Source organism: Rana temporaria, chromosome 5 (genome assembly GCF_905171775.1).
Source record: "Rana temporaria chromosome 5, aRanTem1.1, whole genome shotgun sequence".
In the NCBI taxonomy this organism is placed as follows: Eukaryota; Metazoa; Chordata; class Amphibia; order Anura; family Ranidae; genus Rana; species Rana temporaria.
Genome location: NC_053493.1, coordinates 429,076,085 through 429,147,963, shown reverse-complemented (window position 1 = coordinate 429,147,963; position 71,879 = coordinate 429,076,085). Strand labels below are relative to the sequence as shown.

The window sequence follows — 71,879 nt, the reverse complement described above, 5'->3', positions numbered from 1 at the left end:
TCACCAAAAGTATTGGGACGCCCCCCTCCCCCATTATATATATACACTATATCACCAAAAGTATTGGGACGCCCCCTCCCCCATTATATATATACACTATATCACCAAAAGTATTGGGACGCCCCCTCCCCCATTATATATATATACACTATATCACCAAAAGTATTGGGACGCCCCCCTCCCCATTATATATATATACTATATCACCAAAAGTATTGGGACGCCCCCTCCCCCATTATATATATACTATATCACCAAAAGTATTGGGACGCCCCCTCCCCCCATTATATATATACACTATATCACCAAAAGTATTGGGACGCCCCCTCCCCCATTATATATATATACACTATATCACCAAAAGTATTGGGACGCCCCCCTCCCCCATTATATATATATACACTATATCACCAAAAGTATTGGGACGCCCCCTCCCCCATTATATATATATACACTATATCACCAAAAGTATTGGGACGCCCCCCTCCCCATTATATATATATACACTATATCACCAAAAGTATTGGGACGCCCCCCTCCCCATTATATATATATACACTATATCACCAAAAGTATTGGGACGCCCCCTCCCCCATTATATATATACTATATCACCAAAAGTATTGGGACGCCCCCCTCCCCCATTATATATATACACAATATGACCAAAAGTATTGGGACGCCTCCCTCCCCCATTATATATATATACTATATCACCAAAAGTATTGGGACGCCCCCCTCCCCCATTATATATATACTATATCACCAAAAGTATTGGGACGCCCCCCTCCCCCATTATATATATATATACTATATCACCAAAAGTATTGGGACGCCCCCCTCCCCCATTATATATATACACTATATCACCAAAAGTATTGGGACGCCCCCCCTCCCCCATTATATATATACTATATCACCAAAAGTATTGGGACGCCCCCCTCCCCCATTATATATATATACACTATATCACCAAAAGTATTGGGACGCCCCCCTCCCCCATTATATATATACACTATATCACCAAAAGTATTGGGACTTTTGGTGTGGGGGAGGGGGATTATGGTGTGGGGGAGGGGGGATTATGGTGTGGGGGAGGGGGGATTATGGTGTGGGGGAGGGGGGATTATGGTGTGGGGGAGGGGGGATTATGGTGTGGGGGGGAGGGGGGATTATGGTGTGGGGGAGGGGGGATTATGGTGTGGGGGAGGGGGATTATGGTGTGGGGGAGGGGGGATTATGGTGTGGGGGGGAGGGGGGATTATGGTGTGGGGGGAGGGGGGATTATGGTGTGGGGGAGGGGGGATTATGGTGTGGGGGAGGGGATTATGGTGGGGGAGGGATTATGGTGTGGGGGGGATTATGGTGTGGGGGAGGGGATTATGGTGGGGGAGGGGGGATTATGGTGTGGGGGGGAGGGGGGATTATGGTGTGGGGGAGGGGGGATTATGGTGGGGGAGGGGGGATTATGGTGTGGGGGGAGGGGGGATTATGGTGTGGGGGGAGGGGGGATTATGGTGTGGGGGAGGGGGGATTATGGTGGGGGAGGGGGATTATGGTGGGGGAGGGATTATGGTGTGGGGGGGATTATGGTGTGGGGGAGGTGGGATTGTGGTGTGGGGGAGGGGGATTATGGTGGGGGAGGGGGATTATGGTGTGGGGGAGGGGGGATTATGGTGTGGGGGAGGGGGGATTATGGTGGGGGAGGGGGGATTATGGTGTGGGGGAGGGGGATTATGGTGTGGGGGAGGGGGGATTATGGTGTGGGGGAGGGGGATTATGGTGTGGGGGAGGGGGGATTATGGTGTGGGGGAGGGGGGATTATGGGGGGGAGGGGGGATTATGGTGTGGGGGAGGGGGAATTTGGTGTGGGGGAGGGGGGATTATGGTGGGGGAGGGGGAATATGGTGTGGGGGAGGGGGGATTATGGTGTGGGGTGTTTCTCAGGGGTTGGGTTGGCCCCTTAGTTCCAGTGAAGGGAACTCTTAAGGCGTCGGCATAACAAGACATTTTGGACAATTTCATGCGCTCAATGTTGTGGGAGGAGTTTGGGGATGGCCCCTCCCTGTTCCAACATGACGGCCCATTAGGGCACAAAGCAAGGTCCATAAAGACATGGATGAGCGAGTTTGGGGTGGAGGAACTTGACTGGTCTGCACAGAGTCCTGACCTCAACCCCACAGAACACCTTTGGGATGAATTAAAGTGGAGACTGTGAGCCAGGCCTTCTCATCCAACATCAGCGCCTGACCTCACAAATGCTCTTCTGGAAGAATGGTCAAACATTCCCATAGACACACCCCTAAACCTTGTGGACGGCCTTCCCATAGACACACCCCTAAACCTTGTGGACGGCTCTTCCCATAGACACGCCCCTAAACCTTGTGGACGGCCTTCCCATAGACACACCCCTAAACCTTGTGGACAGCCTTCCCCTAGACACACCCCTAAACCTTGTGGTCAGACCTTCCCATAGACACACCACTAAACCTTGTGGACGGCCTTCCCATAGACACACCCCTAAACCTTGTGGACGGCCTTCCCATAGACACACCCCTAAACCTTGTGGACAGTCTTCCCATAGACACACCCCTAAACCTTGTGGACGGCTCTTCCCATAGACACACCCCTAAACCTTGTGGACGGCCTTCCCATAGACACACCCCTAAACCTTGTGGACGGCCTTCCCATAGACACGCCCCTAAACCTTGTGGACAGACCTTCCCATAGACACGCCCCTAAACCTTGTGGACGGCCTTCCCATAGACACACCCCTAAACCTTGTGGACGGCTCTTCCCATAGACACACCCCTAAACCTTGTGGACGGCCTTCCCATAGACACACCCCTAAACCTTGTGGACGGCCTTCCCATAGACACGCCCCTAAACCTTGTGGACAGACCTTCCCATAGACACGCCCCTAAACCTTGTGGACGGCCTTCCCATAGACACACCCCTAAACCTTGTGGACGGCCTTCCCATAGACACACCCCTAAACCTTGTGGACGGCCTTCCCATAGACACACCCCTAAACCTTGTGGACGGCTCTTCCCATAGACACGCCCCTAAACCTTGTGGACGGCCTTCCCCTAGACACACCCCTAAACCTTGTGGTCAGACCTTCCCATAGACACACCCCTAAACCTTGTGGACGGCCTTCCCCTAGACACACCCCTAAACCTTGTGGTCAGACCTTCCCATAGACACACCCCTAAACCTTGTGGACGGCCTTCCCATAGACACACCCCTAAACCTTGTGGACAGTCTTCCCATAGACACACCCCTAAACCTTGTGGACGGCTCTTCCCATAGACACACCCCTAAACCTTGTGGACGGCCTTCCCATAGACACACCCCTAAACCTTGTGGACGGCTCTTCCCATAGACACGCCCCTAAACCTTGTGGACGGCCTTCCCCTAGACACACCCCTAAACCTTGTGGTCAGACCTTCCCATAGACACACCCCTAAACCTTGTGGACGGCCTTCCCATAGACACACCCCTAAACCTTGTGGGCGGCCTTCCCATAGACACACCCCTAAACCTTGTGGACAGCCTTCCCATAGACACACCCCTAAACCTTGTGGGCGGCCTTCCCATAGACACACCCCTAAACCTTGTGGACGGCCTTCCCAGAAGAGGTGAAGCTGCAAAGGGCGGAGCCAACCCCATATTGACCCCTCCGGACTAAGACTGGGGGGTGATCAAAGTTCATTAGCCTGTAAAGGGGGTGTCCCAATACTTTTGGCAATGCGGTGTATATTTGGTCCCAATTCTCCAATGTAAATGTAGCCTCCGGTCACGGGGTGTTTAGGGGGGCTGCTCACAAATTTAGATTCCCAAAGCAGTTACGCCGATGTATAAGAAGTTACGCCGACGTAAGTGCAAATATGCGCCGTCGTATCTGTGCGCCAGACCCATGAACCAACATGCGCCTAAAAACAGGCCACACCCCACCGACGTATTTTGCACACGCCGGCGTAGCGTGGGCGCACATGGGCTGAACACATCTGGCGCTCCCATTGATTTTCTATTCAAATATGCAAATGAGGGAGATACGGCGATTCACGGATGTGCGTGCACCGGCGCAGGATACGCGATGTGCGTGTAAGCTGTAAGTCCGGCCTAAAGTTATTCCTCATAAAGGAGGTGCAACCCGGCAACAGACGGGCACAGGTCAGCTGGAGAGCAGCTACAGCAGCACCGTTACGGACGAGCTGAGCACCCACACTTGCAGGACAACACATCTGTGTGCCAACATGCCAGGGGCAGCCGTGGTCATAGCACTACTACTGTGTCCCCAGGCACGTAGGAGGGCACGGGAGAGGATATACCGAACGCGCATTGACGTCTATGGCATGGGGGATTCGGAGGTGTATCGCATCTTCAGATTCAGCCCTGAAGCCATCCTGGAATTAGCCACACCCCTTGCATGATGACATCACCAGCCAGACACACCCCTCACATGCAGTGCAGCCACTGGTCAAGGTCCTGGCAACACTGCATTTCCTCGCCAGTGGATCTTTTCAGCGCACAAGTGGAGTCGTGGCTGGGATGTCACAATCCTCCATGAGCAGATGTGTGCACCAGGTTGCCCCCACAATCCTCACACGCATGTCCCACCACTTCATCAGACCCACCCAGGAGGACCTGCGGCAGAAGGCAATGCGTGATTTCTACAGAATTGCCGGATTCCCACACACCGTGGGGGCCATTGATTGCACACATGTGGCACTACGGCCCCCCGTGACACAGAGCACATATGCCGCAATCGGAAGCACTGGCATTCCATCAACGTACAGGTGATAGCCGATGCCCAATGCCTCATATGGCACGTCCGTGCCAGCCACAACAGCTTCATATACCGTCAGAGCGACATCCCAACAGAATTGGAACAGAACATGTATGGGGACAGCTGGCTGGTTGGTGAGTGACATGGTTGTCAGGTATGACTGTCCCCCCCCCATGATGCCGACATCACGAGGGGCACATGCATGACTACCATCCTTCTGTCTTTTCCCTTCCAGGTGACTCTGCATATGCACTGGGCCCCATCTTATGACTCCATTCCGGAACCCCCAAACCCCAGGAGAGGAAAGATACAATGAAGCACACATACGTACCCGTGCATTGGTGGAACGCACATTTGGGCTCCTGAAGTCCCGTTTCCGATGCCTGGATAAGTCCGGGGGTACCCTGTTGTATTCCCCAAACTTTGTGTGCCAGATCATCGGTGCATGTTGCATGCTACACAACTACGCCATGAGAAAGGGCCTGGAGATTGACCTACGTGATGACCTGACCCCCGAACCCCATAATCCCCCCCTAACAGAGGCTACCCCGTCTGCTGAGGGAAGAGCAGTCAGGAGACGCCTCACAGAAGACATATTTGCACGTTAAACACACACATTCATCATGTCACCACATCCACATCACATTGGATTAGCACCAAGGATACCCCATGGTATTAGGGAGCAGCAACGCCGCACCAAGGCCCCAATTATGTCGCTGTCCATTCATACCACATTCACACGGTCATGGGGATAACCTCTCCCTAACGATCCAGGGTGACCCCTGCCAGTTGACACGTAGTGCTGGCAGAAATGTCCTTGTGCCTGTCTGGACACATTGGCCACACACACACACCAGTCACACCGTAGCACTGACATCACCGAGCAAACCCTGCAAACCGGTGTCCAGTCACCATAGACACGTCTGCACCGTGTGCAGTCCGATGTTGCTGTGACATCAGTGAGGGTGACACACGTCACATGGTCTGGGTCCGTGAAAAGATAAAAATTGGACCATGTCATTGTCCGCCATGGCAAGCCCTTACAGGTGCACGGCACATGCCTCTGTGCACGTCACCCAAAAAACTCAGACTCTGAGCTGCATTCGTGGTGCCATTGCCCTCTCGCGGTCCATGCCTCGTGCCCAGGGATCTGCTCCGCAGGTGTCGTGGCGATGACTCGGGTGGGGCATCTCGTGGCGGTTCATCCCCAGGGCTGACGCTCCAGGATATGGATTGAGATGTTGCCTGCATCCCCTCCAAGGCAATGCGGGTCAGCACGCCATATGTTTCTGCCTGCATCTGCCTCTGACTGGCATTGTGTTGGCGCTGCAGGCACCTGTTCTGGAGTCCCTCAAACTGTATGGCGGCAGTGTTGGCCTGCACGATCCCGCTCAGGCTCCTACCCTCGGCCACGATCCCTGCTGCTGTGGCCTGCAGTTCCTCAATAGTCGTGGTATTGTGTCGCTGGGTCACCTGCATGTCCGATCCCTGGTCCTCAGATGTTGCTGGACCCCCTGCTACCATGTGGCGATACATGGCATCCAGGGTCTGTGACTGGTCACACAGGCATGTGGTCATGGCTGCACAATTAGCATTGATCTCCTGCATGCAGTCACAGATGGCCAGTGTGCACTCAGCCTGTGCCTTCTCCGAGGACCCGACGAAGGAGGCTATGCTGTCAGCCACGCGGTGGAGGCCGATGGCAATGTCTGCCATGTGCAGGGCCGGCGCTACCACTAGGCGGATTAGGCGACCGCCTAGAGCGCACTGCAGCCTAGGGTGCCCCGCCGCTAGTTTTATTATTCCCGCACAGCACTGTCCTCCACACAGAGCTTCAAGCAGCACCTAGGTAGACGAGACCCCCCTGCGGCTCGAGTTCTCCGCTCTGAGCCTGACATCACGATTGGATAGGTCCCGGCTGCACCCACCCAGGGCGCTCCTCGCTGTGTGTGTGTGACCATGCCCAGCATGCCCAAGGGTGATTTCAGAGCCCAGGCAGCCCTTCCCTTCTCCTCTCTCTGTCCCCACTGACTGTGTGTACAGCAGCACAGCGCCCCCTCCTGGCCGTGTCAGTGTGGACTGGAGGATGCCCCGCGATGCATCATGGGATTACTGTGGCACCCAGCGGCAGCTCCCCGGGCTTGGGGGACAGGTGGAGCCTGGAAGAGGTACCATGCCACCGACACAGAGGCAGCAGGTAGGTACACAGCAGAGGCGATGTCATGTGAGTGAGGAACAGGAAGCCACCACAGGGTTCACCATTCAAGTTACTAAAACTTTACATTGTGCATTTGTATTTGTATATTAAAATATCTACCCCCCAGAGATTGATTTACATTGATTGGCACTGATGTAGCAACATTGATGGGCGTGGGTGAGGCTGTATTTGATAGGCGCGGGTGAGACTATTTGATGGGCGCGGGTGAGACTGTATTTGATGGGCACGGGTGAGACTGTATTTGATGGGCACAGGTGAGACTGTATTTGATGGGTGTGGGTGAGGCTGTATTTGGGCACAGGTGAGATGGAATTTGGGCGCTGGTGAGGCTATATTTGATGGGCACAGGTAAGACTGTATTTGATGGGCGATGGTGAGATGGCATTTGATGGGCATAGGTGAGACTGTATTTGATGGTCACAGGTGAGACTGTATATGATGGGTGCTGGTGAGATGGCATTTGGTGGGCATATGTGAAATGCAATTTGATGGGCGTGGGTGAGGCTGTATTTGATGGGCGCAGGTGAGACTATTTGATGGGCGCAGGTGAGACTATTTGATGGGCACGGGTGAGACTATTTGATGGGCACAGGTGAGACTATTTGATGGGCACAGGTGAGATGGCATTTGATGGGCATAGGTGAGATGGCATTTGATGGGCATAGGTGAGATGGAATTTGATGGGCATAGGTGAGATGGAATTTGGGCGCTGGTGAGGCTATATTTGACGGGCACAGGTAAGACTGTATTTGATGGGCGATGGTGAGATGTCATTTGATGGGCACCGCTTAGACTGTATTTGATGGGCACAGGTGAGACTGTATATGATGGGTGCTGGTGAGATGGCATTTGATGGGCATAGGTGAGATGGAATTTGATGGGCATAGGTGAGATGGAATTTGGGCGCTGGTGAGGCTATATTTGAAGGGCACAGGTAAGACTGTATTTGATGGGTGCTGGTGAGATGGCATTTGATGGGCATAGGTGAAATGCAATTTGATGGGCGTGTGTGAGGCTGTATTTGATGGGCATAGGTGAGACCAGGGTTTGACAAATTTGCTTGGAATCTAGGAGCCAGCTAAAAAAGTTAGGAGCCAGAAAACGCGCCCCGTCCTGCCAAGCTTGCACGCCGAAGTGAGCGCATACGCGAGTAGTGCCCGCATATGTAAACGGTGTTCAAACCATACATGTGAGGTATCACCGCGATCGTTAGAGCGAGAGCAATAATTCTAGCGCTAGACCTCCTCTGTAACTCAAAACATGCAACCTGTAGAATTTTTTAAATGTCGCCTATGGACTTGCAGACGCAATTTTGAAGCGTGACATGTTGGGTATCAATTTACTCGATGTAACATTATCTTTCACAATATAAAAAAAAATTGGGATGTACATGGGCAGGGCAAAGGGGGTGGAGTCTAGGGTGGAGCCAAGGGGGGCGGCAAAATTAGATTTCGCCTAGGGTGTCAAAAATCCTTGCAGCAGCCCTGGCCATGTGCCGTGTCTGGCAGGCCTGTTCCCTCTCGAGCCCTTCTTGGACTGATCCGGCTACACCCCCTCACATGCTCCACAACGGATGGGGGAAGAAACACACTTACCTCTCCTCAAGTCCTTTTCGCTGGAGTGTTTGGGGACCCGGGTCCTGTCCCAGGGGGAGTGTTTGGGGACCCGGGTCCTGCCCCCAGGGGGAGTGTTTGGGGACCCGGGTCCTGCCCCAGGGGAGTGTTTGGGGACCCGGGTCCTGTCCCAGGGGAGTGTTTGGGGACCCAGGTCCTGTCCCAGGGGAGTGTTTGGGGACCCGGGTCCTGCCCCAGGGGAGTGTTTGGGGACCCGGGTCCTGTCCCAGGGGAGTGTTTGGGGACCCGGGTCCTGCCCCAGGGGGAGTGTTTGGGGACCCGGGTCCTGCCCCAGGGGGAGTGTTTGGGGACCCGGGTCCTGCCCCAGGGGAGTGTTTGGGGACCCGGGTCCTGCCCCAGGGGAGTGTTTTGGGACCCGGGTCCTGCCCCAGGGGAGTGTTTGGGGACCCGGGTCCTGTCCCAGGGGAGTGTTTGGGGACCCGGGTCCTGCCCCAGGGGAGTGTTTGGGGACCCGGGTCCTGCCCCAGGGGAGTGTTTTGGGACCCGGGTCCTGCCCCAGGGGAGTGTTTGGGGACCCGGGTCCTGTCCCAGGGGAGTGTTTGGGGACCCGGGTCCTGCCCCAGGGGAGTGTTTGGGGGCCCGGGTCCTGCCCCAGGAAACATGTATCAATGAAAAAAAAAAGTTTTAAAAACGGCCGTTTTTTCAGGAGCAGTGAATTTAATAATGCTAAAAGTGAAACATTAAAAGTGAAATATTACTTTAAATTTCGTACCTGGGGGGGTGTAAAGTATGCCTGTGAAGTAGCGCATGTTTCCGTACATAGAACTGTCCCTGCACAAAGTGTCATTTCTGAAAGGAAAAAAAAGTCTTTTAAAACCGGCTTTGCGGCTCTAATGAATTGTCGGCTCCGGCAATTCAGAGATGATTCATTCATAAAAAATAAAAATAAAATGGCGTGGGGGTCCCCCCAAATTCCATTACCAGGCCCCTTCAGGTCTGGTGTGGATTTTAAGGGGAACTCCACCCCAAATTTAAAAAAAAAATGGCGTGGAGTTCCCCCAAAAATCCACACCAGACCCTTATCCGAGCACGTTAACCTGGCCGGCCGCAGGAAAGAGGGGGGGGACAGATTGCGGCCCCCCCCCTCTCTCCTGAACCATACCAGGCCACATGCCCGCAACATGGGGAGGATGTCTCCATGTTGATGGGGACAAGGGCCTCATCCCCACAACCCTTGCCCGGTGGTTGTGGGGGTCTGCGGGCGGGGGGCTTATCAGAATCTGGAAGACCCCTTTAACAAAGGGGACCCCCAGATCCTGCCGCCCCCCTATGTGAATTGGTAATGGGGTACACTGTACCTCTACCATTTCACGAAGGAAGTGTAAATAGTTGGAAAAAACACACACACCGTAGAAAAAAATCCTTTATTAATAAAAAAAAAAAAAAATCCAGCGATGTGAATCCACTCTCGGCCCGGCCCCCCGCTCCAACGTAGTCTTCTATCCAGCGACGGGTGATCAGCGGTCCGGTCCAGCGATGCAGAAGATCCATCAATCCAGAGCGCAGCAGGGGAGCTCCTCTCTCCGCTGGACACAGCCCAGCGGAATGACGCGCTGGAGCTGTGACATTTCTTATTTAGGGGAAGCGCCGGCCACCCGTCACGTGACCCCGCCCCCTCTGACGCACCCTCGTATGTCACTGGGAAAGACCGGTCTTTCAGAAATGACACTTTGTGCAGGGACAGTTCTATGTACGGGAAACATGCGCTATTTCACATGCTGACTTTACACCCCCCCCCAGGTACGAAATTTAAAGGAATATTTCACTTTTATTGTTTCACTTTTAGCATTATTAAATTCACTGCTCCCGAAAAAACAGCCGTTTTTAAAACTTTTTTTTGCATTGATACATGTTCTCTGGGGCAGGACCCAGGTCCCCAAACACTCCCCTGGGGCAGGACCCGGGTCCCCAAACACTCCCCTGGGACAGGACCCGGGTCCCCAAATACTCCCCCCCCTGGGGCAGGACCCGGGTCCCCAAAAACTCCCCCCCGGGGCAGGACCCGGGTCCCCAAACACTCCCCTGGGGCAGGACCCGGGTCCCCAAACACTCCCCTGGGACAGGAGCCAGGTCCCCAAACACTCCCCTGGAGCAGGACCCGGATCCCCAAACACTCCCCTGGGACAGGACCCGGGTCCCCAAACACTCCCCTGGGGCAGGACCCGGGTCCCCAAACACTCCCCTGGGACAGGACCCGGGTCCCCAAACACTCCCCCCCCTGGGGCAGGACCCGGGTCCCCAAAAACTCCCCCCCGGGGCAGGACCCGGGTCCCCAAACACTCCCCTGGGGCAGGACCCGGGTCCCCAAACACTCCCCCTGGAATCAGATATCTGGGCGATATGAGAGAGCCCAAAGATACGGTGCCAGTAACCTGATGAGGCCTGAGAAGAACACCCGCCTAGACCAGTACGGTGCCGTTTCTGTCCCGTGGCCTAGGCGAAAACCTGATTGTAGTGGGTCCAGGAGGTCGTTGGAGTCCAGATGAAGCTGTTGTACTTCTTCTTTCTCCAGGATTTTGGAGACGGTGCTCAGGCTTGTTATCGGTCTTCGACAATTTGGGTCTTTGGGGTCAAGGTTTGGTTTCTTTAGGAGGGGTTTGATTATTCCTTGCTTGGGAGCAATTGGAACAATACCTTCTTTGATAGGTTGGTTTATGAGATGTGTTATGGTGGGTGCCACGATTTCGGTACATTCTTTCACGTTTTTTGTAGAAATGATGTTGTTTGGTGCCGTAGGGTCTCAGAGATTTTTGATGATGCTTCCGTGGTGTCGCTGGTGATTGGTAGCATAGTTGCCAACATTTGAAAAAAAATTCCAGGGACACTTTGCAGCACAGCTATGAACATGCCGCTGCGCTCGCGACCAATGGCTCTGCATCTTAAAGGGGACATACCTGGACGCCCATGTGTGCAGCCGTGCCGTCGCCGTACATCGTTGTGCGGCGGTTGGCAAGCCGTTAATCCTTATCAACTGTCATTGCATGCATTTTGTAAACTAAAAAAAATATTTCTTAGGCCCGGTTCACACTGGTGCAATGCGAGAACCCTGCAAATCCACTGTGGGTTCCCGCATCGTACCCGATACGAACTGCTAGGGAGTGTCATTATATGTTACCGACACCCCCAGTTCAGCTGGGGACCCTTACATTAGGGTCCCCTGAGGGCCCCCTTACATCAGGGTCCCCAGACAGTCACACCCCCCCCCCCCACACTTCCAGAGGTTTCCCTGTACCTGGCTAGTCTCTGTTGTGCTCCTTGAACACCCAGGACTTCTCCATAGGTGAGATGGGAGGCAGTGATCGGCGGCTGTATAGTGCCCACAAGCCACGGGATCTCCCTGGGGCTTGTAGTTCTCTCTCCTACTGTATCCACTGAAGAGGGGAGGGGCCTCTAACCCGGGCATGTATCATCAAAAGTGTAGAAGCAGAGTGACTCACTTAAGAGTGAAGCTGATTTATGCCTGGGTTAGAGGCCCCTCCCCTCTTCAGTGGATACAGTAGGAGAGAGAACTACAAGCCCCAGGGAGATCCCGCGGCTCGTGGGCACTATACAGCTGCCGATCGCGGCCTTCCATGTCCCCCCTTGTTAGGGTGACCACATTTCCAAACTGCCGTTCAGGGACAATTTTGCCAAGGACCAGGGGGGGGGGGGGTTGATTTGTCAGGTGAATGGCTGTTTTAGCACTCATATCATCCCAACACCATGCTTGATATGGTGTCAGGATCATAGGTGTGCACACAGGGTGTGCCAGGGCCCACCCTAATCACCTCGTGTGCCACAGAATCCCCCTGTTTGGACCCCTGGCATTTCACTGAAGTCCTCTAATGATTCCTAAAAAAAATAAAAATTCTGTAAAAATAATAAAAAAACAAAATAAAAATGAAAAAAATAATCATACCGTCCACTGCTCTACCAGTCAGTCACTTTGAGAGGCAGCTGACCTAGACGCTGACCTACCTGCCCACTAAGGATGAGCTCCGGCGTGTTCGCATAGAACACGTGCGGAGCCCGCCAGGAAGTGAGCACGGCGCTGCGCTAATATCAGCCAGGGAGACATTTTACGATCCCCGCAGCCGAGCATCGGGACAATGTCTCCCTGGCTGTGATTAGCGCAGCGCCGTGCTCACTTCCTGGCGGGTTCCGCACATGTTCTATGCGAACATGCCGGAACTCATTCTTACTGCCCACTACCCTGACCTACCTGCCCACTACCCTGACCTACCTGCCCACTACACTGACCTACCTGCCCACTACACCGACCTACCTGCCCACTACACTGACCTACCTGCCCACTACACTGACCTACCTGCCCACTACACTGACCTACCTGCCCACTACACTGACCTACCTGCCCACTACACTGACCTACCTGCCCACTACACTGACCTACCTGCCCACTACACTGACCTACCTGCCCACTACACCGACCTACCTGCCCACTACACTGACCTACCTGCCCACTACACTGACCTACCTGCCCACTACACTGACCTACCTGCCCACTACACTGACCTACCTGCCCACTACACTGACCTACCTGCCCACTACACTGACCTACCTGCCCACTACACTGACCTACCTGCCCACTACACTGACCTACCTGCCCACTACACTCTGTCTTGCAGTACTCAGACTACTTCCCCTCAGGTGGATCGGGGGATTTCACTCACCACTCCAGGCCAGGACTCCATCCATAGATAACTGCTATCCACCAGTCCCTTCTTGAGGGTGACATAACTGAGCCATGAGGAAAGGGATACTTTGAGATGGATCACTTCAGAGGAAGCACTCCTCCCCCGCAGGCCATGTTCTCCACCAGCAGCCTCCACACGCTCGTCTGCACCGAGCACCGCCCCTCCCCCTCACACACACACACGGACTGCCTCAGGCTGGACCAGACCACTGGAGTCCCTGGGCGGGGGGGGGGGTGCAAGTGCTGAGGACTGGATTGATTGATTTATTGATTGTGCACAGTGATAATAGGGGCCTGGAGGAAGTCACCCTGGGATAGCAATGACATTCAGTCATTCACAGCAGCGCAGAGGCAGGTTTGGAATGAGCACTGGCTGCTCACCCCCACGCTACACTACTGGGCTGGCCCGGACGGATGACGGTGGAATGACAGGGCCCAGTCCCATCTTCTCCACCCAGTGTGCTTGCCAGAGCACAGCGTGACATGGCTCCCCGCCTCCGCGCGCTGACTACAGAAGTCAACACGCTGAGGCGGGGAGGCGTGTCACGCTGTGCTCTGGCAAGCACACTGGGTGGAGCAAGATGGCCGCCGCTCCAGAGCTAGGACAAAGCCGGGGACTTTCCTAGGCTCCGGAGCGCTCCGTGATCGGTGACGATCCGTTTCACCCCTACAACCGGGACAAGTCCCGGCAGGCTAAATTAGCCGGGACTAGGTCCTATTTCACGGGACTGTCCCGTTAAAAACGGGACAGTTGGCAAGTATGTGGTAGCAGCGTGAATAGCGTAGATTGAGGAATATTTGTTTTTTCCTTTGGCTGGGTGAGGTTGGTTGTTTTTTTCTGCAAAATTATTTCACGAATGTTTTCGATTTTGTCAATAAAATAATCAGATAGTTCATTGGCGAATTCTTGTGTTTCATTCGCTGGAGGCTCTAGACAGGTGGGGTTCATCGAGCGATTAGTATGAGAAGTTTGCGGGCGGTTTAGGGCTTTTGCGATGGTATTGCTTGGTTGCGTTTCTCCTCCAGGCTCCTTGCGCTCGTCTGCGTTCTTGCTTTAGCAATTTAAGAGCGTCATTGAAGCAGCCCGAGTTGTTTTTGCGGATGAGTGCTCTGCGTCTCGGAGCGACTGTGTCTGCTGTTTGTTAGGGAGGTTGAGGGTTTTGATTGACCGTTGTTATTTTATTTCATAGTGTGGTTATGAAGAGCTCTGAGTGTAGTTTCCTCTGCGATCTTGTCCAATGTGTTGTTATTGGGTGTGTTGGTTTTTGGAGGCTACTGTTGGTAGTTATTTTGAATTTGATAGCGTGGTGGTCCGTCCATGGCAGAGGCGAGTTGTCCATATTGAAGATCAGGTAGGAGTGTGCCCTGAAACGTGCGCGGGAGCCTTTATCAGTTGTTGCAGGAGGTGGCGATGGGGTCCTGGGTGGAATTAGCCCAGAGGTTGAAATCCCAAAGTAGGATGAGGTGTTTGGTTTCCAAGGTGTACGTGGAGATGAATTGGGTGAGAGGTGTGAGAAGGAGAAAAGAACATGGGGGACTTTGTATGAATCAAGCAGCCAAGGAGGGAACACGTCTAAGTGTGTCTGGTGGGTAGGAAATGATAACCAAGAACCAAAAATGTAGCACAGTAACACCATTTGTAGCCATTGGATCAATAATACAATTTATTGCACATAGATGAATAGCATAATAATGACGTAACATGGCACCAAGAACAACACATATAGCATGTCAGCACAATAATTACAGTAAAATATAGTACATTGTAGGTATAATAATAGCATATAATTGATATGGCTTGGCAACATAAAGGTTCATAATGTAGGTAAAAATGATATTAATATCCAGACTAACTGACGTGTCACTCCATCTTAGAAAAAACGTATAAGGTGTGAGAAGGTGAGTCTTTGGTCCCGGGGGTCTGTAGCATAGCAGTATATGGACGGTGTCCTGGGCTGTAGTTTGGAGTTGCAGGGTGAGTGTTTCCATAGAAGGTACCGAGTTCTGTAGAGTTTGTTCGATCAGCGAGAGGTGGGATTTGTCGATCACTGCCAGGCCTCCTCCTCTTTGCCCTATTCTAGGCTCGGTTAGGATGCAATAGTTCTCAAGGTACTAATTCGGCTAGGATGGTGTTGCAGTCGGGTGTTAGCCAACTTTCCGTGATGAAGAGGCAATCTGTGTTGTGTTGGGTGATGAAGTCGTGAATCTCCTGTCTGTGCTTGGCTGCGGATCTGGTGTTGATCAGGGCGCATGATAGGTGTTGTGGTTGGAGTGATGCCAGATAGGTGTTGTGGTTGGAGTGATGCCAGATAGGTGTTGTGGTTGGAGTGATGCCAGATAGGTGTTGTGGTTGGAGTGATGCCAGATAGGTGTTGTGGTTGGAGTGATGCCATCCTGTTGTTGGCGTTCAATTGGCGATTGCTCCTTAGTAGGTGTTCACTCCTAAGATGGAGGTTGGTAGTCTTGTGGCAGTATCCCTCAGGCTACGCAGGGAGTCCGCTGAGTATTTAATGTTGATCATGATGAGAAAGCGCAGAAGGCGATGAGATGATGCGATTGATGATGTGCACTGATAGGTTGATGGTGGTGATGGCGAGGATGACGATGGTGGAATCCCAATCAGCCCCACACTTCCCAGACTACCCCCCCCCCCTAGTTGATCCAGAGGAAGGCGGAAAAAAAAAGTATAAACTGCAACTGGAGTTCAATGGGGTTCACAGAACTGCCTCAAAGGAGACAGCCCGGCCAGATCCTCACGTCACATGGAGGGCTGGAAATCTCCTGGACTGCATGTGAGTGGCGGGTTTATCTTTCAGAAGATTGAGCGGGACCTGGAGGAAAGCCTGGATACTCCGAGGAGTGAATCAGTTCCAGAGCAGACTTTAGGGGGTTCAGGGGTTCCCTCATAGAATGGCATCTCAGTCTCCCACTATAGGAATGTCCATGTTCTTATAGATCTGAGACACGTTCAGTCTGTCCCCCTACATTGGGATGTGGGGGTGTCTGTCCCTGAATGTGTGGGGGTGTCTGTCCCTGAATGTGTGGGGGGTGTCTGTCCCTGAACGTGTGGGGGTGTCCCTGAATGTGGGGGGTGTCTGTCCCTGAACGTGTGGGGGTGTCCCTGAATGTGGGGGGGTGTCTGTCCCTGAACGTGTGGGGGTGTCCCTGAACAAGTGGGGGTGTCTGTCCCTGAATGTGTGGGGGTGTCTGTCCCTGAACGTGTGGGGGTGTCCCTGAATGTGTGGGGGTGTCTGTCCCTGAACGTGTGGGGGTGTCCCTGAACGTGTGGGGGTGTCTGTCCCTGAATGTGTGGGGGTGTCTGTCCCTGAATGTGTGGGGGTGTCTGTCCCTGAACGTGTGGGGGTGTCTGTCCCTGAACGTGTGGGGGTGTCCCTGAATGTGTGGGGGTGTCTGTCCCTGAACGTGTGGGGGTGTCCCTGAACGTGTGGGGGTGTCTGTCCCTGAATGTGTGGGGGTGTCTGTCCCTGAATGTGTGGGGGTGTCTGTCCCTGAATGTGTGGGGGTGTCTGTCCATGAATGTGTGGGGGTGTCCCTGAATGTGGGGGGGGTGTCTGTCCCTGAACGTGTGGGGGTGTCTGTCCCTGAATGTGTGGGGGTGTCTGTCCCTGAACATGTGGGGGTGTCCCTGAATGTGTGGGGGTGTCCCTGAATGTGTGGGGGTGTCTGTCCCTGAACGTGTGGGGGTGTCTGTCCCTGAATGTGTGGGGGTGTCTGTCCCTGAATGTGGGGGGGTGTCTGTCCCTGAATGTGTGGGGGTGTCTGTCCCTGAACATGTGGGGGTGTCCCTGAACGTGTGGGGGTGTCCCTGAACGTGTGGGGGTGTCTGTCCCTGAACGTGTGGGGGTGTCCCTGAACGTGTGGGGGTGTCTGTCCCTGAATGTGTGGGGGTGTCTGTCCCTGAATGTGTGGGGTGTCCCTGAATGTGTGGGGGGGTCCCTGAATGTGTGGGGGTGTCTGTCCCTGAACGTGTGGGGGTGTCTGTCCCTGAATGTGTGGGGGTGTCCCTGAACGTGTGGGGGTGTCTGTCCCTGAATGTGTGGGGGTGTCCCTGAATGTGTGGGGGTGTCTGTCCCTGAATGTGTGGGGGTGTCCCTGAATGTGTGGGGGTGTGTGTCCCTGAACGTGTGGGGGTGTCCCTGAATGTGTGGGGGGGTCCCTGAATGTGTGGGGGGGTCCCTGAATGTGTGGGGGTGTGTGTCCCTGAACGTGTGGGGGTGTCCCTGAATGTGTGGGGGGGGTCCCTGAATGTGTGGGGGTGTCCCTGAATGTGTGGGGGTGTCCCTGAACGTGTGGGGGTGTCCCTGAATGTGTGGGGGGGTCCCTGAATGTGTGGGGGGGTCCCTGAATGTGAGGATTTACTCGCAGGCATTAAGCATTTGGAAGTCCCAGGCTTGCGGTTAGAAGGTTCCCTGGCCTGAGGCTCAGCCTGTTCCCGGGGGGCAAACCGTTCTCTTTCTTCCAGTAATGTCCCTAGTAAGGTTGTCCAGGAAAACATGAGGAAGGGGGGACCACCATGAAGGGACCACCATGAAGGGACCACCATGAAGGGACCCCCATGAAGGGACCCACGATAAAACATTGAATTTACAGGAAAGTCAACATTTTTATCTTAATTGTAAAGGACAAAGGCAAAGTATTTATTCCATGGGAAGTACCCAAGCAATGAATATAAGGGGGAGGGGCATTTGTATGGCGCCCCCCGGAGTCAATACTTTGTAGAACCCCCTTTCTCTACAAGTCTTTTTGGGGGGGTCTCTACCAGCTTTGCACATCTAGAGAGGGACATTTCTCCTCCATTCTTCTTCTCTGTAAAATATCTCAAGCTCTGTCAGATTGGATGGAGAGCGTCTGTGATCAGCAATTTCCAAGTCTTGCCACAGATTCTCAATGGGATTTAGGTCTGGACTGTGACTGGGCCATTCTAACACATGAATAGGCTTTGATCTAATCCATTCCAATGTAGCTCTGGCTGTACTTTAGGGTCGTTGTCCTGCTGGAAGGTGAACCCCCCCCCCCCCCCCCCGGTCTAAAGTCTTTTCTTCTAAGATTGTCCTGTATTTGTCTCCATCCATCTTTCCATCTGACCAGCTTCCCTGTCCCTGCTGAAGAAAAGAATTGCTGGATTACTTACAGGGGTTCTAACCCCCACTCCATCCAAATGTAGCGCTACCCCCGCAGGAGCCGCTGGTTTGTTTTTGGGATCGGCATATTGAGTCACCTTGATATGGCCCCGGGGTGCCGTTGTAGAGACAAATAGTGAGCGAGGGTCCAGACAGGGAATAAAGGTTCTCAATGCCGTATTCTTCAGGCCAAACATCAGTGGGAAGGATGAAGAGAGAACCTTGCAGTATCAGGCCTGGATATTAGATAGCGCAGTCAGCACTGCTCTGTATAGTACCAACTTGTAACTCGTCGCCACTCCATCTGAGTGGGTGAAGTGCCCCCCGGACAGACCCCTTTTCATAAGCCTGGCAGCCGAGACGTCACTTAGGATCCCTGGGAGGAACGGGCCTCTCTCACAGACCCGGCTCTAGGGCCCCTCTCACAGACCCGGCTCTAGGGCCCCTCTCACAGACCCGGCTCTAGGGCCCCTCTCACAGGCCCGGCTCTAAGGCCCCTCTCACAGACCCGGCTCTATGGCCCCTCTCACAGGCCCAGCTCTAGGGCCCCTCTCACAGACCCGGCTCGGGCCTCTCTCACAGACCCGGCTCTAGGGCCCCTCTCACAGGCCCGGCTCTAGGGCCCCTCTCACAGACCCGGCTCTAGGGCCCCTCTCACAGGCCCAGCTCTAGGGCCCCTCTCACAGACCCGGCTCTAGGGCCCCTCTCACAGACCCGGCTCTAGGGCCCCTCTCACAGGCCTGGCTCTAGAGCCCCTCTCACAGACCCGGCTCTAGGGCCCCTCTCACAGACCCGGCTCTAGGGCCCCTCTCACAGGCCCGGCTCTAGGGCCCCTCTCACAGGCCCGGCTCTAGGGCCCCTCTCACAGGCCCGGCTCTAGGGCCCCTCTCACAGACCCGGCTCTAGGGCCCCTCTCACAGGCCAATTACAATAACGGAGCTAGGTAGATAAGTGGAGCGAATCCTCCCAGTAGATTTCTGTATTGGTCACCAGAGGGCAGCAAACATCCCTGTCAGTACTCTGGTCACCGGACCCCCGATTGGTTGGTTCAGGCTCTGTTGGACAACCTGCCTCCGGGTCCCCCTCAAACCGACTCCCCAATCGTACGGCACCCAGCCTGGGATCCTTTCAGTGGAATCCGGAACCCAGCCAGTCACTGGGGGCCCCTTGTACCTCCGGATGAGGGTTTGTGCAGCCTGCAGTTTAGGCCAGGTGGGCCAAGCCGGTGGGGTCCATGGATGTGCGCACCCTGAGTAATCGGATCCAGCGGATTGATCCGGTGGTCTGTACAGACTCACCGGATCAATCCATCCGCTCCCCTCCCTCGCATGCGTCGTAATGATTCGACGCATGCGTGGAAGTACTTACATTCCAGCGTCGCGCACGTCGCCACGTCATCATCGCGGCGACACGTCACCGCGGATGAATTCCGCACAGATTTTGATCCGATGGTGAGTACAAGCCATCGGATCCAAATCCGGAGGAGGAATCTCCGCTGGAAACGGTCCGGTGGACCGTTTCCAGCGGCGGAGATCCCTTCGTGTGTACGGGGCCTAAAGGGGTTTTTTTCGGCTCACCCTGTGAAAGAATTATCTGTCCTGACAATGAGAAGCTGCCTAACCATACCAGATGAAGCAGCCCCTTTTCCAAACTTCCGGATGGACATGACTGCATAGATTCTGCTTTGACAAGCAACCAAGGATAAGGATGAAGACACCTAACAGGTGTCGCATTCATGAAATGTGGTCAATACGCTCTAAAAGAGTGTTTTCCACTCATCCTGTGAAGTCTCCAAGCAAAACATCGACTTCAGATCCTTCCAAAGAGAAACAGACGAATGTCACTGCAGGGATGTTGCCTAGGTCAAGCAATCTAGGATAAAGATGACGACGACAACTAACCAGTGGTCACAATTAAGCAGATGGTCAAGACGCTCCAAAGGAATGACTAGATTGGTCTCGTGTGGGGACCGTCTGTCTGGCAATGTCCAGCCTTCTTTCAGGGCCTTCTCAGGCCAATCAATTCTCTCCTAGACAGGGGAAAGAGGACGACCCGTATCCAGATTGGTGAAATGCCTGTATATAGAGGTGGAAGTAGAAAACAGCTGTATGTGAAATGGATCAAGTGCTTGTTCGTCAACATGGAAGGATTTCATCACAGCAGAATGTCAGATATGCCCTTTTGAACGAATAGAGGGCCAGGGGTAAGGGTCACCCCTTTGATCAGTATGTGTCCCTTGTGGGATTGGCCATATACATGATCTTACCGTCAGAAGATGCGACCTTCAAGGATAAACGCTAGTCGCAGAAGGTCAAGCCTAAATTCAATGGTGGCCAGTTTGGTTTCCTGCCGCAAGATAAAGGTCTATTGAATTAAAGAAAACTGAAAAGTCAAGAGCCAGTTTTTCCCTCTCACGCCCTCTATCTGGTAGATCAAATCTTTTCCAGTCCCATTCATCTGGCATCCGAAAAGCTCAGGCTGATGGGAAAAGGGAATAGCCGCTCCAGGTGGGAACCCAGATGAACATCCACCGTTGCAGACAACTCAGGGGCAGGCAATGCACTTAGCAAAGCCGGAACAAAGGTTGTCTCTGGACAGCCGCACTCTGAACAAATTGTAGCCTCTATTTACAAAAAAAAGCTATGACTAAGCACTAGTGTCAGTGCAAAACGCGTCAGCAGTTGGGTTTTATTTCACTTTGCTGTGACTTGTAGTGCCGTCCTTTTTTAAATAAAGGCTACAATTTGTTTAGTGTGCGGCTGTCCAGAGACAATCTTTGTTCCTGCCAGGCTCAGGCTGATGGCCGGGATCTGGAGAGTCAGAGGCTAACGGATGTCGAAGATTCTGAAGATTTGAATAATCTTACGAGACAACGCTAAGCATACCTGTAGTGGAACATGGAATATCTGCCTAGAATATTTGCTGATCAAGATTTTACGCTGGACTCTTCAGAAGCCTGCTCCGAATGCCTACAGGCGGGGTGTCTCAAACTGTGGACACCAACATAGTCATATTCATGGCTTAACCACTTGAGACCCGCGCTATAGACAAAAGACGTCAACAGCGCGGCTCTCAAGTGCCAACTGGACATCTTTGGACGTCATTTAAAAGCATTACCCGCGCACGCCACTGGGGGGCGCGCAGCGGGTAAACACTGTCCCGGCGCATCGCTCGGGAGCCGATGCGTGTACCTGGCGGCCGCGATGTCCGCTGGGTACACGCGATCGTCGGTAACACAGAAGGACGTGGAGCTCTGTGTGTAATGATGGGGTGTAAACACAGAGCTCCACGTCCTGTCAGAGGAGAGGAGACCGATCTGTGTCCCTTGTACATAGGGACACAGCATCGGTCACCTCCCCCAGTCACCCCCCTCCCCCCACACAGTTAGAACACAATACAGGTACACATTTAACCCCTTCCTCACCCCCTAGTGTTAACCCCTTCCCTGCCAGTCACATTTATACAGTAATTAGTGCATTTTTATAGCACTGATCGCTGTATAAATGTGAATGGCGCCCAATTTGTGTCAAAAGTGTCTGATGTGTCCGCCATAACGTCGCAGTCCCAATAAAAATCGCAGATCGCCGCCATTACTAGTAAAAAAAAAAAATTAAAAAAAATCATAATTATGTTCCCCATTTTGTAGGCGCTATAACTTTTGCGCAAACCATTCGCTTATTGCGATTTTTTTTTTTTTTACAAAAATACGTAGAAAAATACGTATTGGCCTTAACTGAGAAATAAAATAGTTTTTTTTTTTTTTAACTTGGGATATTTATTATAGCAACAAGTAAAAAATATATATATATTTTTTAAATTGTCGCTCTTTTTTTGTTTATAGCGCAAAAAATAAAAACCGCAGAGGTGATCAAATACCACCAAAATAAAGCTCTATTTGTGGGGAAAAAAGGACATCAATTTTGTTTGGGAGCCACGTTGCACGACCGCGCAATTGTCAGTTAAAGCGACGCAGTGCCGGAAGCTGAAATTTCGCCTGGGCACGAAGGGGTTTATGTGCCCAGTAAGCAAGTGGTTAATGACCATTGAGTTTGTCTGGGGCGTCATGACTTCTGTTAAGCCCTGTACACGCGATCGGTTCGCCCAAAGAAAACATGTGTGTGGGCCCCATCGGTTTGTTTTCCATTGGTGAAAAGAAATAGAACATGTTTTACATTTTTCCTATGAATAAAAAAACGTCTGTCCATCGGTCAAAAATCCATGTGTGCTCAGAATCAAGTCGACGCATGCTCGGAAACATTGAACTTCATTTTTCTCAGCACGTCGTAGTGTTTTACGTCACCGCGTTTTGGACACGGTCGGATTTTTGACTGATGGTGTGTAGGCAAGACTGATGAAAGTCAGCTTCATCGGATATCTGATGAAAAAATCCATCGGATTAGATTCCATCAGATATCCGATCGTGTGTACAGGGCTTTAATGTTTTGGTCGGAGTTGTGGGGTGTGTAGCATTATCCCTCCCCTGTTTTGGTCAGAGATGTGGGGTGTGTAGCATTATCCCTCCCCTGTTTTGGTCAGAGATGTGGGGTGTGTAGCATTATCCATCCCCTGTTTTGGTCAGAGTTGTGGGGTGTGTAGCATTATCCCTCCCCTGTTTTGGTCAGAGATGTGGGGTGTGTAGCATTATCCCTCCCCTGTTTTGGTCGGAGATGTGGGGTGTGTAGCATTATCCATCCCCTGTTTTGGTCAGAGATGTGGGGTGTGTAGCATTATCCCTCCCCTGTTTTGGTCAGAGATGGGGGGTGTGTAGCATTATCCCTCCCCTGTTTTGGTCAGAGATGGGGGGTGTGTAGCATTATCCCTCCCCTGTTTTGGTCAGAGATGTGGGGTGTGTAGCATTATCCCTCCCCTGTTTTGGTCAGAGATGGGGGGTGTGTAGCATTATCCCTCCCCTGTTTTGGTCAGAGATGTGGGGTGTGTAGCATTATCCCTCCCCTGTTTTGGTCAGAGATGTGGGGTGTGTAGCATTATCCCTCCCCTGTTTTGGTCAGAGATGTGGGGTGTGTAGCATTATCCCTCCCCTGTTTTGGTCGGAGATGTGGGGTGTGTAGCATTATCCCTCCCCTGTTTTGGTCGGAGATGTGGGGTGTGTAGCATTATCCCTCCCCTGTTTTGGTCAGAGATGTGGGGTGTGTAGCATTATCCCTCCCCTGTTTTGGTCAGAGATGTGAGGTGTGTAGCATTATCCCTCCCCTGTTTTGGTCAGAGATGTGGGGTGTGTAGCATTATCCCTCCCCTGTTTTGGTCAGAGATGTGGGGTGTGTAGCATTATCCCTCCCCTGTTTTGGTCGGAGATGTGGGGTGTGTAGCATTATCCCTCCCCTGTTTTGGTCAGAGATGTGGGGTGTGTAGCATTATCCCTCCCCTGTTTTGGTCGGAGATGTGGGGTGTGTAGCATTATCCCTCCCCTGTTTTGGTCAGAGATGTGGGGTGTGTAGCATTATCCCTCCCCTGTTTTGGTCAGAGATGTGGGGTGTGTAGCATTATCCCTCCCCTGTTTTGGTCGGAGTTGTGGGGTGTGTAGCATTATCCCTCCCCTGTTTTGGTCAGAGATGTGGGGTGTGTAGCATTATCCATCCCCTGTTTTGGTCAGAGATGTGGGGTGTGTAGCATTATCCCTCCCCTGTTTTGGTCAGAGATGTGAGGTGTGTAGCATTATCCCTCCCCTGTTTTGGTCAGAGATGTGAGGTGTGTAGCATTATCCCTCCCCTGTTTTGGTCAGAGATGTGGGGTGTGTAGCATTATCCCTCCCCTGTTTTGGTCAGAGATGTGAGGTGTGTAGCATTATCCCTCCCCTGTTTTGGTCAGAGATGTGGGGTGTGTAGCATTATCCCTCCCCTGTTTTGGTCGGAGATGTGGGGTGTGTAGCATTATCCATCCCCTGTTTTGGTCATAGATGTGGGGTGTGTAGCATTATCCCTCCCCTGTTTTGGTCAGAGATGGGGGGGGTGTAGCATTATCCCTCCCCTGTTTTGGTCAGAGATGTGGGGTGTGTAGCATTATCCCTCCCCTGTTTTGGTCAGAGATGTGGGGTGTGTAGCATTATCCCTCCCCTGTTTTGGTCAGAGATGTGGGGTGTGTAGCATTATCCCTCCCCTGTTTTGGTCAGAGATGTGGGGTGTGTAGCATTATCCATCCCCTGTTTTGGTCAGAGATGTGGGGTGTGTAGCATTATCCCTCCCCTGTTTTGGTCAGAGATGGGGGGTGTGTAGCATTATCCCTCCCCTGTTTTGGTCAGAGATGTGGGGTGTGTAGCATTATCCCTCCCCTGTTTTGGTCAGAGATGGGGGGTGTGTAGCATTATCCCTCCCCTGTTTTGGTCAGAGATGTGGGGTGTGTAGCATTATCCATCCCCTGTTTTGGTCAGAGATGTGGGGTGTGTAGCATTATCCCTCCCCTGTTTTGGTCGGAGTTGTGGGGTGTGTAGCATTATCCCTCCCCTGTTTTGGTCGGAGATGTGGGGTGTGTAGCATTATCCCTCCCCTGTTTTGGTCGGAGATGTGGGGTGTGTAGCATTATCCCTCCCCTGTTTTGGTCGGAGATGTGGGGTGTGTAGCATTATCCCTCCCCTGTTTTGGTCAGAGATGTGGGGTGTGTAGCATTATCCCTCCCCTGTTTTGGTCAGAGATGTGGGGTGTGTAGCATTATCCCTCCCCTGTTTTGGTCGGAGATGTGGGGTGTGTAGCATTATCCCTCCCCTGTTTTGGTCGGAGATGTGGGGTGTGTAGCATTATCCCTCCCCTGTTTTGGTCAGAGATGTGAGGTGTGTAGCATTATCCCTCCCCTGTTTTGGTCAGAGATGTGGGGTGTGTAGCATTATCCCTCCCCTGTTTTGGTCGGAGATGTGGGGTGTGTAGCATTATCCCTCCCCTGTTTTGGTCGGAGTTGTGGGGTGTGTAGCATTATCCCTCCCCTGTTTTGGTCAGAGATGTGGGGTGTGTAGCATTATCCCTCCCCTGTTTTGGTCAGAGATGGGGGGTGTGTAGCATTATCCCTCCCCTGTTTTGGTCAGAGATGGGGGGTGTGTAGCATTATCCCTCCCCTGTTTTGGTCAGAGATGTGAGGTGTGTAGCATTATCCCTCCCCTGTTTTGGTCAGAGATGTGGGGTGTGTAGCATTATCCCTCCCCTGTTTTGGTCGGAGTTGTGGGGTGTGTAGCATTATCCCTCCCCTGTTTTGGTCGGAGATGTGGGGTGTGTAGCATTATCCCTCCCCTGTTTTGGTCAGAGATGTGGGGTGTGTAGCATTATCCCTCCCCTGTTTTGGTCGGAGTTGTGGGGTGTGTAGCATTATCCCTCCCCTGTTTTGGTCATAGATGTGGGGTGTGTAGCATTATCCCTCCCCTGTTTTGGTCGGAGATGTGGGGTGTGTAGCATTATCCCTCCCCTGTTTTGGTCAGAGATGTGGGGTGTGTAGCATTATCCCTCCCCTGTTTTGGTCAGAGATGTGGGGTGTGTAGCATTATCCCTCCCCTGTTTTGGTCAGAGATGTGGGGTGTGTAGCATTATCCCTCCCCTGTTTTGCTAGTTAAATCCCAGCTGTGCTGACAACGGAAAATTGAATTCAAATACTTACCTTAATTTTCCTTTTCTGACGAGCTCCATGTCAGCACAGAACCCGCCCAGTTAAGTAGTAATAGTTACGAAACGCTGAGGCCGAGGTGAGTGAAAATGGACAGTTAAGTCGTGATCACGTGGGGGTGGGCGGAGCCTCACAGCTGTGCTGACATGGAGCTCGTCAGGAAAGGAAAATTACGGTAAGTATTTGAATTCAATTTTCCGTTATTAAGGTGAAAGAACACGAAGCTTTACAACCCCTTTGCGTAGCGATGATGGAGGAGGATGATGAGGAGCGGGAAAGGCGACTAATCTGATAGAAAATAGAATTAGCGTCAGTTTATTATTCTCAATTCTATGGGGATCTTTTATGGAGAAATGTTCGTGTTTTTCTTCTCACAAATGAAGATAATTGGCTCTAGACCCCCGTCTAGTAGTTCATTTCATAGATGAGTGTCAGTCCTCCGCCTAGGTGAGGGGGTGACTGCAGACGGCCACCCCCACACCCAGACTAGCAGGTCAGACCAACCCACCTCTTTCATGTCTGAGGCCCCCCAGTCCAGGACAGTACATTGGCTCGATCCTTGTCTAGTCCCTGCCTTGGACTCCCCTCCTCCTCCGATATGCAGCTCCTGTCATTGAGCGCCAGTTATTTAATTCTTGGCTATTGCCATCCTCTGCCCGGGTACAAGGAAGAACGTCTCCGGCCATCACTGTGCCCGTCGATCGTCCACTTCTTGGTGGAATATTTGAGATCACAGAAACACAAAGAAATTCTTCTCCGGAAAGATCTACTTATGGAGTGAGAATTCCGGTCCAAATGGTTAAAGGATTATCAGAAAACTACAAGAATAAAAGATTTTCATGTTTTTAACCCAAAAAACAATTCTATTCTAGGCGTCTTTTCATCATCAAAGAGGTCACAAGATACTTTGATCAAGAAATCAATTATAAAATGTGGCGTTTGCAGCCATTGATCGGAGGGTGTGCGAGGACAGAGGTGGGAAGAACGTTGGTTCTCCTGCGGAATGTAATAACAGCCGCGCCTGTTTGGGGTGTGAGCGCCGCGATGACACAAGGAGATGAGATGTTTGAAGTGAGATGACTTTACTATATTCATTATCACATTATGAGATTATAGGACTTAGCAGCCGACAACAGGAACCTTACTTTGGTGATTTGCAGAATCAGCAAAATACAATGGACGCCTCCTGAGATCTACCCATCAATATTCCAGGTGGAGGCCCTTCGAGGAATTCATTGTAGTAAGCCGGTCTTATTTCATGAATGGCGGAGTCAGCGAATACATGTGGCCCCGATGATGACTTTAACTTGAGGCCCCGCAGATTTCCAGGCACTCGACCTCTCCGAGGAGTCTTCCAATCAGTACTCAGGATTCCCGTACCCAATGGAGGACCAGCACATTACTCGGAGGTCGTTCAGCCTTCATTTACATCTTGCTGGTTCCCTTTGAATGAAGGACATTACTAGAGGCCCCCACATTACAGGAGATGGGGGTTCAGCACTGAGTGCCTACAAATCCATCCTACATTGATGGGCCCAGCAAGTTGGCTGTAGATATTACAATATCTAGTTTCAACCTAAACTTTAAAAACAAAGACCCAGATTCACAAAGCACTTACGCTGACGTATAACAAGTTACGCCAACGTAAGTGCAAATGTGCGCAGTCGTATCTGTGCGCCAGACCCACAAACAGAGATGCGCCTAAAACCAGGCTACACCCCGCCGACGTAGCTTGCTTACGCCGGTGTAGGGTGGGCGCACATTTAGGCTAGCCATTCAAACATGCAAATGAGGGAAATACGGCGATTCACGAACCTGCGTGCGCCCGACGCAGGCTACGCAAGGTGCGCGTAAGTTGTACGCCCGGCGTAAAGTTATTCCCCATAAAGGAGGAGCAACCCAGCAGCAGACATGCTCAGGTCTGCACCAGGGAACACAAGCCGGTGTATTTTACGTTGGACGTGTGTCGGGCTGGGCGTAGGTTACGTTCACGCCGTACGCAGTGATCCGGCGTAGTTTAGGAAGTTGTACTGACGTGGTTGTGAGCAGGCGCAGGGGGATGCGTCCACGTCACGGCGCATGCGCAGTTCGTGATATGTATCTGTCTGCCGCTCGGCCCATCATTTGCATGGGGTCACGCCCACTTCCACCTACGCTGGCTTACGCCTTCGAATCCCACACCACACTGGCGCAGCGTTGGGAGCACTGGCTTGCTGAATGCATTGCTTGCCTCTCTGCGCTGCGTTGGCGTAGCGTACATTGGTTACTCTACGGCCGCATAATGTGAGCCTGCTCTCTGTGAATCTGGGCCAAAGTGTCTGAATTCATTGCTTTATTATCCCAAGCCAGGGGTCTCCCCATCACCCCCAATAACCAAGGCCAGGGGTCTTCCCTTCACACCCCAATATCACAGGGGTCTCCCCATCACCCCCAATAACCAAGGCCTGAGGTCTACCCCAAATATCAGACCAGGGATCTTCCCTTCACACCCCAATATCCCAGGCCAGTGGTCTTCCCTTCACACCCCAATATCCCAGGCCAGTGGTCTTCCCTTCACACCCCAATATCCCAGGCCAGTGGTCTTCCCTTCACACCCCAATATCCCAGGCCAGGGGTCTTCCCTTCACACCCCAATATCCCAGGCCAGGGGTCTTCCCTTCACACCCCAATATCCCAGGCCAGTGGTCTTCCCTTCACCCCCCAATATCCCAGGCCAGGGGTCTTCCCTTCACCCCCCAATATCCCAGGCCAGAGGTCTTCCCTTCACACCCCAATATCCCGGGCCAGTGGTCTTCCCTTCACACCCCAATATCCCGGGCCAGGGGTCTTCCCTTCACCCCCCCCAATATCCCGGGCCAGGGGTCTTCCCTTCACCCCCCAATATGCCAGGCCAGGGGACTCCCCTTCACCCCCCAATAACCAAGGCCAGGGGTCTTCCCTTCACACCCCAATATCACAGGGGTCTCCCCTTCACCCCCCAATAACCAAGGCCTGGGGTCTACCCCAAATATCACAGGCCAGGGGGTCTTCCCTTCACCCCCCAATATCCCAGGCCAGGAGTCTTCCCTTTATCCCCCAATATCCCAGACCTGGGGTCCCCCCTTCAACCACATTATCCCAGGCCAGGGATCTTCCCTTCACCCCCCAATATCCCAGGCCAGGGGTTTATCCTTCACCCCCCCCCCCCCCCCAATATCCCAGGCCTGGGGTCTCCCCTTCACCCTCCCCCCAATATCCCAGGCCAGGGGTCTTTCCTTCACCCCCCCAATATCCCAGGCCAGGGGTCTCCCCTTCACCCCCCAATATCCCAGGTCAGGGGTCTTTCCTTCACCCCCCCCCCCCAAAATCCCAGGCAAGCAGTCTCCCCTTCACCCCCCCAATATCCCAGGCTGGGGGGTCTCCCCTTCACCCTCCCCCCAATATCCCAGGCCTGGGGTCTCCCCCCCAATATCCCAGGCCAGGGTTCCCCCCTTCGACCCTTTTATCCCAGGCCAGGGGTCTTTCCTTCACCCCCCCCAAAATCCCAGGCAAGCAGTCTCCCCTTCACCCCCCCCCCCCAATATCCCAGGCCTGGGGTCTCCCCCCCAATATCCCAGGCCAGGGTTCCCCCCTTCGACCCTGTTATCCCAGGCCAGGGGTCTTTCCTTCACCCCCAATATCCCAGGCCTGGGGTCTGAGCTTGGTGTTGTCACCTCATTATAGAAAAGTTGAATGTTTGATACCCCATTACTATGGGGCACCTTTATCCCCGCTGGTAGCTCTGCCCATCACCCAATATCCTGAGGAAGACCTCTGCCCATCACCCAATATCCTCTGAGGAAGACCTCTGTCCATCACCCAATATCCTCTGAGGAAGACCTCTGCCCATCACCCAATATCCTCTGAGGGAGACCTCTGCCCATCACCCAATATCCTCTGAGGAAGACCTCTGCCCATCACCCAATATCCTCTGAGGAAGACCTCTGCCCATCACCCAATATCCTCTGAGGAAGACCTCTGCCCATCACCCAATATCCTCTGAGGAAGACCTCTGCCCATCACCCAATATCCTCCGAGAAAGACCTCTGCCCATCACCCAATATCCTCTGAGGAAGACCTCTGTCTCTCACCCAATATCCTCTGAGGAAGACCTCTGCCCATCACCCAATATCCTCTGAGGAAGACCTCTGTCTCTCACCCAATATCCTCTGAGGAAGACCTCTGCCCATCACCCAATATCCTCTGAGGAAGACCTCTGTCCATCACCCAATATCCTCTGAGGAAGACCTCTGCCCATCACCCAATATCCTCTGAGGAAGACCTCTGCCCATCACCCAATATCCTCTGAGGAAGACCTCTGCCCATCACCCAATATCCTCCGAGGAAGACCTCTGCCCATCACCCAATATCCTCCGAGGAAGACCTCTGTCTCTCACCCAATATCCTCTGAGGAAGACCTCTGCCCATCACCCAATATCCTCTGAGGAAGACCTCTGTCTCTCACCCAATATCCTCTGAGGAAGACCTCTGCCCATCACCCAATAACCTCTGAGGAAGACCTCTGCCCATCACCCAATATCCTCTGAGGAAGACCTCTGCCCATCACCCAATATCCTCTGAGGAAGACCTCTGTCTCTCACCCAATATCCTCTGCGGAAGACCTCTGTCTATCCTAAAGCCGGGTCCACATTGGCTGAATGGCGGGAGACATTTGGTGGTGGTCCGATATTTGGCCCGGGTGTATGTTGGTCTGGCCGGCTTCTGTGGGAAGTGTGTGGAAAACCAGCAACTGACTTACTCCTGATCAGCCAATGGTGGAGAGCGCTGATCGGAGTGTGCTGGCAGGGGGGAGCGGACAGTTGTGTAACCCGCAAACCCCTCGGAATAAATCCAGAAATGGGTCTCTGTGTTTTCAGCCCCGAGGTTCATACGATCCCATTCCTGGACGTTCTCAGGGATCGGCGGCACCCCCGTCACACTTTCCTGCGGTTCTCCCCCAAAAGAACAAAGACAAGAAGCAATAAGATATATCTCTTTATTTATAATCAGGGTCCTTATAGCGATTATGAGAGAATAACATTTTATAAAAACAAAAATAAAAATTCTAAAACGAAGTTCAGATCAGAAATTCTGTCTTTCCACCAGCAGAGGGCGCATATCGGCGTTCTCACACCTCCATGGCCGGGCGTCCCATCCCACCGAAGAATAATGGGGGCGGGGTCATTTGAAGAGTTTGCTCCTTTGGAGGACGTCGGCGGCGGAGGTGAACTGACGCACTTCTCTTCTGAAATCACGCAGTTTGCGCAGCTCCTTCTGATGGGACGCCGGCTTCCTCACGTATCGCACTTCATTCAGAAGTTTATCACACAGATAATGGAGCCACAGAACATTGGAGTGAGGCTTATACAAGGACCAGCCGTTCCTGGAAAGACCAACAACACGGCAGCGGTTAGAACCTTACAGACTCCGCCCATAGAGGACGTCATACCGCAATGTAGTTCCAGAGAAGAACACCCCCCCACCCCCACCCCTCTAACTGGCCTTGGAAAAGCTGCAGTCTATGGCCCAAACAACCCTACAGCTGCTGTGTGCCCCCCCCCCCCCCAGGTTATGCTAATCCGAACCCCCCCCCCCCCTACATAATTTCCCACAGTCCAGGCCAAGCGACTGAAATCCTCTACAAACCTTGCCCCCCCCCCCCCCCCAACACATCTGCAGGGCCTCGGGCAAACCCCCCCCCCACACATCTGCAGGGCCTCGGGCAAACCCCCCCCCCCCCATGCATCCGCAGGGCCTCGGGCAAACCCCCCCCATGCATCCGCAGGGCCTCGGGCAAACCCCCCCCCCCCCCCCCCCAACGCATCCGCAGGGCCTCGGGCAACCCCCCCTTCATGCATCTGCAGGGCCTCGGGCAAAACCCCCCCCCCCCATGCATCTGCAGGGCCTCGGGCAAACCCCCCCCACGCATCTGCAGGGCATCGGGCAACCCCCCACGCATCTGCAGGGCCTCGGGCAAACCCCCCCCCCCCGCATCTGCTTGTTCCAGTACCCGAGAATTACTAACGATTCCCCGTCCCACTCAGTGATGGAAAGAATATCCCTCTCTATAGGCTGCACTCTTCTCTAAAGATAACTCTACTGGGCAAAGTTCTCTACCATCCTATGACCCTCGGCAATGCCTTGATAGTTCCCAGTCACCCATCTCTGGGCCAGAATGATGAATGGAGGCGGCCATGACGCTCAGAAACCAGACAGATGAGGAATGTTGCTTTGCGGACGTGGAATGAACTTACTGGTTCTCCTCCCGCATATTCCGATAGACATCAAACTGCACATCCCCCTCCCCCAGGAACAGGTCCTCATCCATGGACAAATCACAGAACACAGTAAGTCCATCTGGAACAGATAATGAAGATTTTACAAAGACACTGGGATACAGGAGATCCAAGAAAAGAGAAAGTAGGAGCGGGACACCCTGGAGGGAAGGGGGGGGGGGGGGGCGCGAGGCCGGCTCCCGAGGACACCCTGGAGGGAAGGGGGTGCGAGGCCGGCTCCCGGGTACACTCCAGAGGGAAGGGGGCGCGAGGCCGGCTCCCGGGGACACTCCGGAGGGAAGGGGGCGCGAGGCCGGCTCCCGGGGACACTCCGGAGGGAAGGGGGCGCGAGGCCGGCTCCCGGGGACACTCCGGAGGGAAGGGGGCGCGAGGCCGGCTCCCGGGGACACTCCGGAGGGAAGGGGGCGCGAGGCCGGCTCCCGGGGACACTCCGGAGGGAAGGGGGCGCGAGGCCGGCTCCCGGGGACACTCCGGAGGGAAGGGGGCGCGAGGCCAGCTCCCGGGGACACTCCGGAGGGAAGGGGGGGGGTTGCGAGGCCAGCTCCCGGGGACACTCCGGAGGGAAGGGGGGGGTGCGAGGCCAGCTCCCGGGGACACTCCGGAGGGAAGGGGGGGGTGCGAGGCCAGCTCCCGGGGACACCCCAGAGGGAAGGGGGCGCGAGGCCGGCTCCCGGGGACACTCCAGAGGGAAGGGGCCGCGAGGCCGGCTCCCGGGGACACTCCAGAGGGAAGGGGCCGCGAGGCCGGCTCCCGGGGACACTCCAGAGGGAAGGGGGGGGGTTGCGAGGCCCGCTCCCGGGGACACTCCAGAGGGAGGGGGGGGGGTTGCGAGACCAGCTCCCGGGGACACTGCGGAGGGAAGAGGGGCACGAGGCCGGCTCCCGAGGACACTGCGGAGGGAAGAGGGGCACGAGGCCGGCTCCCGAGGACACTGCGGAGGGAAGAGGGGCACGAGGCCGGCTCCCGAGGACACTGCGGAGGGAAGAGGGGCACAAGGCCGGCTCCAGAGGACACTGCGGAGGGAAGAGGGGCACAAGGCCAGCTCCAGAGGACACTGCGGAGGGGGGGTTGCGAGGCAAGCACGGAGGGAAGGGGGCTCGCGGCCCCGGCTCCCGGAGACACTACAGAGGGAAGGGAGGGGGGCGCGAGGTCCCGGCTCCCGGAGACACTACAGGAGGGAAGGGGGGGGGCGAGGCCCCAGCTCCCAGAGACACTACAGAGGGAAGAGGGGGGGTTGCGAGGCAAGCACGGAGGGAAGGGGGCTCGAGGCCCCGGCTCCCGGAGACACTACGGAGGGAAGGGGGGGGGGGGTTGCAAGGCCAGCTCCCGGGGACACTCCAGAGGGAAGGAGGGGGGGGCTCGAGGCCCCGGCTCCCGGAGACACTACAGAGGGAAGGGGGGGAGGGGCGCGAGGCCCCGGCTCCCGGAGACACTACAGAGGGAAGGTGGGGGCGAGAGGTCGGCAGGGAGGTCTTCTGGGGGAGGGGGTGTGAGGTCTTTCAGTGAATACAAACGGTGAGGGTACAAGGTCTCAATACTTTTGCAGTGGGGGGCGCTGAAGGGAATAATGGGGGAGGGGCCTGACAGATCACGCAGGAGGAGGGGTGAACCTTTTAGGTGGAGGGCTACGTTCTCACCTTTATCCAGACGAGAGAGGGTGTAGTCGATGATTTTCACCTGCACGCCGGCGCTGGGGATGTGGAAGATCTTGCCCTGTAGAGAGGCGGGGAGGGTCCGGGCAGAACACGTCTCGATGAGGAGGTTCCCCCAGTGTAAGTCCCTATGGAGGGAATGCGGATACATTACCAACGTCTCAGAGGAACCCGTCCCTTCCCAAGCTGGTGGTACACTTACCGGTGCTCAAACCGAAGTTCTTCTTCAGCCACTGCCAAAGCCGCGGTCACCTGGTGAAGAATGCTGCGAGAGGCGGACACAGATGGGAGCTGGGGAGGGGAAGGTTTTCAATCAGTTTTTTGGTGTTCGTTTTTCCAGCCCCCCCCCCCCCCCACAAGTCACTCACCTTAGAACTCATTCTCTCCAGGTCGTCTCCACCAAACTCGAACTCCAGAATCATGAAGAGCTGCTCTTCACCAAACAAATCTGACAGAACAAATCACATGGGCCAATCAGACACTGCGACTCATCTAATAAAATGTCCTCCGGAGAACGGAAGTCTCCATCTTCTCGTGGAATATTAAAGTGTAACCCATAAAACTCTTCATCCCAATGGGGGTCCTTATGACTGGAGGAAGTCCCGGCTTACCCCCGACAGTCTTGTATAGGGCCCTCCCTGGGGCCCCCCTGAAATCAGCTCTGAACTTCCCCCATTGAAGGACTCCCCAATAAATAAAACGACAAAAATTACTTCAAGTGGAACTTTAGTCAGAAAATTAAGTCTGGATAGAGGACTCCATGCCGGCCCCATTGCAGGTATAAATATGGAAAATATTAATAAGTGTCTATACTGCATACAAAAGAATAAGTTATTGCACCGACTGGAGGGCCCTAAGGGCATAAGAGGGCCTGGAGGGCAGCGGCGGGGTACGACGACACCGAGAGGGGGGAGCGGCGGGGACGACGACACCAAGAGGGGGGAGCGGCGGGGACGACACCAAGAGGGGGGAGCGGTGGGGACGATGACGACACCTAGAGAGGGGAGCGGCGGGGCGACGACCCCAAGAGAGGGGGGACGACACCGGGAGAGGGGAACGGCGGGGCGACGACCCCAAGAGAGGGGGGACGACACCGGGAGAGGGGAACGGCGGGGGGAATGACACTGGGGACCCAGGAACAGACAAGAAGGGTTGGGGGGGGGGGGGGGCTGAGATTCCTGCTGTTTGGGGACCCAGGAACAGACAAGAAGGGTTGGGGGGGGGCTGAGATTCCTGCTGTTTGGGGATCCAGGAACACACAATGAGGGTTGGGGGGGAGCGACAACAGGGGGGGGGGGGGCTGAGATTTCTGCTGTTTGGGGACCCAGGAACAGACAAGAAGGGTTGGGGGGGGGCTGAGATTCCTGCTGTTTGGGGATCCAGGAACATATGAGGAGGTGGGGGGAGGGACTGAGGTTGCTGCTGTTTGGGGACCCAGGAACAGACAAGGGTTGGGGGGGCTGAGATTCCTGCTGTTTGGGGACCCAGGAACAGACGTGAAGCGTTGGGGGGAGGGGGGCTGAGATTCCTGCTGTTTGGGGACCCAGGAACAGACTAGAAGGGTTGGGGGGGGCTGAGATTCCTGCTGTTTGGGGACCCAGGAACAGACAAGAAGGGTTGGGGGGGGGGGGGGCTGAGATTCCTGCTGTTTGGGGACCCAGGAACAGACAAGGGGGGTTGGGGGGGGGGGGGGGGGACTGAGGTTGCTGCTGTTTGGGGACCCAGGAACAGACAAGAAGGGTTGGGGGGGGGGCTGAGATTCCTGCTGTTTGGGGACCCAGGAACAGATGAGGAGGTGGGACTGAGGTTGCTGCTGTTTGGGGACCCAGGAACAGACGTGAAGCATTGGGGGGACTGAGGTCCCTTTCTTTTTATATTCTTTTGTATGTAATGTAACATTTTTTAATAAAAAATTGATTCAAAATTCACAATAAAAGGCGTGGCCAAATCTGCTCTCCTCTCACCTGGACGCTCGTTTTCTGTGCCTTTCTCTTCAGCAAATTCATCCCAGGCTGCAAGGAGCTCCGGAGGATAAGATCCCTTCACACAATAAGCCCTGCAGGAGGAATATGACAGAAGCTGGGAGACAAGTATGTGTGGGGGGGGGGGGGTCACAAATACAAAGGAAAATAATAAAACAGCAGCATGTGAAGGGTTGTCAGGTGTGGACCCGGGGCATGCAAGACGACCGGGACCAGCATATGAGGAGCCGGGGCATGCAAGACGACCGGGACCAGCAGATGAGGAGCCGGGGCATGCAAGACGACCGGGACCAGCAGATGAGGAGCCGGGGCATGAAAGACGACCGGGACCAGCAGATGAGGAGCCGGGGCATGGAAGACGACCGGGACCAGCATATGAGGAGCCGGGGCATGGAAGACGACCAGGACCAGCATATGAGGACCCGGGGCATGGAAGACGACCGGGACCAGCATAATAGGAGCCGGGGCATGGAAGACAACCGGGACCAGCATATGAGGACCCGGGGCATGGAAGACAACCGGGACCAGCATATGAGGAGCCGGGGCATGGAAGACGACCGGGACCAGCATATGAGGAGCCGGGGCATGGAAGACGACCGGGACCAGCATAATAGGAGCCGGGGCATGGAAGACGACCGGGACCAGCATATGAGGACCCGGGGCATGGAAGACAACCGGGACCAGCATATGAGGAGCCGGGGCATGGAAGACGACCGGGACCAGCATATGAGGAGCCGGGGCATGGAAGACGACCGGGACCAGCATATGAGGAGCCGGGGCATGGAAGACGACCGGGACCAGCATATGAGGAGCCGGGGCATGGAAGACGACCGGGACCAGCATATGAGGAGCCGGGGCATGGAAGACGACCGGGACCAGCATATGAGGAGCCGGGGCATGGAAGACGACCGGGACCAGCATATGAGGAGCTGGGGCATGGAAAACGACCGGGACCAGCATATGAGCAGCCGGGGCATGGAAGACGACCGGGACCAGCATATGAGGAGCTGGGGCATGGAAAACGACCGGGACCAGCATATGAGCAGCCGGGGCATGGAAGACGACCGGGACCAGCAGATGTGGAGCCGGGGCATGGAAGACGACCGGGACCAGCATATGAGGAGCCGGGGCATGGAAGACGACCGGGACCAGCATATGAGGAGCCGGGGCATGGAAGACGACCGGGACCAGCATATGAGGAGCCGGGGCATGGAAGACGACCGGGACCAGCATATGAGGAGCCGGGGCATGGAAGACGACCGGGACCAGCATATGAAAAGCCGGGGCATGGAAGACGACCGGGACCAGCATATGAGGAGCCGGGGCATGGAAGACGACCGGGACCAGCACATGAGGAGCCGGGGCATGGAAGACGACCGGGACCAGCATATGAGGAGCCGGGGCATGGAAGACGACCGGGACCAGCATATGAGGAGCCGGGGCATGGAAGACGACCGGGACCAGCATATGAGCAGCCGGGGCATGGAAGACGACCGGGACCAGCAGATGTGGAGCCGGGGCATGGAAGACGACCGGGACCAGCATATGAGGAGCCGGGGCATGGAAGACGACCGGGACCAGCATATGAGGAGCCGGGGCATGGAAGACGACCGGGACCAGCATATGAGGAGCCGGGGCATGGAAGACGACCGGGACCAGCATATGAGGAGCCGGGGCATGGAAGACGACCGGGACCAGCATATGAGGAGCCGGGGCATGGAAGACGACCGGGACCAGCATATGAGGAGCCGGGGCATGGAAGACGACCGGGACCAGCAGATGAGGAGCCGGGGCATGGAAGACGACCGGGACCAGCATATGAGGAGCCGGGGCATGGAAGACGACCGGGACCAGCATATGAGGAGCCGGGGCATGGAAGACGACCGGGACCAGCATATGAGGAGCTGGGGCATGGAAAACGACCGGGACCAGCATATGAGCAGCCGGGGCATGGAAGACGACCGGGACCAGCATATGAGGAGCTGGGGCATGGAAAACGACCGGGACCAGCATATGAGCAGCCGGGGCATGGAAGACGACCGGGACCAGCAGATGTGGAGCCGGGGCATGGAAGACGACCGGGACCAGCATATGAGGAGCCGGGGCATGGAAGACGACCGGGACCAGCATATGAGGAGCCGGGGCATGGAAGACGACCGGGACCAGCATATGAGGAGCCGGGGCATGGAAGACGACCGGGACCAGCATATGAGGAGCCGGGGCATGGAAGACGACCGGGACCAGCATATGAGGAGCCGGGGCATGGAAGACGACCGGGACCAGCATATGAAAAGCCGGGGCATGGAAGACGACCGGGACCAGCATATGAGGAGCCGGGGCATGGAAGACGACCGGGACCAGCACATGAGGAGCCGGGGCATGGAAGGCGACCGGGACCAGCATATGAGGAGCCGGGGCATGGAAGACGACCGGGACCAGCATATGAGGAGCCGGGGCATGGAAGACGACCGGGACCAGCATATGAGCAGCCGGGGCATGGAAGACGACCGGGACCAGCAGATGTGGAGCCGGGGCATGGAAGACGACCGGGACCAGCATATGAGGAGCCGGGGCATGGAAGACGACCGGGACCAGCATATGAGGAGCCGGGGCATGGAAGACGACCGGGACCAGCATATGAGGAGCCGGGGCATGGAAGACGACCGGGACCAGCATATGAGGAGCCGGGGCATGGAAGACGACCGGGACCAGCATATGAGGAGCCGGGGCATGGAAGACGACCGGGACCAGCATATGAGGAGCCGGGGCATGGAAGACGACCGGGACCAGCATATGAGGAGCCGGGGCATGGAAGACGACCGGGACCAGCAGATGTGGAGCCGGGGCATGGAAGACAACCGGGACCAGTATATGAGGAGCCGGGGCATGGAAGACAACCAGACAAGATAAGAAAGGTATGGTGTATCAATAAAAGAAGGATGACAGATAGAAGGTAACCAGGAAAAGCAGACAAGGAGAAGGACATACAAACTAACTGGGATCAGCAATGAAGAATGACAAATGGAAGGGGACTATAAAACGCCAGAACAGGAGAGGGACATACATGGAAGGTCAGGAGATTGGCAGAACAATGGTGGATGGAAAGTAATCAGGAACGGCAGAAGAGGGACATGGAAGGTGAATAGGATCAGTAGAAGAAGAATGTTAGGAGCGGAGAGGGACTTGGAAGGTAATCAGGAATGATAGGAGGAGAGGGACTTGGAAGGTAATCAGGAATGATAGGAAGAGAAGGACTTGGAAGGTAATCAGGAATGATAGGAGGAGAGGGACTTGGAAGGTAATCAGGAATGATAGGAGGAGAGGGACTTGGAAGGTAATCAGGAATGATAGGAGGAGAAGGACTTGGAAGGTAATCAGGAATGATAGGAGGAGAGGGACTTGGAAGGTAATCAGGAATGATAGGAGGAGAAGGACTTGGAAGGTAATCAGGAATGATAGGAGGAGAGGGACTTGGAAGGTAATCAGGAATGATAGGAGGAGAAGGACTTGGAAGGTAATCAGGAATGATAGGAGGAGAGGGACTTGGAAGGTAATCAGGAATGATAGGAGGAGAAGGACTTGGAAGGTAATCAGGAATGATAGGAGGAGAGGGACTTGGAAGGTAATCAGGAATGATAGGAGAGGGACTTGGAAGGTAATCAGGAATGATAGGAGGAGAAGGACTTGGAAGGTAATCAGGAATGATAGGAGGAGAAGGACTTGGAAGGTAATCAGGAATGATAGGAGGAGAGGGACTTGGAAGGTAATCAGGAATGATAGGAGGAGAGGGACTTGGAAGGTAATCAGGAATGATAGGAGGAGAAGGACTTGGAAGGTAATCAGGAATGATAGGAGGAGAAGGACTTGGAAGGTAATCAGGAATGATAGGAGGAGAGGGACTTGGAAGGTAATCAGGAATGATAGGAGGAGAGGGACATGGAAGGTAATCAGGAATGATAGGAGGAGAGGGACTTGGAAGGTAATCAGGAATGATAGGAGGAGAAGGACTTGGAAGGTAATCAGGAATGATAGGAGGAGAAGGACTTGGAAGGTAATCAGGAATGATAGGAGGAGAGGGACTTGGAAGGTAATCAGGAATGATAGGAGGAGAGGGACTTGGAAGGTAATCAGGAATGATAGGAGGAGAAGGACTTGGAAGGTAATCAGGAATGATAGGAGGAGAAGGACTTGGAAGGTAATCAGGAATGATAGGAGGAGAAGGACTTGGAAGGTAATCAGGAATGATAGGAGGAGAAGGACTTGGAAGGTAATCAGGAATGATAGGAGGAGAGGGACTTGGAAGGTAATCAGGAATGATAGGAGGAGAGGGACTTGGAAGGTAATCAGGAATGATAGGAGGAGAAGGACTTGGAAGGTAATCAGGAATGATAGGAGGAGAAGGACTTGGAAGGTAATCAGGAATGATAGGAGGAGAAGGACTTGGAAGGTAATCAGGAATGATAGGAGGAGAAGGACTTGGAAGGTAATCAGGAATGATAGGAGGAGAAGGACTTGGAAGGTAATCAGGAATGATAGGAGGAGAAGGACTTGGAAGGTAATCAGGAATGATAGGAGGAGAGGGACTTGGAAGGTAATCAGGAATGATAGGAGGAGAGGGACTTGGAAGGTAATCAGGAATGATAGGAGGAGAAGGACTTGGAAGGTAATCAGGAATGATAGGAGGAGAGGGACTTGGAAGGTAATCAGGAATGATAGGAGGAGAGGGACTTGGAAGGTAATCAGGAATGATAGGAGGAGAGGGACATGGAAGGTAATCAGGAATGATAGGAGGAGAAGGACTTGGAAGGTAATCAGGAATGATAGGAGGAGAAGGACTTGGAAGGTAATCAGGAATGATAGGAGGAGAAGGACTTGGAAGGTAATCAGGAATGATACGAGGAGAAGGACTTGGAAGGTAATCAGGAATGATAGGAGGAGAGGGACTTGGAAGGTAATCAGGAATGATAGGAGGAGAAGGACTTGGAAGGTAATCAGGAATGATAGGAGGAGAAGGACTTGGAAGGTAATCAGGAATGATAGGAGGAGAAGGACTTGGAAGGTAATCAGGAATGATAGGAGGAGAAGGACTTGGAAGGTAATCAGGAATGATAGGAGGAGAGGGACTTGGAAGGTAATCAGGAATGATAGGAGGAGAGGGACTTGGAAGGTAATCAGGAATGATAGGAGGAGAAGGACTTGGAAGGTAATCAGGAATGATAGGAGGAGAAGGACTTGGAAGGTAATCAGGAATGATAGGAGGAGAAGGACTTGGAAGGTAATCAGGAATGATAGGAGGAGAGGGACTTGGAAGGTAATCAGGAATGATAGGAGGAGAAGGACTTGGAAGGTAATCAGGAATGATAGGAGGAGAAGGACTTGGAAGGTAATCAGGAATGATAGGAGGAGAAGGACTTGGAAGGTAATCAGGAATGATAGGAGGAGAAGGACTTGGAAGGTAATCAGGAATGATAGGAGGAGAAGGACTTGGAAGGTAATCAGGAATGATAGGAGGAGAGGGACTTGGAAGGTAATCAGGAATGATAGGAGGAGAAGGACTTGGAAGGTAATCAGGAATGATAGGAGGAGAGGGACTTGGAAGGTAATCAGGAATGATAGGAGAAGGACTTGGAAGGTAATCAGGAATGATAGGAGGAGAAGGACTTGGAAGGTAATCAGGAATGATAGGAGGAGAAGGACTTGGAAGGTAATCAGGAATGATAGGAGGAGAAGGACTTGGAAGGTAATCAGGAATGATAGGAGGAGAGGGACTTGGAAGGTAATCAGGAATGATAGGAGGAGAGGGACTTGGAAGGTAATCAGGAATGATAGGAGGAGAGGGACTTGGAAGGTAATCAGGAATGATAGGAGGAGAAGGACTTGGAAGGTAATCAGGAATGATAGGAGGAGAGGGACTTGGAAGGTAATCAGGAATGATAGGAGGAGAGGGACTTGGAAGGTAATCAGGAATGATAGGAGGAGAGGGACATGGAAGGTAATCAGGAATGATAGGAGGAGAGGGACTTGGAAGGTAATCAGGAATGATAGGAGGAGAGGGACTTGGAAGGTAATCAGGAATGATAGGAGAAGAAGGACTTGGAAGGTAATCAGGAATGATACGAGGAGAAGGACTTGGAAGGTAATCAGGAATGATAGGAGGAGAGGGACTTGGAAGGTAATCAGGAATGATAGGAGGAGAAGGACTTGGAAGGTAATCAGGAATGATAGGAGGAGAAGGACTTGGAAGGTAATCAGGAATGATAGGAGGAGAAGGACTTGGAAGGTAATCAGGAATGATAGGAGGAGAAGGACTTGGAAGGTAATCAGGAATGATAGGAGGAGAAGGACTTGGAAGGTAATCAGGAATGATAGGAGGAGAGGGACTTGGAAGGTAATCAGGAATGATAGGAGGAGAGGGACTTGGAAGGTAATCAGGAATGATAGGAGGAGAAGGACTTGGAAGGTAATCAGGAATGATAGGAGGAGAGGGACTTGGAAGGTAATCAGGAATGATAGGAGGAGAGGGACTTGGAAGGTAATCAGGAATGATAGGAGGAGAGGGACATGGAAGGTAATCAGGAATGATAGGAGGAGAAGGACTTGGAAGGTAATCAGGAATGATAGGAGGAGAAGGACTTGGAAGGTAATCAGGAATGATAGGAGGAGAAGGACTTGGAAGGTAATCAGGAATGATACGAGGAGAAGGACTTGGAAGGTAATCAGGAATGATAGGAGGAGAGGGACTTGGAAGGTAATCAGGAATGATAGGAGGAGAAGGACTTGGAAGGTAATCAGGAATGATAGGAGGAGAAGGACTTGGAAGGTAATCAGGAATGATAGGAGGAGAAGGACTTGGAAGGTAATCAGGAATGATAGGAGGAGAAGGACTTGGAAGGTAATCAGGAATGATAGGAGGAGAGGGACTTGGAAGGTAATCAGGAATGATAGGAGGAGAAGGACTTGGAAGGTAATCAGGAATGATAGGAGGAGAAGGACTTGGAAGGTAATCAGGAATGATAGGAGGAGAAGGACTTGGAAGGTAATCAGGAATGATAGGAGGAGAAGGACTTGGAAGGTAATCAGGAATGATAGGAGGAGAAGGACTTGGAAGGTAATCAGGAATGATAGGAGGAGAGGGACTTGGAAGGTAATCAGGAATGATAGGAGGAGAAGGACTTGGAAGGTAATCAGGAATGATAGGAGGAGAAGGACTTGGAAGGTAATCAGGAATGATAGGAGGAGAAGGACTTGGAAGGTAATCAGGAATGATAGGAGGAGAGGACTTGGAAGGTAATCAGGAATGATAGGAGGAGAAGGACTTGGAAGGTAATCAGGAATGATAGGAGGAGAAGGACTTGGAAGGTAATCAGGAATGATAGGAGGAGAGGGACTTGGAAGGTAATCAGGAATGATAGGAGGAGAAGGACTTGGAAGGTAATCAGGAATGATAGGAGGAGAGGGACTTGGAAGGTAATCAGGAATGATAGGAGGAGAAGGACTTGGAAGGTAATCAGGAATGATAGGAGGAGAGGGACTTGGAAGGTAATCAGGAATGATAGGAGGAGAAGGACTTGGAAGGTAATCAGGAATGATAGGAGGAGAAGGACTTGGAAGGTAATCAGGAATGATAGGAGGAGAAGGACTTGGAAGGTAATCAGGAATGATAGGAGGAGAGGGACTTGGAAGGTAATCAGGAATGATAGGAGGAGAGGGACTTGGAAGGTAATCAGGAATGATAGGAGGAGAGGGACTTGGAAGGTAATCAGGAATGATAGGAGGAGAAGGACTTGGAAGGTAATCAGGAATGATAGGAGGAGAGGGACTTGGAAGGTAATCAGGAATGATAGGAGGAGAAGGACTTGGAAGGTAATCAGGAATGATAGGAGGAGAAGGACTTGGAAGGTAATCAGGAATGATAGGAGGAGAAGGACTTGGAAGGTAATCAGGAATGATAGGAGGAGAAGGACTTGGAAGGTAATCAGGAATGATAGGAGGAGAGGGACTTGGAAGGTAATCAGGAATGATAGGAGGAGAGGGACTTGGAAGGTAATCAGGAATGATAGGAGGAGAGGGACTTGGAAGGTAATCAGGAATGATAGGAGGAGAAGGACTTGGAAGGTAATCAGGAATGATAGGAGGAGAAGGACTTGGAAGGTAATCAGGAATGATAGGAGGAGAAGGACTTGGAAGGTAATCAGGAATGATAGGAGGAGAAGGACTTGGAAGGTAATCAGGAATGATAGGAGGAGAGGGACTTGGAAGGTAATCAGGAATGATAGGAGGAGAGGGACTTGGAAGGTAATCAGGAATGATAGGAGGAGAAGGACTTGGAAGGTAATCAGGAATGATAGGAGGAGAGGGACTTGGAAGGTAATCAGGAATGATAGGAGGAGAGGGACTTGGAAGGTAATCAGGAATGATAGGAGGAGAGGGACATGGAAGGTAATCAGGAATGATAGGAGGAGAGGGACTTGGAAGGTAATCAGGAATGATAGGAGGAGAGGGACTTGGAAGGTAATCAGGAATGATAGGAGAAGAAGGACTTGGAAGGTAATCAGGAATGATACGAGGAGAAGGACTTGGAAGGTAATCAGGAATGATAGGAGGAGAGGGACTTGGAAGGTAATCAGGAATGATAGGAGGAGAAGGACTTGGAAGGTAATCAGGAATGATAGGAGGAGAAGGACTTGGAAGGTAATCAGGAATGATAGGAGGAGAAGGACTTGGAAGGTAATCAGGAATGATAGGAGGAGAAGGACTTGGAAGGTAATCAGGAATGATAGGAGGAGAAGGACTTGGAAGGTAATCAGGAATGATAGGAGGAGAGGGACTTGGAAGGTAATCAGGAATGATAGGAGGAGAGGGACTTGGAAGGTAATCAGGAATGATAGGAGGAGAAGGACTTGGAAGGTAATCAGGAATGATAGGAGGAGAGGGACATGGAAGGTAATCAGGAATGATAGGAGGAGAAGGACTTGGAAGGTAATCAGGAATGATAGGAGGAGAAGGACTTGGAAGGTAATCAGGAATGATACGAGGAGAAGGACTTGGAAGGTAATCAGGAATGATAGGAGGAGAGGGACTTGGAAGGTAATCAGGAATGATAGGAGGAGAAGGACTTGGAAGGTAATCAGGAATGATAGGAGGAGAAGGACTTGGAAGGTAATCAGGAATGATAGGAGGAGAAGGACTTGGAAGGTAATCAGGAATGATAGGAGGAGAAGGACTTGGAAGGTAATCAGGAATGATAGGAGGAGAGGGACTTGGAAGGTAATCAGGAATGATAGGAGGAGAAGGACTTGGAAGGTAATCAGGAATGATAGGAGGAGAAGGACTTGGAAGGTAATCAGGAATGATAGGAGGAGAGGGACTTGGAAGGTAATCAGGAATGATAGGAGGAGAGGGACTTGGAAGGTAATCAGGAATGATAGGAGGAGAAGGACTTGGAAGGTAATCAGGAATGATAGGAGGAGAAGGACTTGGAAGGTAATCAGGAATGATAGGAGGAGAAGGACTTGGAAGGTAATCAGGAATGATAGGAGGAGAAGGACTTGGAAGGTAATCAGGAATGATAGGAGGAGAAGGACTTGGAAGGTAATCAGGAATGATAGGAGGAGAAGGACTTGGAAGGTAATCAGGAATGATAGGAGGAGAAGGACTTGGAAGGTAATCAGGAATGATAGGAGGAGAAGGACTTGGAAGGTAATCAGGAATGATAGGAGGAGAAGGACTTGGAAGGTAATCAGGAATGATAGGAGGAGAAGGACTTGGAAGGTAATCAGGAATGATAGGAGGAGAAGGACTTGGAAGGTAATCAGGAATGATAGGAGGAGAAGGACTTGGAAGGTAATCAGGAATGATAGGAGGAGAAGGACTTGGAAGGTAATCAGGAATGATAGGAGGAGAAGGACTTGGAAGGTAATCAGGAATGATAGGAGGAGAAGGACTTGGAAGGTAATCAGGAATGATAGGAGGAGAAGGACTTGGAAGGTAATCAGGAATGATAGGAGGAGAAGGACTTGGAAGGTAATCAGGAATGATAGGAGGAGAAGGACTTGGAAGGTAATCAGGAATAATAGGAGGAGAAGGACTTGGAAGGTAATCAGGAATGATAGGAGGAGAGGGACTTGGAAGGTAATCAGGAATGATAGGAGGAGAGGGACTTGGAAGGTAATCAGGAATGATAGGAGGAGAGGGACTTGTTGTGGACATTTTATGAAGATGTATATAATATGTATTGTCATAGTGTCACCAGGGTTAGTTCTCCCGCACCCCGCTGGGGACTGGGGCAGACTGACGCTGGGTGAGTCCCGTCTGGAAGTGGAAAACTTCCTGAGGTTGGAGAGAGGAGTTTGCAGAGTGGGGAGATGTCCGCTGGCGAAGGGCCCCTGTGTGATGCAGAGTGGGGATATGTCCGCCGGCGAAGGGCCCCTGTGTGATGCAGAGTGGGGATATGTCCACTGGCGAAGGGCCCCTGTGTGATGCAGAGTGGGGAGATGTCCGCCAGTGAAGGGCCCCTGTGTGATGCAGAGTGGGGATATGTCCGCCAGTGAAGGGCCCCTGTGTGATGCAGAGTGGGGATATGTCCGCCTGCAAAGGGCCCCTGTGTGATGCAGAGTGGGGAGATGTCCGCCAGCGAAGGGCCCCTGTGCGATGCAGAGTGGGGAGATGTCCGCCTGCGAAGGGCCCCTGTGTGATGCAGAGTGGGGATATGTCCGCCGGCGAAGGGCCCCTGTGTGATGCAGAGTGGGGATATGTCCGCCAGTGAAGGGCCCCTGTGTGATGCAGAGTGGGGAGATGTCCGCCAGCGAAGGGCCCCTGTGTGATGCAGAGTGGGGATATGTCCACTGGCGAAGGGCCCCTGTGTGATGCAGAGTGGGGAGATGTCCGCCAGTGAAGGGCCCCTGTGTGATGCAGAGTGGGGAGATGTCCACCAGTGAAGGGCCCCTGTGTGATGCAGAGTGGGGATATGTCCGCCAGTGAAGGGCCCCTGTGTGATGCAGAGTGGGGATATGTCCGCCTGCAAAGGGCCCCTGTGTGATGCAGAGTGGGGAGATGTCCGCCAGCGAAGGGCCCCTGTGCGATGCAGAGTGGGGAGATGTCCGCCTGCGAAGGGCCCCTGTGTGATGCACAGAATGATCGTCCTGGGGGGGGGGGTTCATTCTGCAGAGACGCTCGCGTCTCTCTCTGTGTCTGATCAGCACATGGAGGGACCCATCCTCAGGAACGGTAGTATAATCCGGGTATGTGTTGTTCTCTGAACAATGCAGAAGAGGGATTCACACCAATGGAGTGTATGAATGTGATTGGTCAGGACAATGTTCATGATTTCTTAGGCCAAACATGCGTCTTTCTTTGTCTCGCTGAGGACAGGGGGCGGGAAATCACACACACACACTGCCCCTGTAGACACGCCCATACACTCCCTTAGTCATTGGTTGAGATTTGTATAACTCCTCCCTTTTGCCTGAGCTTGATTGGCTGACTGTGAAGCTACAAAGTGCTATTGTTATGACTTTGCTATAAACGGAAGGCCCATGGAGCTCAGGATGTGAAAATGGCGGTCGGAAAGCACAGGGGAAGTGCGATTCATAGCGCAGGAGACGCGGATTACACCAAGTGTGGAGGGATCTCCACGTCACTTGGAAGAGGATCGGTAGATAGAAGAGGATTAGAAAGGACATGGAAGGTGATAAGTAATTGGGAACACAAAGGGGGGAAGATGATCGGGAAGAAGAGAGTATGGGAATCCAGCAATGGACGAGTATTGGGAGGGACGCCATATAAGAGGAGCAACAGACAGACGGACAGACGGACAGACGGACAGACAGACAGACGGACAGACAGAACGGTCATTACTCACGAGTGAAGATTTATGAATCCACTGGTCCGATTATTCTCTCCTCCACTCAGCAAGCTCAGCTCTCTGCAGAGAAAACACAAAGCAACACTCAGGGTCCACCATCCACTTACCGGCCACCAAATATCATGACAGGTTCTCTTCCTCCAATGTGATGATGGAAATCCTATCCTGGTTCTATGTGTGGAGGGAATAGACAGAGGAAGCCCTTCTAATGGAGAGAATGCCGTGCATCTACAACCATAATCACACCTCCATTAGTACCGGCACACCGGAGCGCTCACCACCCCGACACACCGGAGCGTTCACCACCCCGGGACACACCGGAGCGCTCACCATCCCGGAACACTCACCACGCCGGGACACACCGGAACTCTCACCATCCCGACACACCGGAACGCTCACCATCCCGGAACACTCACCATCCCGGCACACCGGAGCGCTCACCATCCCGGCACACCGGAGCGCTCACCATCCCGGCACACCGGAGAGCTCACCACCCCAGCACACCGGAGCGCTCACCATCCCGACACACCAGAGCGCTCACCATCCCGGCACACCGGAGCGCTCACCACCCCGACACAGCGGAGCGCTCACCGCCCCGACACACCGGAGCGCTCACCTTCCCGGCACACCGGAGCGCTCACCATCCCGGCACACCGGAGCGCTCACCATCCCGGCACACCGGAGCGCTCACCATCCCGGCACACCGGAGCGCTCACCATCCCGGCACACCGGAGCGCTCACCATCCCGGCACACCGGAGCGCTCACCACCCCGGCACACTGGAGCGCTCACCACCCCGGCACACTGGAGCGCTCACCATCCCGGCACACCGGAGCGCTCACCATCCCGGCACACCGAAGCGCTCAATGCAACCGTTGCACTACTTAGAGATATAGTTACCCTAATCTCCTTACTTTGGGGGGGGACAAGAAATGGCTCAATTCTGGACTAGAGGTGACCACCCAGACGAGGCTGACCCTGAGCCCTTCATAGGAGAAAAGTGATGTAGGTGACCCCCCAGAGGGGACTGACCCCTTCATAGGACAGAGGTGATGTAGGTGACCCCCCCTCCCCAGAGGGGACTGAGCCTTTCATAGGACAGAGGTGATGTAGGTGACCCTCCCCAGAGGGGACTGACCCCTTCATAGAACAGAGGTGATGTAGATGACCCCTCCCTCCTCAGAGGGGGTTGACCCCTTCATAGGACAGGGGTGATGTAGGTGACCCCCCCCCCCCTCCCCAGAGGGGACTGAGCCCTTCATAGGACAGAGGTGATGTAGGTGACCCCCCAGAGGGGACTGACCCCTTCATAGGACAGAGGTGATGTAGGCGACACCTCCCTCCTCAGAGGGGACTGACCCCTTCATAGGACAGAGGTGATGTAGGCGACACCTCCCTCCTCAGAGGGGCCTGACCCCTTCATAGGACAGAGGTGATGTAGATGACCCCCCCCCCTCCCCAGAGGGGACTGACCCCTTCATAGGACAGAGGTGGTGTAGGTGACCCCCGCCCTCCCCAGAGGGGAATGACCCCTTCATAGGACAGAGGTGATGTAGATGACCCCTCCCTCCTCAGAGGGGCCCGACCCCTTCATAGGACAGAGGTGATGTAGCTGCCCCCCCCCCCCCAGAGGGGACTGACCCCTTCATAGGACAGAGGTGATGTAGGTGACCCCCCCTCCCCAGAGGGGACTGAGCCTTTCATAGGACAGAGGTGATGTAGGTGACCCTCCCCAGAGGGGACTGACCCCTTCATAGAACAGAGGTGATGTAGATGACCCCTCCCTCCTCAGAGGGGGTTGACCCCTTCATAGGACAGGGGTGATGTAGGTGCCCCCCCCCCCTCCCCAGAGGGGACTGAGCCCTTCATAGGACAGAGGTGATGTAGGTGACCCCCCAGAGGGGACTGACCCCTTCATAGGACAGAGGTGATGTAGGCGACACCTCCCTCCTCAGAGGGGACTGACCCCTTCATAGGACAGAGGTGATGTAGGCGACACCTCCCTCCTCAGAGGGGCCTGACCCCTTCATAGGACAGAGGTGATGTAGATGACCCCCCCCCCTCCCCAGAGGGGACTGACCCCTTCATAGGACAGAGGTGGTGTAGGTGACCCCCGCCCTCCCCAGAGGGGAATGACCCCTTCATAGGACAGAGGTGATGTAGATGACCCCTCCCTCCTCAGAGGGGCCCGACCCCTTCATAGGACAGAGGTGATGTAGGTGCCCCCCCCCCCCCCCAGAGGGGACTGACCCCTTCATAGGACAGAGGTGATGTAGGTGACCCCCCCCCCAGAGGGGACTGAGCCTTTCATAGGACAGAGGTGATGTAGGTGATCCCCCCCAGAGGGGACTGACCCCTTCATAGAACAGAGGTGATGTAGATGACCCCTCCCTCCCCAGAGGGGACTGACCCCTTCATAGGACAGAGGTGATGTAGATGACCCCCCCTCCCCAGAGGGGCCCGACCCCTTCATAGGACAGAGGTGATGTAGGCGACACCTCCCTCCTCAGAGGGGCCCGACCCCTTCATAGGACAGAGGTGATGTAGATGACCCCCCCCAGAGGGGACTGACCCCTTCATAGGACAGAGGTGATGTAGATGACCCCTCCCTCCTCAGAGGGGACTGACCCCTTCATAGGACAGAGGTGATGTAGGCGACACCTCCCTCCTCAGAGGGGCCTGACCCCTTCATAGGACAGAGGTGATGTAGATGACCCCTCCCTCCTCAGAGGGGCCTGACCCCTTCATAGGACAGAGGTGATGTAGATGACCCCTCCCTCCTCAGAGGGGCCTGACCCCTTCATAGGACAGAGGTGATGTAGATGACCCCTCCCTCCTCAGAGGGGCCCGACCCCTTCATAGGACAGAGGTGATGTAGGCGACACCTCCCTCCTCAGAGGGGCCTGACCCCTTCATAGGACAGAGGTGATGTAGATGACCCCTCCCTCCCCAAAGGGGACTGAGCCCTTCATAGGACAGAGGTGATGTAGGCGACACCTCCCTCCTCAGAGGGACCGTTTCCGAGCTTCCCACTTACTTTGAGATGATGATTTCTGGAAGAATTTCAGCAAAGCTTTTCTGGGGTTCTCCGTTAACCTTCTGGGACCCCTCGATGGGTATTATCTGCAAGAAGAAACCGAGAGTCACATCCCTGAGGAAAGGCCGACCTCCAGGACTCATCACACCAACTCACCAATGTGATGGGAATGATCTATCATTTTATTTTTACATGTTCATCTCCCTGCCCCCCCCCCCCCCCCGGGGGTAAAACATGATGGTTGTAACGGAATGACCCGTGACACCCAGAGACTTTGGAAGGATGGGGGGTACTCCTGTGCCAGCATCACTAATGGCTCTTGGTTCTAGGGTCGCCCTGTGCCCCTTTTGGGCATATGGTGACTGATAACTGATAATTCATGTATTGCAGGAGATCTGGACATATTACAGGTGATTTCATGCTGACCCCCAACAGGTCAATAAGAGTGTCTCCTTCAATGTTTAAACTGTTGGGATGCTAACTAAGTCTGCTACTGTGGTGATGTGGATTGAAACAGAGTCAGCCTGGCTGGCTATTATGGGATGTTAAAGTATCTTGCTGTGATTACATTCTGTGTCCATTGTACTGATTAAGTCTGAAAGGTCAGATGTCTCCTTTCAGGGTCGGGAATTAGCATATCAGTTATGTTTAGTAAAGGAATGTGTTGTGTGTAACAGGTGAGGGGAACTTTTATGCGGAGATAGGCTGTCTGGGTAATGAGTAGTAATTAACTCCTCTGAATGTCATTATGTAAAAGAATGTGATTGAAGCCCCATTGTGTGATGTGTGGGTGGAGTGTTTCTTTGTCCCTGTGATTACTATAACATGCCTGTACTGTATATAAGAAAGCTAAGGAACCATTAAAGTCATTCATACATTTTGAAACCAGAGAACAGAGCGTAGGTCTCGTTTAATCTGGGGAAATCCATATGGATCGCGTCTGCTGGATTGTCGGATAAGCTGTCTCGGGGCGATGGAATGGGAATATCGTAAACGGTGGTGACCGTTACAATGGTTATAATGAATATTGTTTGTTTATATCACTTGTAAAGCCTTACATTTCTCTCTGAATTAAAGAGTCTTCCACAAAGGAGCGACTTTCGTGAAACGCTATTCTACGCTGCAAATGAGGTCAATTGTGGTTGTAATTTTAAATGTGAAGACTTTTCATCGATTTTCTGCACCATCATATATATTTTACAAGGGGGGGGGGGGGATAACGATCGCACATGATACAAATGTTATAAATGGAGGAAAATAAGTATTTGATCCCCTTAGTAGTTGGTGGAGAATCCCTTGTTGGGGGTCACAGAGGTCAGACATTTCTTGGAGTTGGCCTCCAGGTTCTCACATCTCAGGAGGGATTTTGTCCTCTTTACAGATCCTCTCCGAGTCATTAAGGTTTCCAGGCTGACGTTTGGTCACTCGAACCTTCAGCTCCCTCCACATATTTTCTATAGGATTAAGGTCTGGAGACTGGCTAGGCCACTCCATCACCTTCATGTGCTTCTTCTTGAGCTGCTCCTTTGTTGCCTTGGTGATATGTTTTGTGTCATTGTCATGCTGGAAGACCCGTCCATGACCCATCTTCAGTGTTCTGTCTGAGGGAAGAAGGTTCTCCTCCAAGATCTTACAATACATGGCCCCGCCCATTGGCCCCTCAATGCGGCAAAGTCGGCCTGGACTTTATCAGAGGAACCCCCCAAATCCTCATGTTTCCCCCTCCCCGTGTGACTGTAGGGATGGAGTTCTTAGGGTCATAGTCACCATTCTTCTTCCTCCAATCACGGCGAGTCGAGTTGATGCCAAAGAGCTGAATTTTGGTCTCATCTGACCTCAGAACTTTCTCCCGATCTTCTCTGACCTCAGAACTTTCTCCCGATCTTCTCTGACCTCAGAAATTTCCCCCGATCTTCTCTGACCTCAGAACTTTCTCCCGATCTTCTCTGACCTCAGAACTTTCCCCCGATCTTCTCTGACCTCACAACTTTCTCCCGATCTTCTCTGACCTCACAACTTTCTCCTGATCTTCTCTGACCTCAGAACTTTCCCCCGATCTTCTCTGACCTCACAACTTTCTCCCGATCTTCTCTGACCTCACAACTTTCTCCCGATCTTCTCTGACCTCAGAACTTTCTCCCGACCTTCCCTGACCTCAGAACTTTCTCCCGACCTTCTCTGACCTCAGAACTTTCCCCCGATCTTCTCTGACCTCAGAACTTTCTCCCAACCTTATCTCAATCATTTAGATGATCATTGGGAGACGTCAGACGTTCTGTACTTGTGTCTTCCTGAGGAGGGGGCCTTGCGGGGGCTGCAGGATTCCAATCCATGGCGGTGTATTGTGTCACCAATGGTGTGTTTGGGAACTGGGGTCCCAACTGAGATCCTTCACAAGCTCCTCCCATGTAGTTCTGGGCGGATCCCTCACTTTTCTCATGACCATCCTCACCCCATGAGGAGAATACTTCCACGGAGCTCCAGACCAAGGACGACGATCGATGGATATTTTGTATTTCTCACCAAGCTTCTTGCTGGTCTTGTAGCCCATTCCAGCCTTGTTCAGATCTTGGCTTAGACCTCGTTCAGATGAGCACCGACCCCCTACTGCATCTTCATCCACCCCCCACTGTGTGCATGCGTGGAAGTAGACGAAGATGCAGCAGCAAACTTTGGCAGCCCTGCAGAAGCGCGTACACTGCCTGTCCCCTGCATGAGCGGCCTATAGAGATGAATGGACCATCCAATCAGGTGTGCCTGAAAAACTGACAGACAGACCTGATTGGAAGAGTCATGTGACAGGAGCCACATGTAGAGTATGGCCTCCGGTGTGGAGGAAAGAACCTGGAGGTTTCAGAGATGGCAACCAACCTCACCAGACAGACTGCAATCTTCTTCAGATCTACAATAACTGCCAGATCCTGCCCAACTGACTAGAGGTTTGGTGGGTCCTCCTATCACAGGAGAGTGTAGATGGATTGGAGGTTAGGTAGGTCCTCCTATTACAGGAGAGTGTAGACGGATTGGAGGTTAGGTAGGTCCTCCTATCACAGGAGAGTAGTCGGATTGGAGGTTAGGTAGGTCCTCCTATCACAGGAGAGTAGTCGGATTGGAGGTTAGGTGGGTCCTCCTATCACAGGAGAGTAGTCAGATTGGAGGCTAGGTAGGTCCTCCTATCACAGGAGAGTAGTCGGATTGGAGGTTAGGTAGGTCCTCCTATCACAGGAGAGTAGTCAGATTGGAGGTTAGGTAGGTCCTCCTATCACAGGAGAGTAGTCAGATTGGATGTTAGGTAGGTCCTCCTATCACAGGAGAGTGCAGTCGGATTGGAGGTTAGGTAGGTCCTCCTATCACAGGAGAGTGTAGACGGATTGGAGGTTAGGTAGGTCCTCCTATCACAGGAGAGTAGTCAGATTGGAGGTTAGGTAGGTCCTCCTATCACAGGAGAGTAGTCAGATTGGAGGTTAGGTAGGTCCTCCTATCACAGGAGAGTGTAGTCGGATTGGAGGTTAGGTAGGTCCTCCTATCACAGGAGAGTAGTCGGATTGGAGGTTAGGTAGGTCCTCCTATCACAGGAGAGTGTAGTCAGATTGGAGGTTAGGTAGGTCCTCCTATTACAGGAGAGTGTAGACGGATTGGAGGTTAGGTAGGTCCTCCTATTACAGGAGAGTGTAGACGGATTGGAGGTTAGGTAGGTCCTACTATCACAGGAGAGTGTAGTCAGATTGGAGGTTAGGTAGGTCCTCCTATCACAGGAGAGTAGTCGGATTGGAGGTTAGGTGGGTCCTCCTATCACAGGAGAGTAGTCAGATTGGAGGTTAGGTAGGTCCTCCTATCACAGGAGAGTAGTCGGATTGGAGGTTAGGTAGGTCCTCCTATCACAGGAGAGTAGTCGGATTGGAGGTTAGGTAGGTCCTCCTATCACAGGAGAGTAGTCGGATTGGAGGTTAGGTAGGTCCTCCTATCACAGGAGAGTAGTCGGATTGGAGGTTAGGTAGGTCCTCCTATCACAGGAGAGTAGTCGGATTGGAGGTTAGGTAGGTCCTCCTATCACAGGAGAGTAGTCGGATTGGAGGTTAGGTAGGTCCTCCTATCACAGGAGAGTAGTCGGATTGGAGGTTAGGTAGGTCCTCCTATCACAGGAGAGTGTAGTCAGATTGGAGGTTAGGTAGGTCCTCCTATCACAGGAGAGTGTAGTCAGATTGGAGGTTAGGTAGGTCCTCCTATCACAGGAGAGTGTAGTCGGATTGGAGGTTAGGTGGGTCCTCCTATCACAGGAGAGTAGTCGGATTGGAGGTTAGGTAGGTCCTCCTATCACAGGAGAGTAGTCGGATTGGAGGTTAGGTAGGTCCTCCTATCACAGGAGAGTAGTCGGATTAGAGGTTAGGTAGGTCCTCCTATCACAGGAGAGTAGTCGGATTGGAGGTTAGGTAGGTCCTCCTATCACAGGAGAGTAGTCGGATTGGAGGTTAGGTAGGTCCTCCTATCACAGGAGAGTAGTCGGATTGGAGGTTAGGTAGGTCCTCCTATCACAGGAGAGTAGTCGGATTGGAGGTTAGGTAGGTCCTCCTATCACAGGAGAGTAGTCGGATTGGAGGTTAGGTAGGTCCTCCTATCACAGGAGAGTGTAGTCAGATTGGAGGTTAGGTAGGTCCTCCTATCACAGGAGAGTGTAGTCAGATTGGAGGTTAGGTAGGTCCTCCTATCACAGGAGAGTGTAGTCGGATTGGAGGTTAGGTGGGTCCTCCTATCACAGGAGAGTAGTCGGATTGGAGGTTAGGTAGGTCCTCCTATCACAGGAGAGTAGTCGGATTGGAGGTTAGGTAGGTCCTCCTATCACAGGAGAGTGTAGTCAGATTGGAGGTTAGGTAGGTCCTCCTATCACAGGAGAGTGTAGTCGGATTGGAGGTTAGGTAGGTCCTCCTATCACAGGAGAGTGTAGTCGGATTGGAGGTTAGGTAGGTCCTCCTATCACAGGAGAGTAGTCGGATTGGAGGTTAGGTAGTGTAACGGGATGACCCGTGACACCCAGAGACTTTTGAGGGATGGGGGATACTCCTGTGCCAGCGGCCCTAAGTTCACCTTGTGCCCCTTTTGGGCATAGGGTGGCTAATGATAATTCATGTATTACATGAGATGGGGCATCACTGATAGTTCATATTGCAGGATTTTGAGAGATTGCAATTTGTTGGTTAATTGTGACCCAACCAGTCAATAGTGACTCATCTCTCTGTGAAGACTGTTAATATGTTAGGATGAGGCTGGCTCTTGAAAGGCCTTTAATTGTGCGATAACACGGTCTACAGCCTATTGATGCTCAGAGGTGTGAATAGGTGTCAAGCTGTATGCGGAGACGGAACGTCTGCCTAGGGAACTCAGTGCGTGATGGTGTTTTGTTTGTTATGCTGTTAATGAAGGAATGTGCAGTGATAATTATAGGCAGACACGTCTAGAATGTTTAGTAATTAGCCTTGGTGTGTGATTAGGGGGGCGGAGATCTCATTGTCCCTTTGAATACGGTCACATGATTGTAACTACATAAAAAGCTGAGAAGAAACCATTAAAGGGTCATTACATTTGTACAGAGCTGTGTCTCGTCTTGATTCTGGGAAAATGGGGTGTCTGCTGATTTGTGTCAGATGAGCCGTCGTGGGTGGGGTGGTGACCGTTACAGGTAGGTCCTCCTATCACAGGAGAGTGTAGTCAGATTGGAGGTTAGGTAGGTCCTCCTATCACAGGAGAGTGTAGTCAGATTGGAGGTTAGGTAGGTCCTCCTATCACAGGAGAGTGTAGTCGGATTGGAGGTTAGGTGGGTCCTCCTATCACAGGAGAGTGTAGTCGGATTGGAGGTTAGGTGGGTCCTCCTATCACAGGAGAGTAGTCGGATTGGAGGTTAGGTAGGTCCTCCTATCACAGGAGAGTAGTCGGATTGGAGGTTAGGTAGGTCCTCCTATCACAGGAGAGTAGTCGGATTGGAGGTTAGGTAGGTCCTCCTATCACAGGAGAGTAGTCGGATTGGAGGTTAGGTAGGTCCTCCTATCACAGGAGAGTAGTCGGATTGGAGGTTAGGTAGGTCCTCCTATCACAGGAGAGTGTAGTCAGATTGGAGGTTAGGTGGGTCCTCCTATCACAGGAGAGTGTAGTCGGATTGGAGGTTAGGTAGGTCCTCCTATCACAGGAGAGTGTAGTCGGATTGGAGGTTAGGTGGGTCCTCCTATCACAGGAGAGTAGTCGGATTGGAGGTTAGGTAGTGTAACGGGATGACCCGTGACACCCAGAGACTTTTGAGGGATGGGGGATACTCCTGTGCCAGCGGCCCTAAGTTCACCTTGTGCCCCTTTTGGGCATAGGGTGGCTAATCATAATTCATGTATTACATGAGATGGGACATCACTGATAGTTCATATTGCAGGATTTTGAGAGATTGCAAGTTGTTGGTTAATTGTGACCCAACCAGTCAATAGTGACTCATCTCTCTGTGAAGACTGTTCATATGTTAGGATGAGGCTAGCTCTTGAAAGGCCTTTAATTGTGCGATAACACTGTCTACAGCCTAGTGATGCTCAGAGGTGTGAATAGGTGTCAAGCTGTATGCAGAGACTGAACGTCTGCCTAGGGAACTCAGTGTGCGATGGTGTTTTGTTTGTTATGCTGTTAATGAAGGAATGTTTAGTAATTAGCCTTGGTGTGTGATTAGGGGGGCGGAGATCTCATTGTCCCTTTGAATACGGTCACATGATTGTAACTACATAAAAAGCTGAGAAGAAACCATTAAAGGGTCATTACATTTGTACAGAGCTGCGTCTCGTCTTGATTCTGGGGAAATGGGGTGTCTGCTGATTTGTGTCAGATGAGCCGTCGTGGGTGGGGTGGTGACCGTTACAGGTAGGTCCTCCTATCACAGAAACTTGGACAGTCAGATTCTACAGGATGGTGATCATTACGCTCTACATACCTCCCTGTATCACTGAGGTTAGGTAGGTCCTTAATATTCTTCTCCATAGTCCCCCCCCCTATAGGTACACCTCACTTTAGTCCCCCTTCAGATTTGGCCCCCATACCTCTTCATCTGCACTGACCTTTAGAGCCACCAGCTGGTCGCCCCGCACCGTTCGGAAGACTTCTCCGTACACCCCCTCCCCCACCTTCTGGCAGAGGAGGATCTGATCCTGCGTCAGGCATTGGTGGAAAGAAATCGGCTTCTCCTGCTGACATTCCGCCAAAACCTTCTCCGCATCGGTGAGATCATCGCAGTACAGAGACGATGGAGAGAGCAGGAGCTGCAGGGAGAGAGAGATGAGTCAGGAGGACGATGGAGAGAGCAGGAGCTGCAGGGAGAGAGAGATGAGTCAGGAGGACGATGGAGAGAGCAGGAGCTGCAGGGAGAGAGAGATGAGTCAGGAGGAAGATCCCCGACAGACGATGGAGAGAGCAGGAGCTGCAGGGAGAGAGAGATGAGTCAGGAGGACGATGGAGAGAGCAGGAGCTGCAGGGAGAGAGAGAGAGATATGAGTCAGGAGGAAGATCCCCGACAGAACGTCCTTCATAGACCCCCCCCCCGACAGACGATGGAGAGAGCAGGAGCTGCAGGGAGAGAGAGAGAGAGATATGTCAGGAGGAAGATCCCCGACAGACGATGGAGAGAGCAGGAGCTGCAGGGAGAGAAAGAGAGAGATGAGTCAGGAGGAATATCCCCGACAGAACGTCCTTCATAGACCCCCCCCCCCCCCGACAGACGATAGAGAGAAGGAGCTGCAGAGAGAGAGAGATATATGTCAGGGGGAAGATCCCCGACAGACGATGGAGAGAGCAGGAGCTGCAGGGAGAGAGAGAGATATGTCAGGAGGAAGATCCCCGACAGACGATGGAGAGAGCAGGAGCTGCAGGGAGAGAGAGAGATATGTCAGGAAGAAGATCCCCGACAGACGATGGAGAGAGCAGGAGCTGCAGGGAGAGAGAGAGATATGTCAGGAAGAAGATCCCCGACAGACGATGGAGAGAGCAGGAGCTGCAGGGAGAGAGAGAGATATGTCAGGAGGAAGATCCCCGACAGAATGTTCTTCATAGACCCCCCCCCCTCGACAGACGATGGAGAGAGCAGGAGCTGCAGGGGGAGAGAGAGAGAGAGAGATATGTCAGGAGGAAGATCCCCGACAGACGATGGAGAGAGCAGGAGCTGCAGGGAGAGAGAGAGATATGTCAGGAGGAAGATCCCCGACAGATGATGGAGAGAGCAGGAGCTGCAGGGAGAGAGAGAGATATGTCAGGAGGAAGATCCCTGACAGACGATGGAGAGAGCAGGAGCTGCAGGGAGAGAGAGAGAGAGAGATATGTCAGGAGGAAGATCCCTGTAACGGACACATGCATGCTGCAGAGACAGTTATAATCTTCGTGCAGGGAGGACTACAAGGAACTGCATGGCTTGTCACAATTGGATGTACCGCATTGTATTCTGAGCTCAAAGGGTTAATTGGACAAGTTTCTTTTCACTGCTGAATGCTAATGTTCCCTTCGCATAGATAATGAACTCTCTTTTGTGTGCAGGTAAACAGCCCCCCTGTGAGGTGTATGCTGATGGGGATTCTGTGTGAGTGATAATTGTTTTAAAGGTTAATTGCATTCTATGTGCCTGGCCAGGAAATGTTAAGTGGGGTGAGGTGCCGAAGCGGCTAGAAACTGGCCAAGTGATTAATTCAAGGAGATGTCATTGTTCTTGTAACAGTTGTAACCAGATATAAGCAGGTGAAATATGCCAAATAAAGTCAGTCTACTTGACCCTTCAAACGTAGCACGTCTCGTTTCTTGGAAGGGCGTTCGATGGGATATACCGGCGGTACCTGCATATCGCAGCTTGCCAGGGAAAAGGACGTCTCCAACGGCCGATACCCCTCACTACATGGGTAGCCGTTACATTGGTTGGCAGCGGTGGGATGGTCCTTTTATCCAAAGAGCAAGTGCTGAATGGTGTCGCAGTACGCCAGGCTGAAAAGATCCACACTAAAAGATTTATTAGAGAGTCGTGGTAGGAGCGCCAGCAACAGACCACGGAGGGAGCTGATAGCTGAACTGCTGGAGCTGGACGAAATGGATGGATCCATGGAAGGAACTGAGCCCCTTGCACCGGTCAGCGAAGAAGATGTAATTACTGGGATTGTACAGCGGAGATTATCCTTGTATCCAGAAACGTCCGTGGAACTAATCAACCAGCTGTTCCGGGAAGCAAGGGAAGAGATACAAATGAAGAGGGGACAAGAACTGGAACTGGTAAGAGCGAGACAGCCCATTACACCTGCAGTTCCTACTCCCCCCACCTGCTGCTACAGGAAAGAAAATACCGTTCACTGCATTTAAAGCTTTTGTAGAAAGTGAGGAGGAAATCGATGGATATTTGGCGGATTTTGAGAGGCAGTGCTCACTACACCAGGTCCCACCAGACCAATGGGTCACTATTTTGTCGGGGAAATTGTCGGGCAAAGCCAATGAAGCCTTTCGGGCTCTCGCTCCAGAGGATATTTTACAATACCAGCAAGTTAAAAAGGCGCTGCTAACCCGATATGCCGTAACGCCAGAAGCCTACCGCCGGCGCTTCCGGGAGTCCAAGAAGATGGCTGTGGACTCCCACATGGAATGGGCCAACCAGTTACAAAGGGTGGCATCCCTTTGGGTCCAAGGGTGCAAGGCCAACACCGGGGAGGAAGTATTACAGCTGTTCCTAATGGAACATTTCTTCCAAGACCTAGCCGCAGACATACAAGACTGGGTACAAGATCGCCGGCCCGCTAACTTAAACGAGGCGGCTCGGCTAGCAGATGAGTACACGGAGACAAGGAAAGTAAGCCAGGGTACGACGCGGCTGGCTCAGAAGGTAGAACCGCGTACTCCAACCGTCACCCCACGCCCAGAGTTTCGGGCTCCAGTCCCACCACGTCCTCAGGGGCCTAGCAACTACCCCCGGGATTCGCCTAGGGTGACGTGCCATCACTGCAGCGACACGGGACATATTGCTCGTTATTGCCCTTTGAGAGCTACAAATAACAATTGGAGACGCACAACACCCAACACAGAGGTCACTCCATCACGTCCCTCTGCGGCCCACTGCCTGGAGACCGAGGGGGGCCCTGAGGAATGTCTGGGAATTTGGTATGAGGCAGACCCAATACAAGCTGCCTCTCCGGATAACCGTCAGCATCACCGTCAGGAGGTACGAGTGAATGGACAAGTAGCACAAGGCCTAAGAGATTCCGGGACTACTATCACTCTGATTCAATCAAACATCTGGTAAAGCCAGAGAACGTGTCCACTCGCACAGTTGCCGTCCGGGTCGCAGGGGGTGCTGTATTTCGCGTACCCACCACCCGGGTGCACTTAGACTGGGGAGCCGGGTCAGGAAAGACCACAGTTGGTATCATGGACAACCTACCTGCCGAGGTGGTGCTGGGCAACGACATTGGCCCTCTGACTTCGGCTTATTTACCTACACCTGCTGCTGCTTGTCCCGTGACCACCCGCGTTGCTGGAATCAACCCGCTTGCTGCTGAGAACCGGGTAAGACTACCTTCCCCGACATGTACTGTAGATCCGGCACAATATCACAGTCTAAAATGGGAATGTGACAAGTTGGCCAGTGAGAAATCAGAGATGCAACGACACTATGTCATGTATTATGAGATGTCCCGTGGCTTGAACATTGAAATGCACAAACAGGCGGAAATTGTCAAAAGATTAAATGGGATTTGCATCCAGGTGGTGCCCTATCTCTCCCAAGAGCATCAGCAACAGGGAGCCATTGAGAGAGCAAAGCAAGTGACTGTTCCAGAACTGAATTCTATTATTCACCGTCACCATCAGCTACCGACCTGGTAAGCCAATGGGAAGGCCGACGACTGTCCAGGCAAACGGAACTTTTACCCTAACAGCAGACCGGACATCCCCAAGTTGATCCGAAAAGGATCAATCCGGGTCTGCCGGAGTGTTCCACAAAAGGGGAGTAGTGTAACGGACATATGCATGCTGCCGGGACATCGATAATCTTCGTGCAGGGGGACTACAAGGAACTGCATGGCTTGTCACAAGTGGAGGTACCACAGTGTATTCTGAGCTCAAAGGGTTAATTGGACAAGTTTCTTTTCATTGTTGAATGCTAATGTTCCCTTCGCATAGATAATGAACCCTCTTTTGTGTGCAGGTAAACAGCCCCCTGTGAGGTGTATGCTGATGGGGATTATGTGTGAGTGATAATTGTTTTAAAGGTTAATTGAATTCTATGTGCCTGGCCAGGAAATGTTAAGTGGGGTGAGGTGCCGAAGCGTCTAGAAACTGGCCAAGTGATTAATTCAAGGAGATGTCATTGTTTCAGGGGGTCTGTGTTGAAGCCCCCTACTGGGAAAAGGGGAGGGCGGAAACTGTCATTGTTCTTGTAACAGTTGTAACCAGATATAAGCAGGTGAAATATGCCAAATAAAGTCAGTCTGCTTGACCCTCCAAACGTAGCACGTCTCGTTTCTTGGAAGGGCGTTCGATGGGATATACCGGCGGTACCTGCATATCGCAGCTTGCCAGGGAAAAGGACGTCTCAAACGGCTGAGACCCCTCACTACCAGTGGGTAGCCGTTACAATCCCCGACAGACGATGGAGAGAGCAGGAGCTGCAGGGAGAGAGAGAGATATGTCAGGAAGAAGATCCCCGACAGACGATGGAGAGAGCAGGAGCTGCAGGGAGAGAGAGAGAAGTCAGGAAGAAGATCCCCGACAGAATGTTCTTCATAGACCACCCCCCCACCGACTATTAACCACAGATCCCGAGACAGCAGCACTATGGGATAATGTCTGTACTGCTCCCCAGTATTAGGAGAAGGACTTCCCCTCGCCACGACTCCGAGAAGGACTTCCCCTCGCCACGACTCCGAGAAGGACTTCCCCTCGCCACGACTCCGAGAAGGACTTCCCCTCGCCACGACTCCGAGAAGGACTTCCCCTCGCCACGACTCCGAGAAGGACTTCCCCTCGCCACGACTCCGAGAAGGACTTCCCCTCGCCACGACTCCGAGAAGGACTTCCCCTCGCCACGACTCCGAGAAGGACTTCCCCTCGCCACGACTCCGAGAAGGACTTCCCCTCGCCACGACTCCGAGAAGGACTCCCCTCGACTCCGAGAAGGACTTCCCCTCGCCACGACTCCGAGAAGGACTTCCCCTCGCCACGACTCCGAGAAGGACTTCCCCTCGCCACGACTCCGAGAAGGACTTCCCCTCGCCACGACTCCGAGAAGGACTTCCCCTCGCCACGACTCCGAGAAGGACTCCCCTCGACTCCGAGAAGGACTTCCCCTCGCCACGACTCCGAGAAGGACTTCCCGTCGCCACGACTCCGAGAAGGACTTCCCGTCGCCACGACTCCGAGAAGGACTTCCCGTCGCCACGACTCCGAGAAGGACTTCCCGTCGCCACGACTCCGAGAAGGACTCCCCTCGCCAGGACTCCCCTCCCCTCCCGCCAGGGAGTTTCCTGTCCTTGTGGGAGGAGCCTGTTTTTCATTTTTTAGGGTCCCGTTGTCGGCTCTTTTCTTTCCCCACATGGAAGACGTCATTTGTCAGGACCAGCAAAGCGTCTGATTGGCAGAGGAGCGGCTTACCAGAGAAGAGGAGTTGCTGTGCGCACTTTGGTTCCCAGTTCTCCTGTCAGCGAGGTGGAGGGATGGAAGGCCGGCCTCAACTGAGGGGAAGAATGAGAGAAAGGCACAAATAAGACAGGGGCCCCACATAATCCAGAACCAAACCTCCCACAGGGGCCCCACATAATCCAGAACCAAACCTCCTACAGGGGCCCCACATAATCCAGAACCAAACCTCCCACAGGGGCCCCACATAATCCAGAACCAAACCTCCCACAGGGACCCCACATAATCCAGAACCAAACTTCCCACAGGGGCCCCACATAATCCAGAACCAAACCTCCCACAGGGGCCCCACATAATCCAGAACCAAACCTCCCACAGGGGCCCCACATAATCCAGAACCAAACCTCCCACAGGGGCCCCACATAATCCAGAACCAAACCTCCCACAGGGGCCCCACATAATCCAGAACCAAACCTCCCACAGGGGCCCCACATAATCCAGAACCAAACCTCCCACAGGGGCCCCACATAATCCAGAACCAAACCTTCCACAGGGGCCCCACATAATCCAGAACCAAACCTCCCACAGGGGCCCTAAATAATCCAGAACCAAACCTTCCACAGGGGCCCCACATAATCCAGAACCAAACCTCCCACAGGGGCCCCAAATAATCCAGAACCAAACCTTCCACAGGGGCCCCACATAATCCAAATGCAGAATGCAGAGATCCCATCTAGTACCAACCCAAACCTCCCACTGAGACCCACATAACACAAAACCACATCTCCTAAGAGGCCCCACATAATCCAGAACCCAACCTCCCAACAAGGTCTCTAATAATGGAGAACCAAACCTCCCACAGGGGCCCCACATAATCCAGAACCAAACCTTCCACAGGGGCCCCAAATAATCCAGAACCAAACCTCCCAAAGGGGCCCCACATAATCCAGAACCAAACCTCCCACAGGGGCCCCACATAATCCAGAACCAAACCTTCCACAGGGGCCCCAAATAATCCAGAACCAAACCTCCCAAAGGGGCCCCACATAATCCAGAACCAAACCTCCCACAGGGGCCCCACATAATCCAGAACCCAACCTCCCAACAAGGTCTCTAATAATGGAGAACCAAACCTCCCACAGGGGCCCCACATAATCCAGAACCAAACCTCCCACAGGGGCCCCACATAATCCAGAACCAAACCTCCCACAGGGGCCCCACATAATCCAGAACCAAACCTCCCACAGGGGCCCCACATAATCCAGAACCAAACCTCCCAAAGGGGCCCCAAATAATCCAGAACCAAACCTCCCACAGGGGCCCCACATAATCCAGAACCAAACCTCCCACAGGGACCCCACATAATCCAGAACCAAACCTCCCACAGGGACCCCACATAATCCAGAACCAAACCTCCCACAGGGGCCCCACATAATGCAGAACCAAACCTCCCACAGGGGCCCCACATAATCCAGAACCAAACCTCCCACAGGGGCCCCACATAATCCAGAACCAAACCTCCCAAAGGGGCCCCACATAATCCAGAACTAAACCTCCCACAGGGGCCCCACATAATCCAGAACCAAACCTCCCACAGGGGCCCCACATAATCCAGAACCAAACCTCCCACAGGGGCCCCACATAATCCAGAACCAAACCTCCCACAGGGGCCCCACAAAATCAAGAACCAAACCTCCCACAGGGACCCCACATAATCCAGAACCAAACCTCCCAAAGGGGCCCCAAATAAGCCAGAACCAAACCTCCCACAGGGGCCCCACATAATCCAGAACCAAACCTCCCACAGGGGCCCCAAATTATCCAGAACCAAACCTCCCACAGGGGCCCCACATAATCCAGAACCAAACCTCCCACAGGGGCCCCACATAATCCAGAACCAAACCTCCCACAGGGGCCCCACATAATCCAGAACCAAACCTCCCACAGGGGCCCCACATAATCCAGAACCAAACCTCCCACAGGGGCCCCACATAATCCAGAACCAAACCTCCCACAGGGGCCCCACATAATCCAGAACCAAACCTCCCACAGGGACCCCAAATAATCCAGAACCAAACCTCCCACAGGGGCCCCACATAATCCAGAACCAAACCTTCCACAGGGGCCCCACATAATCCAAATGCAGAATGCAGAGATCCCACCTAGTAACAACCCAAACCTCCCACTGAGACCCACATAACACAAAACCTCATCTCCTAAGAGGCCCCACATAATCCAGAACCCAACCTCCCAACAAGGTCTCTAATAATGGAGAACCCAACCTCCCACAGGGGCCCCAGAATTTAGAGACCCCACCTAGTACAAAACCAAACCTCCCACAGGGGCCCCACATCACCCAGAACCAAACCTCCCACAGGGGCCCCACATAATCCAGAACCAAACCTCCTGCTGAGGTCTCTTTGTGAAGAACCCCCCAGAGATCGGATCTTTGGCTCAGCGGACGCCGCGCGCTGCATGGCGATCGCTTTTCCTCACCTTTCTTCTTGCGGTGGAGCGACAGAGCGGCTCGGAGTCGTGCCCATCGCTGAAGATCCTTATGAGTATCTCGAATGGAAAAGGATTCTGTGGACAGGTCAAGATTCCCGACAGTCGTAGAGTTGAGGAAGGACGAGGTGAGCAGAGAAGGCGAGAAATGAAGAGGGGAGAGGGCTCCGCCCACATCCTGAGGGGGAGAGGAAACACCAATCACACATCACCCCAATATAATGACTTCCCACCTTACACTGCAGGCCAGATAAAACCCGCTTAGAATGAACTCTTTACCCCCCCACCAAAACTCTCACCTCCCTCCTGCTCCCCTTCCCCCAGAACTCTCACCTCCTTTCTTCTCCTCCCCCAGAACTCTCACCTCCCTCCCGCTCCCCTCCCCCCAGAACTCTCACCTCCTTTCTTCTCCTCCCCTCCCCCCAGAACTCTCACCTCTCTCCCGCTCCCCTCCCCCCAGAACTCTCACCTCCCTCCCGCTCCCCTCCCCCCAGAACTCTCACCTCCCTCCCGCTCCCCTCCCCCCAGAACTCTCACCTCCTTTCTTCTCCTCCCCCCCCCCCAACACTCTCACCTCCTTTCTTCTCCTCCCCCCAGAACTCTCACCTCCCTCCTGCTCCCCTCCCCCCAGAACTCTCACCTCCCTCCTGCTCCCCTCCCCCCAGAACTCTCACCTCCCTCCCGCTCCCCTCCCCCCAGAACTCTCACCTCCCTCCCGCTCCCCTCCCCCCAGAACTCTCACCTCCCTCCCGCTCCCCTCCCCCCAGAACTCTCACCTCCCTCCTGCTCCCCTCCCCCCAGAACTCTCACCTCTCTCCCGCTCCTCCCCCCAGAACTCTCACCTCCCTCCTGCTCCCCTCCCCCCAGAACTCTCACCTCTCTCCCGCTCCTCCCCCCAGAACTCTCACCTCCCTCCCGCTCCCCTCCCCCCAGAACTCTCACCTCCCTCCTGCTCCCCTCCCCCCAGAACTCTCACCTCCCTCCCGCTCCCCTTCCCCCAGAACTCTCAACCTCCCTCCCGCTCCCCTCCCCCCAGAACTCTCACCTCCCTCCCGCTCCCCTCCCCCCAGAACTCTCACCTCCCTCCCGCTCCCCTCCCCCCAGAACTCTCACCTCCCTCCCGCTCCCCTCCCCCCAGAACTCTCACCTCCCTCCTGCTCCTCCCCCCAGAACTCTCACCTCCCTCCTGCTCCCCTTCCCCCAGAACTCTTACCTCCTTTCTTCTCCTCCCCCCCAGAACTCTTACCTCCCTCCTGCTCTCCTCCCCCCAGAACTCTCACCTCCCTCCTGCTCTCCTCCCCCCAGAACTCTCACCTCCTTTCTTCTCCTCCCCCTAGAACTCTCACACCCCTCCTGCTCCCCTCCCCCCCAGAACTCTCACCTCCTTTCTTCTCCTCCCCCCAGAACTCTCACCTCCCTCCCCCCCAGAGCTCTAACCTCCCTTCTGCTCCCCCCAGAACTCTCACCTCCCTCCCGCTCCTCCCCCCAGAACTCTCACCTCCCTCCCGCTCCTCCCCCCAGAACTATCACCTCCCTCCCGCTCCTCCCCCCAGAACTATCACCTCCCTCCCGCTCCTCCCCCCAGAACTATCACCTCCCTCCTGCTTCCCTTCCCCCAGAACTCTCACCTCCTTTCTTCTCCTCCCCCTAGAACTCTCACCTCCTTTCTTCTCCTCCCCCCCACCAAAACTCTCACCTCCCTCCCGCTCCCCTCCCCCCAGAACTCTCACCTCCTTTCTTCTCCTCCCCCCCACCAAAACTCTCACCTCCCTCCCGCTCCCCTCCCCCCAGAACTCTCACCTCCCTCCCGCTCCCCTCCCCCCAGAACTCTCACCTCCCTCCCGCTCCCCTCCCCCCAGAACTCTCACCTCCCTCCTGCTCCTCCCCCCAGAACTCTCACCTCCCTCCTGCTCCCCTTCCCCCAGAACTCTTACCTCCTTTCTTCTCCTCCCCCCCAGAACTCTCACCTCCCTCCTGCTCTCCTCCCCCCAGAACTCTCACCTCCTTTCTTCTCCTCCCCCTAGAACTCTCACACCCCTCCTGCTCCCCTCCCCCCCAGAACTCTCACCTCCTTTCTTCTCCTCCCCCCAGAGCTCTAACCTCCCTCCTGCTCCCCCCAGAACTCTCACCTCTCTCCCTCCTCCCCCCAGAACTCTCACCTCCCTCCCGCTCCTCCCCCCAGAACTCTCACCTCCCTCCCGCTCCTCCCCCCAGAACTATCACCTCCCTCCCGCTCCTCCCCCCAGAACTATCACCTCCCTCCCGCTCCTCCCCCCAGAACTATCACCTCCCTCCTGCTCCCCTTCCCCCAGAACTCTCACCTCCTTTCTTCTCCTCCCCCCCAGAACTCTCACACCCCTCCCCCCCAGAACTCTCACCTCCTTTCTTCTCCTCCCCCCAGAACTCTCACCTCTCTCCCTCCAGAACTCTTACCTACCTCCCTCCCTCCTTCCCCCAGAACTCTCACCTCCCTCCCTCTCTCCTCCCCCCAGAACTCTCACCTCCCTCCTCCCCCCAGAACTCTCACCTCCCTCCCTCCTCCCCCCAGAACTCTCACCTCCCTCCCTCCCTCCTCCCCCCAGAACTCTCACCTCCCTCCCTCCTCCCCCCAGAACTCTCACCTCCCTCCCTCCCTCCTCCCCCCAGAACTCTCACCTCCCTCCCTCCCTCCTCCCCCCAGAACTCTCACCTCCCTCCTCCCCCCAGAACTCTCACCTCCCTCCTCCCCCCAGAACTCTCACCTCCCTCCCTCCCTCCTCCCCCCAGAACTCTCACCTCCCTCCCTCCTCCTCCTTCCCCCAGAACTCTTACCTCCTTGTCCCGGAACAGAGACATGTCCCCATAGTCCTGGAAGGAAAGCTGCTTCTGGGCCTTGGTGGACTTTTTCCTGCGGTTTCCCCATCTCTTCACACTGAAGCCACTAATACAGACTTTCCTCCCCGTGGTCTCCTGAGGAGCCGCAGAGTTCTGAATTCGGCTCTTTGGCATAGAAGAGATCACCAGGGGGGTCTTCATTCCCGTCTCTAAAGTCAGTGAGGTGAGATCGGTGCCAAAGATTCGCAGACGCGGCTCAACGTTCCGAGTCTTAGACAAGTTTTTATCCTGAAAATATTTGGTAACGGAATGGCGGTCCAGTTGTACAACCGGCTGCATCTGGCGGAGACTCATGTCTCTCAGAGGCAGAATTAAAGTGCCCACCTCCGTCTTATGGACCCGCCGAGCCCCCCAAGGACATTTCTCCATCTGCCTTTCCAGATATTCAACAACTGCGTCTGGATGCAACTTTACAACGGGCTGGAAAGTTCTTCTTCTGAAATAATTCCACTTATCTGACGAATTTCTCTTCAGGAACCCGCTGGATGGGCTTTCATCCAACATGGCGGCCTCCTCCATCAACAGGTCCTTCACAGAGGTGTGGGGCAAATCCTCCTCCTCCTCAGCAGAGAAGAGCTCAGGACTGGTACAGAAGGCATTGCTGTCCCCTGGTCCGTGCTTCTCCTCCTCATCCAGGCACATAAAAGATGGAGAGGGGGAAACACCGACGGGAGACAAAAGGCACAAAGAGGATCTTCCATTGGATACCTTAATGCTCAGACACTTTACCCCGGACCCAGGATTGGTGGGCGACCCGAGCTTGGACTCATCCGTTCTGCTGCATGGTTGTGTCCCTCTTCTCGGATCTTCCATGAGACCACCATGTGCCATTCTTCCGGGAATGTCCCCATACAACAGGTCCTCTTTATTCTCTCCATCGGTAGAATGGGCCCCAGAGCAGCACCTGACCACACTGTCCTCCAGGGGCCCACACAGCGCCAGCTGCCTGACAAAAGACTTCTCTGTCCTCGGCATGGCAGTCAGCAGAACGGAGGGGGTGCTGGAGAGGAGAGGAGCTTTCTGAAGAGGACTGGACAGCGCGTCCGCAGAGGAGTCCAGAATACTGATGACCTCCGGACACAACTTCCGCTTCTTCACTTCAAAGTCGTGGAACGAGTCTGGAGTCAGAGGTGTGCGCTGCTGAGGAAACACCACAAGACATGGGTCCTACTATACATGGGTCCTACTACTCACACCTCCTCCATGGGTCCTACTACTCACCCCCCTCCATGGGTCCTACTACTCACCCCCCTCCATGGAAAGAGTCTGGAGTCAGAGGTGTGCGCTGCTGAGGAAACACCACAAGACATGGGTCCTACTATACATGGGTCCTACTACACATGGGTCCTACTGCTCACCCCCCTCCATGGAAAGAGTCTGGAGTCAGAGGTGTGCGCTGCTGAGGAAACACCACAATACATGGGTCCTACTATACATGGGTCCTACTACTCGAACCTCCATGGGTCCTACTATACATGGGTACTACTACTCACCCCCCCCTCCATGGGTCCTACTACTCACACCTCCATGGAAAGAGTCTGGAGTCAAAGGTGTGCGCTGCTGAGGAAACACCACAATACATGGGTCCTACTATACATGGGTCCTACTACTCACACCCCCTCCATGGGTCCTACTACTCACACCTCCTCCATGGGTCCTACTACTCACACCCCCTCCATGGAAAGAGTCTGGAGTCAGAGGTGTGCGCTGCTGAGGAAACACCACAAGATACAAGACATGGGTCCTACTATACATGGGTCCTACTACTCGCACCCCCTCCATGGGTCCTACTACTCGCACCCCCTCCATGGGTCCTACTACTCACACCCCCTCCATGGGTCCTACTACTCACACCCCCTCCATGGGTCCTACTACTCACACCCCCTCCATGGGTCCTACTACTCACACCCCCTCCATGGGTCCTACTACTCACACCCCCTCCATGGGTCCTACTACACATGGGGACTACTATACATGGGTCCTACTACTTGCACCTCCATGGGTCCTACTATACATGGGTACTACTACTCACCCCCCCCTCCATGGGTCCTACTACTCACACCTCCATGGAAAGAGTCTGGAGTCAAAGGTGTGCGCTGCTGAGGAAACACCACAAGATACAAGACATGGGTCCTACTATACATGGGTCCTACTACTCACACCCCCTCCATGGGTCCTACTACTCACACCCCCTCCATGGGTCCTACTACTCACACCCCCTCCATGGGTCCTACTACTCACACCCCCTCCATGGGTCCTACTACTCACACCCCCTCCATGGAAAGAGTCTGGAGTCAGAGGTGTGTGCTGCTGAGGAAACACCACAATACATGGGTCCTACGATGCATGGGTCCTACTATACATGGGTCCTACTATACATGGGTCCTACTATACATGGGTCCTACTATACATGGGTCCTACTACTCACACCCCCTCCATGGGTCCTACTACTCACACCTCCATGGAAAGAGTCTGGAGTCAAAGGTGTGCGCTGCTGAGGAAACACCACAATACATGGGTCCTACTATACATGGGTCCTACTACTCACACCCCCTCCATGGGTCCTACTACTCGCACCTCCATGGGTCCTACTACTCACACCCCCTCCATGGGTCCTACTACTCACACCCCCTCCATGGGTCCTACTACTCACACCCCCTCCATGGGTCCTACTACTCACACCCCCTCCATGGAAAGAGTCTGGAGTCAAAGGTGTGCGCTGCTGAGGAAACACCACAAGATACAAGACATTGGTCCTACTATACATGGGTACTACTACTCACCCCCCCTCCATGGGTCCTACTACTCACACCCCCTCCATGGGTCCTACTACTCACCCCCCCTCCATGGGTCCTACTACTCACACCCCCTCCATGGGTCCTACTACTCACACCCCCTCCATGGGTCCTACTACTCACACCCCCTCCATGGGTCCTACTACTCACACCCCCTCCATGGGTC

At 53.6% G+C, this 71,879-nt stretch overlaps 1 protein-coding gene across 1 annotated transcript; it reads right to left on the bottom strand.

The window, feature by feature from the left end:
* Nucleotides 1-31,077: 31,077 nt before the first annotated feature.
* Nucleotides 31,078-70,094, bottom strand: HASPIN (histone H3 associated protein kinase). Its single transcript, XM_040355464.1, has 12 exons — nt 68,856-70,094; nt 66,036-66,222; nt 63,555-63,634; nt 58,004-58,204; nt 50,925-51,010; nt 47,886-47,948; nt 36,008-36,099; nt 34,412-34,491; nt 34,246-34,334; nt 34,029-34,171; nt 32,350-32,452; nt 31,078-31,478 (listed from the first exon to the last, which is right to left on the bottom strand). The coding sequence occupies exons 1-12, from the start codon at nt 69,891-69,893 to the stop codon at nt 31,277-31,279; spliced, it is 2,364 nt and encodes a 787-aa protein (XP_040211398.1). The 5' UTR covers nt 69,894-70,094; the 3' UTR covers nt 31,078-31,276.
* Nucleotides 70,095-71,879: the final 1,785 nt, after the last annotated feature.

What these genes read in the sequence shown, in the direction of transcription:
- HASPIN (XM_040355464.1), bottom strand. Translation starts at nt 69,893, where the DNA reads ATGCCGAGGACAGAGAAGTCTTTTGTCAGGCAGCTGGCGCTGTGTGGG. An exon ending in TGGAGAGAATGAGTTCTAAG is followed by an intron (nt 34,335 to 34,411) that starts GTGAGTGACTTG and finishes TCCCCTCCCCAG; the next exon opens with CTCCCATCTGTGTCCGCCTC. An exon ending in GAACTTCGGTTTGAGCACCG is followed by an intron (nt 34,172 to 34,245) that starts GTAAGTGTACCA and finishes TTCCCTCCATAG; the next exon opens with GGACTTACACTGGGGGAACC.